Source organism: Symphalangus syndactylus, chromosome 3, assembly GCF_028878055.3.
Source record: "Symphalangus syndactylus isolate Jambi chromosome 3, NHGRI_mSymSyn1-v2.1_pri, whole genome shotgun sequence".
Taxonomy (NCBI): domain Eukaryota; kingdom Metazoa; phylum Chordata; class Mammalia; order Primates; family Hylobatidae; genus Symphalangus; species Symphalangus syndactylus.
Genome location: NC_072425.2, coordinates 102,936,116 through 103,008,204, shown reverse-complemented (window position 1 = coordinate 103,008,204; position 72,089 = coordinate 102,936,116). Strand labels below are relative to the sequence as shown.

The following is a 72,089-nucleotide window of genomic DNA, read 5'->3' as shown; positions in this document are numbered from 1 at the left end:
GAGACTGAAGAAGAATGGGAGACCAGCTAGGAAGTTCAGTAATAAAAGCCTATTCTCCAAAGGGGCAGCTGAAATGTAGATGATGCACAACATCTGAAAGATATTCCAAAGGGAGAAATAATTTATTTTAATGGCCCTGGAGTTTGGGAAGGGAGCAGAATAAAAAGTCAAAGATGACTTGAAAGTTTCTGATTTGGAAGACTAAAATGTATTGATATCCCAGACAGATGTGGAATGATAAGAATGGGAACAACAGAAGCAAGGCAGCCATTTAATCAGTCCCTGATAAGTAAAGAGTTGAATGTACTTTTAGGGTAAGGGAGACATCTTGTAGCCAGCCATGGTGGCACTTGCCTGTAGTCCCAGCTAGTCAGGAGCCCAAACAGACACTAAGGTGGGAGAATTGCTTGAACCTAGGAGTTGGAGGCTGTAGTGCCTGGGCAACAGAGTGAGGCCCCATCTTAAAAAAAAAATAAATAAAAATCTTGAAAGCAATACATAGAATATATACATACAAAATTCTCCAATTCCTTTGTGATATGGTTTAGCTGTGTCCCCACCCAAATCTTTTTTTGTTTGTTTGTTTTCTTTAACTGTCAATAATAGTTTATAGACTTAACTATATCAATAATCACATTATATGTAAATAGTTTAAACAATCCAATTATTTTTTACTTCTACATATGTTATATTTTTACTTCTACATTTGTTATAGGTTCCACGCTACATGTTTTTTTTTTTTTTTTTTATTATACTTTAGGGTTTTAGGGTACATGTGCACAATGTGCAGGTTTGTTACATATGTATCCATGTGCCATGTTGATTTCCTGCACCCATTAACTCATCATTTAGCATTAGGTGTATCTTATCTTGAATTGTAGCTCCTATAATCCCCGCATGTTATAGTAGAGACCTGGAGGGAGGTAATTGAATCATGGGGGCAGGTTTTCCCATACTGTTCTCATGTTAGTGAATAAGTCTCATGGTTAGCAAATAAGATCTGATGGTTTTACAAAGGGCAGCTCCCCTGCACATGCTCTCTTGCTTGATGCCATGTAAGATGTGCCTTTGCTCCTCCTTCACCTTCTGCCATGATTGTGAGGCCTCCCCAGCCATGTGAAACTGTGAGTCCATTAAACCTTTTTCTTTATAAATTACCCAGTCTTGGGTATTTCTTCATAGCAGTATGAAAATGGACTAATATACTTCGTAAACAGCTATTTAATTGTAGAAAAGGTGGAATTCAGACAATTTTCATTATTTTGGGAAGATAATCCTGGGCACAGAAAATTAATGTTAAAGTTAATTTATTAATACCCATAGAGCTATATACTGGCTGAGAGTTTAGAATATCTGTAAAGTTATTTAATCATTCTTGCATTTCCTTCATGTCATTGCTTCTAAAAGGTTTACTAGTTGTCTAATAATCTTAGCCATGGGAAATTTAATACAATTTCCTTTACTTTAAATTATACTTATTGTAAAATGTTTTAATTACCCCTACATGATAAAATTTAACTGATAATGGGAATCATTCCCAGGTTTGAAATGTGCATATTTGACAGCCAAGTTATTACCATGGTTGATGCTATTGCTTGTGGAAAAAAACAGCAATCTAAATCCACATGGAAGCCAATACATCATATCCTACTGTCAGCATCTTCAAACAGTGATAATCCAAGAGAATTGTCAGCTATTTGCCAACAGAAATCACTCTAAAGGTATACCTAGCTCTCTACTTTCGAGAACACATATACCTTGTTGTAATTTAACCATCATCTAAAAGTTAACTCCTTTAAATTGCTGATGGGTCTCTCTAACCCAGTATCTTTCAATCTTGACAGTAGATTGGAATCTCATGAAGAAGTTTCAAAAGTATGCTAATAGATAGCTAACTCTCGTCTCCTCCCTCTTTCTAATCTAATTGTTCTGGAGTGCAGTTTGAGGATCAAGATTTTTAGAAGCTCCCGCAGTGATTCTAATGTGCAGACAAGGTTGAGAATGTTTGCACCATTTTCCTAACAATCGTTTGAAAGTTCAGATTTCCTTTAGCTTTTTAACATTCCCTAAAGTTATAATAAAAGCCTTATTGGAATATATCACTGGTATAAGGAGAAATAATGTCAGAGGGAATCAAACAGAAAAACAAAGCAAGGGGGTATGAGGAGTCGTTTTTCTAGGAAGTAGGAGAGCACTTGAGGGAGAAAATTGTTATTTGGGGAAATTATTTAAAGGCTTTTTATGGTGGGGCATGGTGGCTCATGCCTATAATCCCAGCGTTTTGGGAGGCTGAGGCAAGCGGATCACCTGAGGTCAGGAGTTCGAGACTAGCGTGGCCAGTCTCCACTAAAAATACAAAAAAAAATTAGCTGGGCATGGTGGTGCATGACTGTGGTCCCAGCTACTCAGGAGGCTGAGGCAGGAGAATTGCTTGAACTCTGGAGGTGGAGGCTGCAGTGAGCCGAGATCATGCCACTATACCCCAGCCTGGGCAACAGAGCAAGCCTCCGTCTCAAAATAAATGAATACATAAATAAATAAATAAATAAATAAGGCTTTTTAGATGAACAAAGCAAGAACAAAAGTCTACTTTGTATGGGAAATAATGAGTCTTAAAGTGGTTGAAATTTTCCAGCATAATGAGGTAAAAGATGATTCCTTTTGGCAGAAAAGCTATTTCCTATAGGTTTTGTTGTTGCTTAGTTTGTTGCTTAGCCAATACGTATGGTATTCTTAAGTGAGCATTTTGCTGATTTCTTCTGGCAGCTGAGAAAAGGTTGTTTATTTGTTTGGTTTGTTTGTTTAGAGATGGACTTTGGGAAAAGAGAAAGAAGAAATTGGAAGACAGCCTTTGAATGGCCTCTAGATTCATGCCAATAGGTCAGATCCTAAGATCTGAAGAGAAACTTCCATGGCAGGGTTTGATTGCTGGAGCTTTGAAACAGCAAATGGAATTTCTTTCTTTTCCATGTTGGAATGCCCCCTTGATTGTACATCTAGGCCTTCAATAAAGCTTTGCTGATAATCACTACTACCTATTGTCTAGCTTGCGTTGCTGTGGTCTTAGAGAATGAAGAAAGGGGGCTGTGCTCATATTTATAGCAAATTGGGTCAGCCTGCAGTAGCAGAGACAAAACATCAAAAGCCAGGAACAGCTATTGGGTGAGACGTGACAAGCAGCAATCCTATAAGGACTTTATTGAAATTTTCTGCAGTTTTACAGGAAGAAAGCTTAAGATGTTCTGTTTAGAGATGAAAGTAACCAATAACTTCAGAAAGTATAAATATTCAAGGAATATATGCCTTTATCTAATAGCCTAGTTCATAATTGCAAACTTACTACAGCTGAGAACACTAGCACTCCTCATTATCCATGTTGTTTCTCTTCGTCCTGAGAACTCCCCTAAACAACATCTTCTGCCCACCTTACTACTATGTTGGGCCATGTGACTGGAGTCTGATTAATGGAAAGTGAGCAGAGGTATTATAAAACACTTTCAAAATTGACTCCTATAACTTCTTATATAATCTTCATATTCTTTCTCTTTGCTCATTAGGCAACTAAATGCAGAGGTTCCAGTGCAGAAATTTGAAAAGAACTTATAGGATGGTAAAGCCACTAGATGAAGGAGACTGAGTACCTCAATCATTAAAGAAACAGCTGCCCCTCACTATTTAGGCTATGAAAAATATAAAAACACTTATTATGTTAAGCCCTGAGATCTGTGGGTTGTTTATTACATTAGCGCTAGCAGCTAGTTTTACGTAAGCTGGCAATATACTACGTGACTACCCAAATCCAAAAGTCCCATTCTGTACAGTCACTCAAAAGAAAAGAAAAATTATTTTAAAATTCATATGGAACCAAAAAAGCCTGAATAGCCAAGGCAATCCTAAGCAAAAGAATAAAGCTGGAGGCATCACACTACCTAACTTTAAACTATACTACATACTACAGGGCTACAGTAACCAAAATAGCATGATACTGCTGGTACAACAACAGACACATAGACAAATGGGTCAGAATAGAGAACCCAGAAACAAGGCCACACACCTACAATCATCTGACGGAAACAAACAATGGGGAAAGGACTTCCTATTCAATAAGTGATGTTGGGATAACTGGCTAGCCATAGGCAGAAGATTGAAACTGGATCCCTTCCTTACACCATATGCAAAAATCAACTCAAGATGGATTAAAGACTTAAATGTAAAACCCAAAACTATAAAAACCCAGAATTCAACCTAGACAGTGTCATTCTGGACACAGGAATGGGAAAAGATTTCATGACGTAGATGCCCAAAGTAATTGTAACAAAGGCAAAACTGACAAATGGGATCTAATTAAACTAAAGAGCTTCAGCACAGCAAAAGAAACTGTCAGTAAACAGACAACCTAAAAATAGGAAAAAATTTTTGCAAACTATGCATCTGACAAAGGTCTAATATCCACAATCTATAAGAAACTTAAAAATTCAACAAGCAAAAATAAATAACTCCATTAAAAAGTGGGCAAAGGACATGAACAGACACTTTTCAAAAGAAGACATACATGTGGCCAACAAGCATATGACAAAAAGTTCAACATCACTGATCATTAGAGAAATGCAAATCAAAACCACAGTGAGGTGCCATCTCACACCAGTCACAATGGCTATTACTAAAAAGCCAAAAAACAACAGATGCTGGTGAGGCTACACAGAAAAGAAAATGCATAGTTAGTGGGAAGGTTAATTAGTTCAGTCACTGTGAAAAGCAGTTTGGCAAATCCTCAAAGAGCTAAAAACAGAACTACCATTTGACCCAGCAATCCCATTACTTGGTGTATACTCAGAGGAATATAAATCCTTCTATCATAAAGATACATGCACATGCATGTTCATTGCAGCACTGTTCACAATAGTAAAGACATGGAATCAACCTAAATGCCCATCAATGGTAGACTGAATAAAGAAAATGTTGTACATATACAACATTGAATACTATGCAGCCATAAAGAAGAATGAGATCATGTTCTTTGCAGCAACATGGATGGCGCTGGAAGCCATTATCCTTAGCAAACTAATGCAGGAGCAGAAAACCAAATACCGCATGTTTCACTTATAAGTGAGAGCTAAATGATGAGAACACACGCACACATAGAGAGAAATAAACACTGAGGCCTACCAAAGGGTGGTGGATGGGAGGAGCGAGAAGATCAGAAAAAATAACTATTGGGTATTAGGCTTAATACCTGGATGACAAAATAACCCTCATGACATGGGTTTACCTATATAACAAACATGCACACGTACCCCTGAACTTAAAATAAAAGTTTTAAAAACTTAATAATTTTTTAGTAATTCAAATCACACAAACAATGCTTTCTGACCATAATAGAAATAAAATAGGAGATCAACAAATAAAGAAATGCTGGAAAATTCCCCAAATACTTGAAAACTAAATCACATACTTTTAAGAAACCCACAGGTCAAAGAAGAAATCAATAGGGAATGTGGGAAGTATTTTGAACAGGTGACAATAAAAATACATTTCAAAATTTATGGGATAGTGTCAAAGAATTACTTAGGGAAACTTTTAGCACTTCACATTATGGTTATTTCCTCAGCAGATCTATAACCCATTTCTTCAACTCTGCTCCTCTCTTCCTCATTATTTTCTTTCTGCCCACATGAAGAGGGAAACTATGGTTTGATCTTCCTTGTTCTCTTACTAGTTATAATTTGTCCATTAAATTAACATGTATTGAGAAACTACTGTGGGCCTATAGTGCTGGCTCACAGTAGGAGCTTTACAAATATCTACTGAATAAATAAATGAGGTAATTTCAATTTGGAGACAGGAAAATAAAAGAAATAAAGAGAACTTGCAGCTCCATTGTTTATTGCTAAATTAAAACTTTTTTTTCCTTTTTTTTTTTTTTTTGAGATGGAGTCACACTCTGTCGCCCAGGCTGGAGTGCAGTGGCGCCATCTCGGCTCACTGCCAGCTCTGCCTCCCGGGTTCACACCATTCTCCTGCCTCAGCCTCCCGAGTAGCTGGGACTACAGGCGCCTGCCACCACACCCGGCTAATTTTTTTGTATTTTTAGTAGAGACGAGGTTTCACTGTGTTAGCCAGGATGGTCTCAATCTCCTGACTTTGTGATCCACCTGCCTCGGCCTCCCAAAGTGCTGGGATTACAGGCGTGAGCCACCGCGCCTGGCCCTAAATCAAAACATTTTATATTCAGGTTCATACTACTCATAAGATTGATCTCCATTTTCCTCTCTTAACAGTCCTTTCAAAAGAGTAAGTCATAGAATCACAAATCTAATCTGGTCACATCAAACACGTAAGTCTTCTCTAGCATCTCCAGTAAGATCCGTCCAGATCCGTCCAGCTTCCTCTGAACACCTCCAATAAGACTATTCAATATGTGAATTGAAGAGTCAATTCAATCTATTAATTTTCTAGACTCATGGTAGTACAGTGATTTGCATTTACCTTTCCAAACTGAATTGTAATTCTGATAAAAATATAAACATAATCTCTGGCACTGGGTTTGAGTTCTTCTAGCTCAAGTGGCCTGTCTCCATAACCCACAGTCATTTGTAGAAAGGCAAAGCTATCTTCACTTAGTTACTTCAACCTCAGAAGTTGGGATGTATCTCCAAAACTTCCATTTTCTCCCTTTTTAAACTTACTAGAAAACACCTTATTTAGATGCATCACCTTCAACATGTTTGCAATTTTATCTTCTACACACTCTTGACATGCAAATTCCATGAATGTACAAATCTGAAAGCATATATTAACCCCTTTGGAAGGTAAAGCAATGCCCAATGACCATGGAAAAAATCATTTTGATCACATTCCCATTTCCTCTTTATTGTTGGTCATCCTTTGAGTCCACCTTAACATGGTTCCTGTTCATTTCTTTTGACCATTTTAGTGGACTCTTCCTAGACTTCTGCAGCTCCACTATATCTTCCTCAGATTTGCATACACTATCCAAGAACTTACATAACAGGAAGGTGGTGTTTGTAGTTTGATTTCCGTTACCTTTTTGATGATTCCTTCCATTTGGACTTCATCATTTGTTGTCTGTATTCCAGAATGTATCTTGCCAGTGCCTGCAAAGAACAATCAACCATTACTGCTACATCCTGTTCTGGAGCTAAAACTTAGAGAACAAGTTTATCATATTCTAAGTATATTTTAGAATCTAATTTTCTAAGACATGTTACTTGATTTGGTCACAATAATCAAATTTTGTTGTTAAATCCTCGTCACTATTCAATATTTTGCATACTCAAGTGAAGTTAATTTCATAACTCTTCTGTGTTCCATGTCTTGTTAACTAATATTTTAAATGACATTATATCAAGCATGTAAATTCAGTCCTCTCCCCCAAAGGCAGTGTGTGACTCTTACTAATTTTTATCAGAACACAATAAACCATGCAATTAATATAGCACTTTAGACTCCCGGGTAAAACCAACACCTTGTATTTGGAATGACAAGTTAATAATCACTGCCATCTGCAGGCAACAGAAAAAACCCTCTGGTTTATAGCAACTTGTTTGATCAAAGGCAGTTTCAGGTGAATAAAATAATTGTATTTCCAGGGAACAATGCACTAACAGATAAAAACACACTTGTCTATTTCCTGCCCTCTACATTTGCATTGGTGCAAACAGCACCCAGAGCAATCAGAAAAATAATATTGAGCAAAAGCAGTTGCATTGGCAACCATGAGGTCACAATCTTTACTGAAGAATACAGAATGAGAGCATGATGAAATGGGAAAGAGAGGTATCCCCACTAGCATTTTTTTAGCATCACTAAGATTATAACTACTCTCAGTTTACAAGTCCAATTAATTAATTCCAACCCCTCTGCAACTCTTTCTGAGCAAATCAGTAATTTAACTTACTTGATAAGTCAAATTGATAACCAGTCACCTGTCTAGTGTCCTTACTCGACTCAAGCCTATGTTATCTTGACAGATTGGATAAAGCAATTTAAACCTTATTAAAACAAAGGTTTGATATATTCCATCCAATCCATTATGTGTACATATATAAATACACTGTGGAAAAAAATAATACCACGTCTCCTCTGGAAATGTGTTTTGATACAATGTTTTCAAGAAACAGTATTTTTTAAAGATGTCTTTGGATAGTCTAACAGTTTGTCTCAATGGGAGCTGCTATTTGTAGTCAGGAGTAACAATTCTTCATTGTTCTGTACATTACAGGATGTTTAGAATTCCTGGATCCCACCCACTAAGTGCCAGTAGATTGTCCCAGTCATATATGTATGGGAACCAGAAACGCTCCCATATGTTTCAGAATGGCCCCAAGGAAACAGTACTGCCCTCTCTCCCAATTAACAACCTTTGGGAAGGCTTCCTAAAAGAAGTTGAAGGATTTAGTAATTTCCCTATTGCAGGGTCAAGTATTCTTTAGAGAAATTCTAAATCAAAGAAAAGAGAGCTAATTCTAGAGGATAATTTCCAATGAGCAAGTAAAAATGTTCATCCTTGCTTCTATCTCTTTCTAAACGATGCCTAAATGATTTTCTAATCTAAAATTAGAAACTTTAAAGGAAAAATGCCTATCAAAAAATAAGATAAAATAAAAAATACTTATGAAATGTTAAATTCTGTATGACAAAAACAGAATACAAAATAAAATACAAATATGAAACTAGAAATATAATTGCAGGGGTTAATAAATATATAAAAAAATCCCTACATAGCAATGAGAAAAAACTAATGTCCAATAAAAACCTGAACTGAGGAATTAGCAAGCAAACAATAAGAAAAATGGCTAATAACATAAAAAACCATATTCGACCTCATTAGTAATCAGGTATAAATAATATACATTTGAACAACAATTAAATATAAATATATTTATATGTTTTACCTACAGTGAAAATATATTTAAATGAAAATACTCAGTATTGGTGAGGATTCACAGAAGTACAAGAATAGGGACAAAACCGATGTTGCCCTTATGAAGGAAATTTAGCCACAGCTAGCAAAGCCTTAAAATTTTACAAGTCATTTAATCCATCAACCCCAACTTTGGCAATTTAGACTAGGAATATAATTATGGTTGTGGGCAAAAAATTGGCTACAATATTGTTCACTGAATCTCTTTTTCTTATTTTGTGGGTACATAGTAGATGTATGTATTTATGGAGTATATAAGATATTTTGACACAGGCATATGATGCATAATAACAAAATCAGGGTAAATGGAAGTGTCCATCATCTCAAGCATGTATCCTTTATTTGTGTTATAAACAATCCAATTATACTGTTAGTTAATTTGAAATGTACAATAGGTTATTTTTTACTGTAGTCACCCTGTTGTGCTATTAAATACTAGATCTTATTCATTCTGACTATATGTTCATAGCCATGAATCATTATTTTGTGTACTAAAAGAGTAGATACACGTATATTTTCAAGAATAGGAAAATTTAATGAATAAACTATGATATATCTAGAAAATAAAATATTATGAATTTAAAATAATGCCTTTGAAAATTATTTAGTAACATGGAAAAATGATCTTAGTACATCATTAATGGGGAAACGCAAGGCTCCACACCCATGGAGATTGGTCCCAGGATCCCAGTGGATATCAAAATTCAACGTTGCTCAAGTGCCTGATATAAACTAGCATAGTATTTGCATGTAACCTACACACAATCTCTCAGATACATCAAATCTTCTCTAAATTACTCATAATACCTAATACATTGCAATTGCTATGTAAGTAGTTGTTATACTACACTGGTTTTTATTTGTATTACTTTCTATTGTACTGTAAAAATTTTTTCCAAGTATTTTTGATCTGTGGTTGGTTGAACTCATGACTGCAGAACGGCAGACACAGACGGCCCACTGTTTGTAAAATACGACCTTTTTATAAAACTTATATATGCATGTGTTTATATAATCAGAGAGAGGGGGCTATATTTGTCTTGTAGAGAAAATCTTGTTCTTTGCAAACTCAAAACCTGGCATGGTACCTGGAACAGAGTATGTACTAAGAGTGTACCAAGTTGGCTTTGTGATCCACATGTATAAATAAATTGGTAATAAAGGACATTCCCTAAAATGCTATTGGTTATTGAGGCTGAGATTAATTATGTTTTTCTTTCTTCTCTTTGTTTACATTTATTTTGGGGGTTTTATACAATGAGCATGGATTACTTCTGTGATTTCAAAAAAAGTGTAAGTCCTACGGAAAGCTTTAATTTGGTTGGAAGGAGATTTGTGGATCTTAAAGGGAAGGATTTCAGTCATGCTACAGCAAGTGTGCTTCTATTGGTCATGAGCAACACTTTCTTAGCCATAATTTGAGCTAATTTAAAAGCCTACTCACCTGCTGGGGTTTTTCTCCCATAGAGAAGTGATTCCAGGCCACGTGTGGTGGCTCATGCCTGTAATCCCAGCATTTTGGGAGGCCAAGGCAGGAGGATAGCTTGAGCCCAACATGGGGGAACCCTGTCTCTATAAAAAAAAAAGGTAATTAGCCAGGCACGGTGGTGCATGCCTGTGGTCCCAGCTACTCAGGAGGCTGAGGTGGGAGAATCGCTGGATTCTGGGTGGAGGTCGAGGCTGCAGTGAGCCGTGATCACACCACTGCACTCCAGACTGGATGACAGAGGGAGGTACTGTCTCAAAAACAAACAAAAAAAAGAAGAAGAAAATTGAGTCCCCCATAGACTTCAGAAGTAAGATAAGACAATAAACTTCTGAATCATCCCACCTTACACACGAAGCAGGGACAGAGTAACTGAGGAGAAGAGCCCCTGGGGACACCTCGGAGAACAAGATTCTAGTGCCAGTTGACAAGCGACTCAGATGGTGAAAGCATTATAGACAACGACATTAGGCTCTGATTTTCTCTCTCATTTTTGCGTTTGCTTTAATTCTTATTTGAAGCAATGTGTGTATCTTACTTCAACTAACGACGATGTTATAATTTGAGGGGCAGTTTAGTTGCTTTAAGACTAACATTTCTGGCTCCATCACATCCGTTGTGTAGAAGGCAGCGGCCTACTACAACAAATAAGCAAGAGTGCCACCTCGTGGCAGCTCACTTAATATACACATGGTTCCTGAGTGCTGGAAGAAATTTAAGAAAAAGTTGGAAAGAATTATCTACATTTAAATGTAGATAATTCTACAACATTGCTTACACTTTTTTTGAAATCACAGAAGTAATCCATGCTTATTGTATAAAACCCCCAAAATAAATATAAACAAAGAGAAGAAAAACAATTAATCTCAGCCTCAATAACCAATAGCATTTTAGGGAATGTCCTTTATTACCAATTTATTTATACATGTGATTGACTTGGTATACTCTTAGTACATACTCTGTTCCAGGCACCATGCCAGGTTTTGAATTTGCAAAGAAGAACAAGATTTTCTCTACAAGACAAATATAGCCCCCTCTCTCTGATTATATAAACACATGCATATATAAGTTTTATAAAAAGATCGTATTTTACAAACAGTGGGCCCTCTGTGTCTGCCGTTCTGCATTCATGAGTTCAACCAACCACAGATCAAAGTTGAAATAATAATATTGCAGAGACTGGCCTAACATGCCTCAACAGCTTCAGTGCCCTGAACTGCAAAGGTTTCCTTCTACCTAGGATTTTAGCTTTCAGCAATGTGACAGTTTTGGTCAGCGTAGAAAAAATATCAACCTAAATTGCCGTTATCTCTGTCATAAATTACTAAACACGAGGCTCTTCTGGAGATTAAGCACTGATCTCTGATAACATCGTTTATAACATAACCAAAATTATCTGGTTTTGGGGATCTATTGTCCTCTCCTTATCACTTATTCTGTTATTTAATGAGCATTTATTGAACGCCTTTATTTTCCAGGAACTGCACTAGACTTTGGGAACATAAACATGAGAAAGATACATTCTCCAGCTGGTGAAAAGCTCATACTCTGTTAAGTAAAATTTCTAGAAGGCCATTGGTTTGAACTAAGCTCCTGCACTAGGCCCCAACAGATCAAACCAAAATGAAGTAACCCATGCTAAAGTTCCACATCACCAAACTGAAACTAAGTTGTTAATCTGACCTTCTGAGAAATTAAGAGAGAAAAAGAAATAATAGCCAAATCCCCAAACAGGCCCGTTTTAGCCAATATGATAAGAAAGTCCCCTCTGCTTTAACCCTTACAAGGAAAGTAACCTGCTGTTAACCAATCTTGCTTTTTGTATTATGCTGTTTCCTTGTTCCTGCTCAAGCTTTTAAAAACTGACTCTTCCATCACGCCCAACAGAGCACCACTCTATTTTTTCGATGAGATGCTACCTGACTCATGAATCGCAAGTAAAAGCCAATTTGATCATTTAACTAAACTTGTTGCAATTTTGTCTCTTGACATTTATCATGAGATACTATGCTGAATCATCTGTTGTCAACTGGGCATCACCATCATCCCTTTTAAGGTCTTTTCCCACAATCCATTTACCTAGGACATGTTTCCCATAGAAGTCACTCAAGATTTGGAAAACAGAAGAAAAAGAGAAGTTTTGTTCTCTAGAGGCAACTGCATCCCGACAGAAGCAAATGAGAGGTTCAGAGTGGCTCCCTGGTGAGCTCTTGAGAACCCATCTGTGTTGCTGCTGCACTGTGAGATACTGCGGGACCTCTTAGAGATTCCTAAGACTTGCAGCAGCTTGCTGTTAAGTTCCTGAGAACCCACTGCCCTGTTGCCTCAGGATAAGATCTCCAGCGTCTGCTTCCTTCCCGCTGGCTTGCCTGGCCTTCACTACTCCCCAGCTTTTCCAATAGTCAAGCAAGCTCCTAATTCCTAATAACAAACCCTTTCTGCCTCCAAAACACGGAGTGCCTTCTGTTTTCCTAACCAATCCTGACTGACTCAGACACGTAGCTAGACAATTCACATAGAACATTGCTATAGTGTCATGAAAACCAGACTACATCAGATTTTATGAGAGCTGAGTAGCAGGAAAGTATTCCAGCTGTAGATGATTGAAGGAGGCTTCCCAGAGAAACTGGCATCTAAGGTAAGTCTCAAAGATTAATAGAAATTATCTAGGTGCAAAGAAAGATTCAGAAACTAAGGTATTTAGAAAATAAGTTAGGTTTTAGAAGGGCTGGATAACCAAAAATAAAACTGTATTTAAAGGGGAAAACACAAAGACCAAAAACGTTACCAAACGTACAGTTAGCATGTTGATGAAGAATAAAACAAGTTTTCTTGCATGATTACCATTCCTGTGAAGCTCATTACACATTTGTAGAAATCAGTGTGGCAAACTGCAGTAGTGCTGTTGGTGCTTCGTCCACCCCAAACCCTTACCAGAGTGGTACACCAAGTTCCCCAGCTGCTGTGAATGATAGCCGCTAATGGCTCACAACTGCAGCCTTCTCTGAAGAAATGCTCTTCACCTGAAGTTTCTGGAAGACTTTGACTTCCTCCAAGGTCATTCACAGGTGAGGGCTGAAATACAGGCTTGTAAAACCTGGCCCCCTCACCGTAAGGTGATGCCAACTTTGGTATGCCATTCAAACTCGGTGGGAGTAGGCTAAGGCTCAACTACAGCAGAAACTTCATCTTTGCTTAACTTTTCCTCTGTCCTATTTTCTGCTTTCCTCACTTCTTTTTTTGTTCGTTTGGTCTTTTGGTTTTTTTGAAATGGAGTCTCCCTCTGTGGCCCAGGCTGGAGTGCAGTGGCGCAATCTCGGCTCACTGCAACCTCCGCCTCCCAGGTTCAAGTAATTCTCATGCCTCAGCCTCCCCAGGTAGCTGGGATTACAGGCATGCACCACCACACCCGGCTAATTTTTTTGTATTTTTATTAGAGATGGGGTTTCGCCATGTTGGCCAGGCTGGTCTCAAACTCCTGACCTCAGGTGTTCTGCCCGCCTTGGCCTCCCAAAGTGCTAGGATTACAGGCATGAGCCACCACACCAAGCCTGCTTTCCTCACTTCTTGATGTGTGGCAGAACTGCAGACAGTTTGGAGTTGCCTGAGCATGCAAACAAAGCATGGTGAGTTATGAGCTGGAGAGACAGGCATTTAGCCAGGCATTTAGCCTAATCATGTAAGGACTTCTTGTAAGCTGTATGAAGGGAGTGTGAACTTTATCTATGAGTACTATGATCTTCCAACATTTGTCCACACCATCAGTAAAAAATTTAGAGCATGACATATATTTAATTATTAATGTACTGACATGTCATACATTTTGTAAATGATGTACAAAAATAGAAATTTTAAAGGAAAAAATGAAAAATAGAAGTTGTTTCCCCTGTATTTCAACAGATTACCTTGCACCCTGCCTTAGCTGACATGCACCACTGTGGGGACCACACAGGCAGAGAGGAAGGTTGGTCAGCTTTATTCCAGACCTATGATCCCATTAGGCTTCTTGTCTTTAAACCAATAATATGGATCTGTCAATTTTTTGCTGGGATGGGTCTCTAATGCCTGCTCTTGTGGAGAGACAGAGTAGAGATTTCAGGTGATTTATTTCCTCTATTGATGGGCATCTTGCCTAAGAAACACACACACACACACACACACTTCAAGCGTTCTTTACCAGGGTTTTTAGTGAAAAAACCTAAATAATACAAATGTAAGAGATGGGATTGAATATCAGGTGCCCCCTGCACCCAGTAATAAATCAGTCTCTCCCTCACTGGCTTTTTCATTCTCTATACCTTAAGAAGGCATTGATCTCACTACACCTTCTGGATGGGACAATAGAACATTTCTGAGGTCATTGAAAACTATCCTGTTTGTACCTGTCTTCTCTGCTCCATGTTACTCCTTTCTCCCCACTATCTCCAAGTCTTTCATGTCTAGTCCTCACTCCCAATGCCCCCATTTTGCTAGACTGCAACTGTTCTCTTAGAAGTAAGCAAGTCCCAAAATATCTCTTGGGTCACATACATTTTCACAGTCTTCTGTTCCATTTGTGAATCCAGGCCAGCTATCTTCACTCACTGCCACTAGGCAGAGGCGTGTAGGATGCCTTTTAACCTCAGGGGGAGCAGAGGAGGGCCAGGAGGTAACCCTACTCCTATTGTGGTCTTTTTTTCTCTGGTTATCTCTTAGAATCTGGCAAAGGAAGCCTCAGACATCTCTCACAACAAGCAGGAATCTCCCATCCATAGTGCCACAGGGTCCAGGTAAGAAATTGTCACCTCCACCACCAGCATCACTTTGACCTTACTAACAGTTGTCGGTACTGGTACAAGAGTACAAATGGAATACCACATATCGCATATCTAAATGAGCAAAAGTTATAAATAAGCAAACACAACCGCTCAATAAAATATGTCCCATCCTACCACCTTGACAAATACATCGTCCTAATGTCAAAATTGAAAAATATGAGTGATTTGTATGTGACTGGAAGTCAGTATGGTCCAAGGCTGCGCTGTTTGTGTCTTTCTCAGACCCTGGGTTGCATTGCAAATCCAGCTTTCTTCCATGCTCCTGACATTAAAGCATGCCATGCCCAGTGCTCCTTCCTGATCTGTGACCCAGCTGGCTGGTGGTGGGGAAGGTAGTCTCCCAGCTGAGATAGGGAATATAAGAGAAATTGGGGTGTGGGAATGTGAGATCTGAGTTGAGCACCAAAATTTGTGATAACAGCAGAGGACATGTGGAGGTGCCCAACAGGAAGCCAGATATCAGTCTAAAGTGCTGACATTCTTGTCACATGTAACACCAAACCATCTGATGAAGTTTTAGTTCTAGGGGCAAATAAGAACAGATGAGAGAATGAGATTGACTTTATTTCTATTGCTCTACCAGTTGTTCCACATAATAAAAACATCTTTGTGTCTCTTTCTGCAAAATAGAGACAGAGATGTCTTTTGAATAAGCACAAATGGTACATAAATCAATTAACATCTTTATTCAGAGTCTTTGACTCTCATGATTCCAAATTAAGCTCCATACTATATTTAAAACTAAAGCACTATGGTTCGTGACCACTGGGAATTAAAAATTTTGTCAGAGACAAGAGAATCAAGACACCTATATATGACAGGGCAGATACACAGGATGGGATTCAGGACATGCTATCCCAAAATATAACACCTTGGCACACTGAAAACTGGCAGAAACAGGGAAGTCTCTGAGTTTCCCCTGCCCCTCTTCTTCCCTGGAGTAGATCATAAAACCTAGGAAGAATTTCTTTTCTCACCTCTCCCTAAAGTAGGACATAAGACCCTTGTGGAAGAGGTGTCCTCTACACCCAGAGGAAAGGAGTGTCCCTATCGCTAAAGATGAAGGATCACAAAGGAATCTGAGCAAACGGTCTCTTAAGTTTCCCTGTTTGTTGCCATCAGATCATGCCCTCTTTGTCTTATCACATTTCTCAACTGTCCACTGTTCATCAAACCTAACATAAAAACTGGCTTAACCATTTCTTTGGGTCTTCATTTCTTATGAAGTTTCTCATGTCACATAAAACATATTAAATAAATTTGGCTGGGCACAGTGGCTCACACCTGTAACCCTAGCATTTTGGGAGGCCGAGGTGGGCAGATTGCCTGAGCTCAGGAGTCCAAGACCAGCCTGGGCAACATGGTGAAACCCATTTCTACCAAAATACAAAAAAAAATTAGCTAGACATAGTGGCACATGCCTGCAGTCTCAGCTACCTGGGAGGGTGAGGCAGGAAAATAGCTTGAATCTGGGAGGTGGAGGTTCCAGCGAGCCGAGATTGCGCCACTGCACTCCAGCCTGGGTGACAGAGCAAGACTCTGCCTCCTAAATAAATAAATAAATGTGTATGCCTTTTTCTTGTTAATCTGTATTTCGTTATAGGAGCCTCAGCTTTGAACCTAGGATGGGTGAGGAAAAGGTATTCTCCTTCCCTACACGTACGGTCCTTATTCTCCACGGAGTAGAGTAATGCCTGACAAGAAGGCGCTCAACACAGCCTTATTGAAGGAATGCCACAAAGCAGAAGTGAAATAAAACTGCACAAAATTCCTTCTGGTGTTTAGCAATGTTATGGTCTATTAAGAAGAAGAGTCAAGGGAGGGCTACTGATCGTGTGAGTTATACGGAGTATGTGTAGATTGATCTATCTAGATTAATTTCAGCACATAGGACATGGTTTATTTAACCTGAAAATTCTTAAACATTTTAACCAATATTTTTTGGGAGGCTGAGGCGGGCAGATCACCTGAGTTCAGGAGTTCAACATCTCTACTAATCTCTACTAAAAATACAATATTAGCCAGGCGTGGTGGCACATGCCTGTAATCCCAGCTACTCAGGAGGCTGAGGCAGGAGAATTGCTTGAACGCAGGAGGCAGAGATTGCGGTGAGCAGAGATTGCATCATTGCACTCCAGCCTGGGCAATAAGAGCAAAACTCCGTCTCAAAAAAATGAATAAATAAATAAAAATAACCATTTTAATCGATATTTTAAAATCAGGAATTTTTTTTTCACAAAAATCTGGATTTCTGGATTCTCTCACAATAAAAAACCACCAGTGTTGCCACACGGCATCAAAAGGCTGGATCTGAGGAGCAGACTGTGCCTGGGCTTTCTTTGCCATTGGCCACAGCTCCCCACCCCTGCCCAGGAGGCTTCACATGTTCACCTGCCTGGCCCCTTGCAGCACGTCAGTGTGTAACTTCTGGTTGGGTGATAAAGTATGATATTACATATCACACGGTCCATATGTCCACTGTCCATATCTTCACTGCCGTCATCACAAACTTTTCTGCCTAAGTCCTTTTGTGTCCAGAATTGGTGGGTCCTTGGTCTCGCTGACTTCAGGAATGAAGCCCCAGACCCTCTCTGTGAGTGTTACAGCTCTTACAGGCAGCATGTCTGGAGTTGTTTGTCCCTCTGGGTGGGTTTGTGGACTTGCTGGCTTCAGGACTGAAGCTGCAGACCTTTGATATGAGTGTTACAGCTCATAAAGACAAAGCACACCCACAGAGTGAGCAACAGTAATATTTACCGCAACAAGGTAAAGAACAAAGCTTCCACAGCATGGAAGGAGAGCCCAGCAGCCTGCTTTTATTCTCTTATCTGACCCCACCCACATACTGCTGATTGGCCCATTTTACAGAGAGCTGATTGGCCCATTTTACAGAGAGCTGATTGGTCTGTTTCGACAGGGTGCTGATTGGTGCATTTACAAACCTTGAGCTAGACACACAGTGCTGATTTGTGCATTTACAATCCTTTAGCTAGACACAAAAGTTCTCCAAGTCCCCACTAGATTAGCTAGACACAGAGCACTGATCGGTGTGTTTACAAACCTTGAGCTAGACACAGAGTGCTGATTGGTGCATTTACAATCCTCTAGCTAGACATAAAAGTTCTCCAAGTCCCCACCAGATTAGCTAGATACAGAGTGCTGATTGGTGCATCCAACCCTGAGCTAGACAGAGTGCCGATTGGCACATATACAATCTTCCAGCTAGACATAAAAGTTCTCCAAGTCCCCACCCAACTCAGGAGCCCAGCTGGCTTCACCTAGTGGATCACCTGCCAGGGCTTTGGGTGGAGCTGCCCACCAGTCCTGTGCCATGTGCCCGCACTCCTCAGCCCTTGGGCGGTCAATGGGACCAGGCGCTATGGAACAGGGGGCGGCACCCCTCTAGGAGAGGCTCGGGCTGTGTGTGGTGGGTGGGGAGGGCCCTCAGGCATGGTGGGCTGCGGGTCCCAAGCCCTGCCCCACAGGGAGGCGGCTGAGGCCCGGCGAGAATTCGAGCGCAGTGTGGGAGGGCCGGCAGTGCTGGGGGACCCAGCACACCTTCCACAGCTGCTGGCCCGGGTGCTAAGCCCCTCACTGCCTGGGGCCAGCAGCACCAGCCGGCTGCTCAGAGTGCAGGCCCACCAAGCCCACACCCACCTGGAACTCACACTGGCCTGGGAGCACCGCGTGCAGCCCCAGTTCCCAACGGCGCCTCTCCCTCCCCACCAACCCGCAAGCAGAGGGAGCCGGCTCCCGCCTTGGCCAGCCCAGAGAGGGGCTCCCACAGTGCAGCAGCGGGCTGAAGGGCTCCTCAAGCATGGCCAAAGTGGATGTGGAGGCCGAGAGCAAGCAAAGGCTGCTAGCACATTGTCACCTCTCACCTTCGCATTGCTACAAAGGAATACTTGACACTAGGTAACTTAGAAGAAAAGAGGTTTATTTGGCTGACAGTTCTGCAGGCTGTACAAGCATGGCACCAGCATCTGCTAGGCTTCTGGGGAGACCTCAGGGAGCTTTTGCTCACAGCAGAAGACAAAGGAAGAGCAGGCAGGTCACATGGCCAGAGAGGGAGCAAACAGTGGGGGCAGGGGTGGGAGGAGAGTCTAGATTCTTTTAAACAACCAGATCTCATGTGAACTAACTGAGCAAGAACTCACTCATCGACTAAGCCATTCATTCATAAGAGATCTGACCCCATGACCCAAATACATCCCACTAGGCCCACCTCCAACATTGGAGGTCACATTTCAACATAATTTTGGAGGGGACAAACATCTAAACCATATTACTGCCCAAAGAAGAACTCACATTTCCCCCCCTTCCCCAGTGGCCCTCCCCGACCCTTGCTTTCTCCTGTATTCACTATTTCAGCTAGGGAGACGACCTCCCCCACCACTAGCCAAAGTGAATCAGAGTCAGGGTGGAGCATGGGGAATAGTGTATTTCAATGTCAGGAAGATGGAAGAAAGGTGGCTTTGCAATGCCATCCAAGGGCTGTGACATTATGTATCACATGGCACAATATGACAAAGATGTGTACAAGGTCATTAGCTGGGGTTTTGGTTTTAATCTATGACCACAAAAAGTGCTAAACTACAAATTAACAGATGCACAAGATTCAAATGTTAAAACCGATAGAAAAATTCCCGTTTGTGGAGCAGTCAGTTGAGGATCATCTTACCCCACCTTGTGGTCATTTGGGAGCATACAACCTATATAACTCCAGTGCCAAATAAAACAGATAATGTCTTACATTATCCTTGGTCACAGGATAATGTAACAGGATTGCTATAAGGTTGCCTTCAGTGTGTTTAGCAAAGCTCCCAAGCTAGCAGTTCATTGAATTTGATCTGGTCAGTTGGTACAGAGCGCCAGAAACCCAGCCACTTTATGCAATAATGAATCATTCTTTTTTTTTTTTTTTTTTTGAGACGGAGTTTCGCCCTTGTTGCCCAGGCTGGAGTGCAGTGGCGCGATCTTGGCTCGCCACAACCTCCTCCTCCTGGGTTCAAGTGATTCTCCTGCCTCAGCCTCCCAAGTAGCTGGGATTACGGCATGCACCACCAGGCCCGGCTAATTTTGTGTTTTTAGTAGAGACGGGGTTTCTCCATGTTGGTCAGGCTGGTCGCCAACTCCCAACCTCAGTTGATCCGCCCGCCTCAGCCTCCCAAAGTGCTGGGATTACAGGCGTGAGCCACCGCACCCCGCCTGAATCATTCTTTTTAACTATGTTTTCTTCTCACTCCCTGAAATGGACCAACACACATGCTGGGTTCTTACCTGCCCCTCCACTTTCAAACCTGCTGTTCCATAACTTCCAACATTTCCACTAAAACCACTACCTGTGAGTTCAATTCTGTGAAGCATAAAGTTAATAGATAGAGGATACAGCTTTGCTGATAGGAATTAAAGGCACTTCTTGCACAGAAAGAAGGTCATTGTAATGGGGGCTCACCACGTTCTATGAATCATCTGTCTACATTTGAAAATTGCCTTGTAATATGGAACTCTTTTCTGTGGGATCCATTATAATTGACAGACGATTCTATTGGTCACAAATTGACCATCTTCTGGTTCAATGTTTGGGCTGCTTGTACATTGTTTCTTGAACCATAAAATGGGGATGGTACCAACAGTGGGTGCCTCCCAGAATTGTCATAGAGACTGAGTATGGTCGTACACCAGTGTTAGGTGCACAGGAAGTCATCAGTACACATTAGCTGGTATTATGTGTAAACTAAGTGCTCAATACACATTTTGTCTTTTAGCTACATTTGCATAAACTGAAACAAGTCAGAGTTTAGTAGACTGGGTGATTATGAAAATGATTTTATGTAGATTTTTGCTACATTCAAAAAGCAAATAACAGATTTGAGATTGTTCACATCTTCTCTTACCTTCCAGAGTATAAAGGATCTCACTTATGTAAGAATGCACATCATGCAGGTATGTTTAGGCTAGTGGATCAAAGAAGAGGGAGATAAAAGGTTCACAAAAACAATACATATAGAAGTTCATAGTGGCCTGTACAACAGTCATATGATGTCTACAAGTTAAAACTGCTCACTAATTACTTAAGCAACTTATAGTTAAACTGCTCACTAATTACTTATAGTTAATTATTAAAACTGCTCACTAATTACTTATAGCAAATTATAGAGCTTTTGTGCGTGGGTGATTTTATGAAATAAAGATGTCATCTCTTCAATTTAGCATAGGTATAAAATTGCCTCCAGAGAAAAACATGTGTTGTGGCTGCCACCCTGTGGTTTTGTTTTATATTGCAGCCCTCAGATAGTAAATAAATATTTTGTACTGCCACAACCAATTTCTAAAATATACTGGCAATTTCTAGGTATGGCTTTCTTCCTAGTATTATTAAAAATTCACCAAGTTGCAAAGAGGGCTATGAATTAATTTATCAGTATCAATTTATTGACTAGGTAGGGCCTGAAATCAGGTAAAAACTCACAAAGATCAAAATCACATCTAAGTTACAGAAGATCTAAATTACTCCACTGATGCATACATATACATGCTCATGACAAATTTTAAAAATTAAAATAGTATCTTATGCTTAAATTTATAGATATCCTAAATAACTTATGAGCTACCCATAAAATAGGCCATATACTCCCATTAACAAGACAGAAGTAGAGAAAAAATATGGAATTATAATTTTTCCATGTACCTAATTATATTCTATAGTCTATCCCTTTGAAAAGTAACACAGAGTAGGGGTTAAGCATAAGGTCTCTAAAACCCTGAAACCTGGGATCCAATATCCCACTTCTATTAGGTGTTAGCTATGTGACCTCAGGCATGCAATGTAACACCTCTGTATGTTACTTTCCTTATCCACAAAACATGGATGAGCTCAAAGGAACAAACTTCACAAACTGTTATGAAGACTGAGTATACCTTTTAGAGCAGTCCTTGGCACTCAGGAAGGGTAACCAATTAATGTTAACAATTACTCTGTATAACCACAATTATAATGATATGAGCCAAATTGGCTTTATTGCTACAGATCAACCCTTCCCCTTCAAACTGTTCCGTTTCTCACCTGTGCTCAGATACTGATTCTCCCAGTTCTTTCAATCTGCCTCCTTCTGCCAACACATTGATGTCTTGGCTGCTGATGAACCCTGAAGGGTAATTTTCTGCTGGAGTTGGAGGCCCTCAAATGACTGACCACAGGATGTCAAAATTGCTCTGAAGTAGGGCTTGCTATATTTCTTCTGTTTTATTCTTTTTGAATATGTTTTGTTGTTGCCGCAGTTATTTGATTCCTGCTGAATTATATAGTGGACAGATGGGGAGCAGATCACTTTTTTCTTAGTTCATGAAGTGCCATCTCCAGCCCTGAAATAGATTTCCACATAAGCACATCACCCAGAGATCCTAAACTCTGGGCTTGGAGTCCTTGCACAGTGGAATTCCTCAGTTGTAACTCTCCAAAGGGGGTGAATATATTTTTTGCACAGGAGAGTGAATTCAGTATTTTGTTACCAAAGAGCAGATGTGGGGAGTCGCTAGTGCTATTCTCCAGATATTTTATTTTCCTTTCTGGTACATGCTCCTTTGAAGTTAGGTGTGGCCACGTGACTTACATGTAATGTGAACAAAAGTGATGTGTCACTTCAGAGTGGAAGCTTTAAGTTTCAGTAAATAATTCACCACTTTCTCCATCCCCTGCCTTGCTGATGGTGGAATTATGTCAAGGTCGTGCCTCCATCAGCCTGGGTTCCAGAGTGCTTATAACCTTCTCAACAATGTGCAGAGCCCCCCATAGGTTAAGGAGGACACACAGTTTGAGAAAACTTAAAAAAACCTTTTGTGGTAATGCACTGAAATTTTGGGATTGTTTTTTCAGTATCACCTAGCTCATGCCATTATGGAAAACAATTAGCCTCACTGCAATCCCTGGGAGATTCCCTGCAATCCCTGTTCTTGCTCCCAATAAAAGCCCTTTCCCTTAGTCTCCCAATTCACACCAGAGACCCAGGATATAGTTTCAGGCTGACATTGCAAGATGATATTTAGAAAAGAACAACTCAAAGGCTCTGCAGTCAACCTACCTAGCTAATTTGAGGTTCCACCGCTTACTAATTAGCCAAATGACTGAGCAACGTATTTAATATGTGTAAAATGGGGATAACAGTGTTTATCTGTTTCAGTTACTATGCCCGGTGTAAGAAACTACAAAACTTAATGGTGTCAAACAAGATTTTATTATGCTCACAGATTTGTGAATGAAGAACTTGGACAGAGCGCACAGCAGAGATGGCTCATCTCTCCTTCCCATACGTGGGCTCCAGGTAGAAGACTCAAAGATTAGCAGCTGGAACCATCTGGAGCCTCACTCCCTGACACAGCTGGCAGTTGGTGGCTGTTGTTGGCTGTCGACTGAGCCCTTTGCTAGGGCAGTCAGCCCAAACTCACATACAGCCTCTCCATGTGGCCTGGGCTTCCTTATACATCAAAAGAGAGAAAGCAGAAACTACATCACTTTTTGTGACCTGGTTTCAGAAGTCACGCAGCATCACTTCCACTGTATTCTACTACTAGGCAATTGCAAAATCTCGCCCAGGCTCAAGGAGAGAAGAAATAGGCTGCTTCTTCAGAGGGGCAGCCAGGCTCTGGAAGAGTACATGGGACCAGGAACACTGCTATGGCCACTTTTAGAAAATAAAATCTGCTGCACTTCCTAAGATTGGAACGAGCTAACACAATAAAAGTACTTAGAAAAGCTGCTAAGTACATGCTTGGTATTGATTTTTCCACTGCACTGTCTAGAACCACACATAACTGCCTCCCTGCCCAGCTCCACTTTGCTTCTTCATGGCCAGACTTTCCCTTCCTAGGGACCTAGTCCAGGGATCCTTTATCAAAGATTCTAGACCAAACTAAGGCAATTCCAAGACAGGAGGCATTCAGGAGCATGCTCTGACTCTGTGGCCTCAAGATGTTCATACCACAGTCTAATACAAGCACATTTCCCACAAAGTATAATCCTTTGGAGACTGCGCTATCATAGGCTTAAGGTTAGTTCCTTTTTATATTTTTCCTTGTAAAGGACTTAAGAAACTTTCAGGCCTTATGTTAACCAAGATAATCTACCACACATATACAATTGTCCCTTTATAGCAAAACATCTTCAAGAAAATGTTAAAACTTTAAAAGTAGATATTAGGTGGATTTTACTTTTTTTTTTTTTTTAAATAGAAGTGTATCATTCTGTCAAACTATACGGTACCTTTTAGCAGATTTTAAGAGAAAGTGAAATAAACCTCTAAAGGGCGGGTCATTCACGACAGTGCTCACATCAGACTGAAATGGCAGAATGACATCAGCTAATAATCTTTTAGTTTATGCTCAAAAGAACTGGACTATTGGTTGTTAGAGATACTGTGTAGATTAGTGCCTCCTTGGCACTAAATTACCAATATCCAGGAAAACGGGCTTAGCCAGTAAGTGAGCTATTAAGTCATGTGTACAACAACCCAAGGGCCATTTCTTCAAATCTTCTATAATTTAAATTGCAAAAGAAGAAAAAAAGCTAGCTTTATTCTTTGTGCCAAGAACCTTCTGTAAGCCTTGTGTGTAGTTTGAAATCCAGAAAGGTGCTGCCATTATAATTGACCTATAGTTTGCAGCTATGAAATTGGCTTAACTAAGTATCTTTACTATCAAACTTCTGGGTGATAACTAAATATGCCAGATCTATCACTAAAGTTAAAAACCTAGAGTGAAACCCCACTCCCCGGAAAACTGGCAGTTTGGGGTTTATGTCATACATTAATCTTGTTATGTACACTGTGTAATCATTCTCAACCAAGTTTCCCAAGTATTTTCGATGTCATTTAGCTTGGCTATCTGAGGCTTTACCAGGAATAAATATGCCTAGAATCAAATCATTCTAGGTTTAGGCACCTTAAGCACCTACAAACACAAGATTATCATTAAAAGTCATCTACTAGGCCCGGGTGCAGTGGCTAACACCTGTAGTCCCAGCAATTTGGGAGGCCAAGGTAGGTAGATCATTTGAGGCCAGGAGTTTGAGACTGGCCTGGCCAACATGGTGAAACCCCATCTCTACTAAATACACAAAAATTGGCCGGCACAGTGGCATCTGCCTGTAATCCCAGCTACTTGGGAGGCTGAGGCACAAGAATTGCTTGAACCCAGGAGGTGGAGGTTACAGTGAGCTGAGATCAAGCCACTGCACTCCAGCCTGGGTGACAGAGCAAGACTGTCTAAAACAAAACAAACAAAAAAAGTCATCTAAGATGAATGACTTTCCTCACTTTCTTAGCGATATTCTTATATCATACAGGCTTACGGGTAGCCTAAAATATACCCTTCTTCCAACTTACCAGATAATTTTCTGCCTACTCACTCCTCTATTAAGCATCCTTGTATTTATCTGTACACCAGCAATTCCCTTTTCAAGTTTCTAAGAGCTAAACTCACCTTTATAATGTATTTCAAAATGTTGTCCCTAAACAACCAATGAGCATTCAAATGAAAATCTTCTACCTGTTCTTTGAATGCGTTATTGTACTTTTTTTTTTTTGTACTTTCTCTTTCAAGTAGGTTTAGACTTTTTTTATGGTACTCACTTTTTTTTTTAAATTATACTTTTAAGTTCTAGGGTACATGTGCACAACGTACAGGTTTGTTACATATGTATACATGTGCCATGTTGGTGTGCTGCACCCATTAACTGGTCATTTACATTAGGTATATCTCCTAATGCTATCCCTCCCCCCTCCCCCCACCCCACAACAGGCCCCGGTGTGCGACGTTCCCCTTCCTATGTCCAAGTATTCTCATTGTTCAATTCCCATCTATGAGTGAGAACATGCAGCATTTGGTTTTTTGTCCTTGTGATAGTTTGCTGAGAATGATGGTTTCCAGCTTCGTCCATGTCCCTACAAAGGACATGAACTCATCCTTTTTTATGGCTGCATAGTAGTCCGTGGTGTATATGTGCCACATTTTCTTAATCCAGTCTATCATTGTTGGACATTTGGGTTGGTTCCAAGTCTTCGCTATTGTGAATAATGCTGCAATAAACATACGTGTACATGTGTCTTTATAGCAGCATGATTTATAATCCTTTGGGTATATACCCAGTAATGGGATGGCTGGGTCAAATGGTATTTCTAGTTCTAGATCTTTGAGGAATCGCCACACTGACTTCCACAATGGTTGAACTAGTTTACACTCCCACCAACAGTGTAAAAGCATTCCTATTTCTCCACATCCTCTCCAGCACCTGTTGTTTCCTGACTTTCTAATGATTGCCATTCTAACTGGTGTGAGATGGTATCTCATTGTGGTTTTGATTTGCATTTCTCTGATGGCCAGTGATGATGAACATTTTTTGATGTGTCTTTCGGCTGCACAGATGTCTTCTTTTGAGAAGTGTCTGTTCATATCCTTTGCCCATTTTTTGATGGGTTTTTTTTTTCCTTGTAAATTTGTTTGAGTTCTTTGTAGATTCTGGATATTAGCCCTTTGTCAGATGAGTAGATTGCAAAATGGGGAAAGGATTCCCTATTTAATAAATGGTGCTGGGAAAACTGGCTAGCCATATGTAGAAAGCTGAAACTGGATCCCTTCCTTACACCTTATATAAAAATTAAATCAAGAAGGATTAAAGACTTAAATGTTAGACCTAAAACCATAAAAACCCTAGGCAATACCATTCAGGACATAGGCATGGGCAAGGACTTCATGTCTAAAACACCAAAAGCAATGGCAACAGAAGCCAAAATTGACAAATGGGATCTAATTAAACTAAAGAGCTTCTGCACAGCAAAAGAAACTACCATCACAGTGAACAGGCAACCTACAGAATGGGAGAGAATTTTTGCAATCTACTCATCTGACAAAGGTTTAGACTTTTATCAGAAATGCTTAGTTAGCTTGGTTGTTCCTCTAGAACAGCAATCAACAAACTATGGTCCACAGGCCATATCTGGCCCACCATCTGCTTTCATAAGTAACTTTTAATAGAACATAGCCACGCTCGTTTGTTTACATATTGTCTATGTAACTGCTTTTGCACTATAATGGCAGAGCTGAACAGTTCCAAAAGAGGTCCACTAAAATATTTACTATCTGGCTCTTTATTAAAAACAAATAAAAAATAAAAAAAAGCTGGACCCCTGCTCTAGGACAAGTCTCCAGAAGTGGCTTTGGCTCAACATAAAAGAGAAAAAAATGAACTACTATCTTGCAAAATAGAGCTGTGATGAACTCCTATAGAAGATGCAAGTCTTGAGTCTGCCTAGGCAGCTGTTAGGAACGTAGGCAGAACAAAAATAGTGTAGTCCTTTGACGACGTCCCTAAGATGAGGCAAGGACTGGAAGGAAGCCACACGGGCACAAGACGCAAATGTCATCTAAAGCAGCTCTGCCAGGAGAGGGCTGTGAGTTCTTGCAGACATCCGATCATTTTCCCTTTTCCTAGCTTACCCTCCACTTTACTGTGATACAGCAAAACATTTCTAGTTACCTCTTATGAAGAGACTGTATGAACATAAATGACTACAGCAATGTTTTAGATTTAGGACTTGTATTTTTTTCACACCCAAGTTAGCCTGAGTTGACTCTCATTGTTCCCCTATCTACCCATAGTCCCCATACAACAGGAAGAAATATTTGCTTTCACATTACAGCATAAAGACCACCTAAGCTTTGACAGCTGACTTGTAGTGGGTCAGTGTGCGGGCAGAAGGGTCAGTGGCATTGATCCACTTGGGCATCCAGTAATGGCTCAGCCAGTCAGCCCGGCCTGGGTAATGGCGTTCAAAGACTTGACGGTAGTAATATCCTTCTTTGGTTTTAGGAGTATTGAAGGGAAATTTCTGGGCTGCATTTGCCATCATTGCATCATCAACCTGTAAGAATAAGTGTGTAAGAGCAAAACGGTTTAAAATGGCAGGAAATACTTGTGTTTACTCTCATTTCACAAAACAGAAAACGTTAAGATAAGACATGACTGTAACTTGTATGAGACCCTTTGAATCACCCATCACTTAGAAAATGCTAAAGTATTCATAATATGGATAGCTGCAGTGCCTTTTAAAGAACACTCATATGCATATCTTTAATACTTGGTGGCTCTGTTTTAGTCATTTGTGCCTAACAAGATCTGGCACCCAGCAGGTGCCCAAAAATCTGATAAATGAAGATCAGTGATGATTAGTAGTAAGTCTCCTCTCTCTTTCGATTCTAGATGCTACTTTATAATCCTTCATGCTACTTAATTCTTACATAATTCTTAAAAAAGAGATAATTGTTTACAGAGACTCTGAATCTCTCTGATAGGGACAAAGCATTCAAACTAAATACAAAATGAACAGCAATGACAGCTCTGCATCCAAATTGTCTTGTTCCTGAAAATGTTTTTAAAGACATTATACCTGATGTTCAACGTATTCCTGTAAAATCTTAAACCAGGAATTCTTAACTGAAGTTATTCCATCACTGAAGGCTTCTTTTGGTCGCCAGAGAATCTCTTTGGGTATCAGATTGGACTCCTCAAACGTCTCTCTCAGGAGATGTTTTTCTATCCCATTCTGACATGACAAAAAAAGGAGCATCAGTTAAAAATTACAAATATAATCTGATGGCAATGGACAGTTTTTACCTTGAGTTGATTTACCTACCTTTGGAATTCTCATTTCTGGTGGCAGAGACAAGTAATAGGAAGAAAATCGATGATCTAGAAATGGGACTCTTAGTTCAAGACTTAAAGGAGAAAAGAAGAAAATATAAATTAAAATGGGTATTTAGTGCCTGCCAGTTTAGGTTCTGATTCAGTTTCCCATCAATTCAACCAGATCTTAAGAAATGTTAAGGTCATACAGTCACATACAAGCCTCCTAATGACTGCCCTACACTAATAAATAGATACAAAAACAAAATCTTCATTTAAAAATAATATATATATCATGTCATCTCGGGAGTAAAACTAACTGAGACTATTACTGTTACTTTCCCTTCTAGGAATAGTTAAATGCGTATTTCAAAAAGCAGAAAAAGTTACAAATCATGAGTGACCCAATCATTAAGAAAATACCTTGCCTAGACCTCTCTAACTCAGTGTTTTCTAGGTGAGACCATCTCTTCTAACAATTGTGATGACAATACGTATTTTTTTTGGCACTGATTAACAATTCACATATAATATGCAATATAAACCAGTGTCCCACTATATTTCATCAAATTCCATTATCACTGGTTTCCTGAAGCCTAGTGACTCTAGTTAGCACAAGCAGAGAGGATAATAACAAGATTCAGTTCATTCCCCAAACCCATATTTAATTATATCCTGATCTAGGTGTGATTCAGCAGAGGCAACTAAAACATTTAACGTTAGTTGTTTATCTTGTACAGTAAAAGTCTTCAGTTCTTCAACATAACTTTAGACAACCAGAAATGATACCAAAGAAACCTGGTTCTTTATAATGTAATCAAACCCCTTGCATCTTCACTACGCTATTCCCTCAGGGTCACTACAGAACCAAATAGGCATGGTGAGCACTCAATACTTGTCACATGATATTTAGAATCTTTACTTCTCTTTAAAACACTTAACAGTAGCTGCTGTAGCAGCCTTCCCTCTTCCATCTTGGTTATTCAGATCTGAGCAGAATGTTGTTACCCTTTAAAGGTGAAAACTCCACCTCAAACAACCTATGGAAGAAGACTTCTCTCCGTATACCACAACACCACTTTGAAATGTGGCCTAATCCTTTTGGGACAAAGTTAAGAAACAGCTTCATTTTCTCTATAAAATCACACTTTGTAACATATAGCCAACTATACTTAACATATAGCCAATCAACTATTGATTTTTATTTTCTCAGGGTATTGACCTTTCTGTTTTGTTTTTTTATTTTTTTGGTGTTTTTTTGTTTTTGTTTTACAATAGCCTCTAAAAATATTACCCATGGGCAGCAGTAGTTCGATCTGCACGGAGAACATCAAACAAATAGAGTTCCCTCAGAAGCCTCTCACTCTCCTCCTCGGCTTTTTCAGGAGAAGGAGCCTATTTCACAAACAAAAACACCAAGAGTTTTGCTTTTGGCACACAAAGCAGTTTTTCTTTCTCCCTCTCCAATCCTAAAGATAGATAAGACAAAAAGTTAAAACAAATTTAGGGAAGGGAGTAAACAACTGAACAGAGGTAAGCAATGCTTTACAAAACATGCCTTCCTTCCTACCAAACTGCTAATATTAGAATAAAATGAACACACTGGGCAACAGTCATAATTCCATAGGATGCTAAGAAATGGCAGAAAGGTGATTCTCAAGCTTAACTAGTTTTATTTATTTATTTTTAACTTTTTTTTTTTTTTTTTTTTAGAGACAGGGTCTTGCTCTGTCAACCAGGCAGGAGTGCAGTGGCGCAATCACAGCTCACTGCAGCCTCGATCTCCTGGGTTCAGGTGATCCTCCCACCTCAGCCTCCTGAGCAGCTAGGGGTATAAGCATGAGCCATCATACCCAGCTGTAACTAGTTTTAAAGAATAAAAATTATCTGACACATTAAAATTTCCTTCTTCCCCAAGAGATAGAAAGCAAACACTATATTCCCTTTTGTAACCTCACGAGATACTCAAAAATATTACTGTCATACTGAAAGATGACAGAAAATAGTCAAACAATTCATACTTTTCTTAATATAGCACGAATATCCCTCCACTTCAGAGTGGTTACCTTGTGAAAATATATGTAACCTTGCGTAAGTTCATCTGACCCTTCTCCAGAGAAGATCACCACGCTATCTGTGTTCTTCCGAATATACTTGGAAATTAAATACATACCTTAAATGAGAGAGAGAAATTAACTTTAATGTCAATATAACCTTCCACCAAAAATGCCTTTGATTTGATTTTTGGAAATAATTGAAAGCTTTACTACTATACTGGACTTCATATTAACATAAAGTAGTTTCCACAATAATGACCTTGTATTTACAAGCCATTTATATGTACTTAATCCAAAAGTACTACTGTAAAATAAAATAACCCAGAACCATTTTGTCATTTTATAAACAGGTTTTAAAATTCTAATGTTTTTAGACCAAGAATGTCCACCTCAAAACTTTGCTAAGCTGAACAATGACTCAAATACCTAAAAATCATGCCTTTCATAGTGGTATTATGACACAAAAATAAGAATAACCGTTTTGGTGGTTTAGTGTTAATTTTAATATGTATTTTCCCCCTGCCACTCCCCATTTGCCAGATTTCACATAAAGCTGGGGAGACTATATAAGTTATTAAACTTGCCTCCTTGGTCCTGCACCACATCTCTCTAAACCAGTGTTTCTTCTCAACCTTGTTTTTATTATCACCTCAGCTAGAGAGCCTTTTTAGACGCTTATTTTCCTAACCTCACCCCAGCCCCATGAAATTCCAATACCAGAGCTATCCTGTCTATCTGCTTATTTACTGTGATGTTTTGGAGGGCCATAAACCATTGTAATACCTAAGATATTTTTGCCTTCCAAGGCAAGTCTCTCAAGGGAGGCAGTAGCATATAAAGGCTCAATAACATTGGATCAGTCTGATTTGGGGTATACTTCCAATCTCAGTAGATACATTATCTACAAGATAAAATTAGTATTGTTTGCAGAGCAATGATAGCTAGTGACTGGTAAGTTGTGTGATGGAATATATCTAAAATGACTATTTCTTATCAAAAATGCATTACTAAATAGACCTATTTCTTCACTGTATATAGACTGTAGCCCAAGAGACTGTAAGAGAAACGGGAGGTGGAGCGCAGAAAATATGTATCTGCTCCCTGGGGAAACACCAACAGTGACACCAACAATGTGGAGGTTGAACTATGTATTTATTGTTCCCTTCACTCCAAAAGAGATTCAGAGAATTCTTAAGTGGTCTTAAATAATCAGTAACATAGGGATTTAATTTGCATTCATCCTTAAATAACATTTTTAAACTATGGCTTGAAATCATTTTTTTAAACCTTACATTTTTTTCAGTATTAAAAAAGCTTTCTATTTAATAATATCATAATACCTTACCTACTGAAGCACGAACTGTTGTAATGTCATAAGTTTCCAAGGAAAATATGACTTCATCCAGAGCCTGAATGCCTTCCTCAGAGTTAAAAAGGACTTCATAATGTTCACTTCCAATATGATTTGCCACCTTATTATATAAAGAAATACCCATTTACTTGTTAAAGAAAATAACTTCCCTTGAAAATCAAACATGATGGGAGTTCACAAAGCTTTATGAATTAACAATGGTGAAAACTAAACAAGGGAAAAAAAGAAAAATGACTTTACAGCCCACCACATACAAGCCCCATCCAGCATTGTTCCCTCACCTGCTTCAACTCCATCGCCAGGAAGTAAGTCTCCCCTCAGCTCCTCTGGTGCCAAGGCTTCAACCATTCTCCCAGTTGGCACCTCCCTCTCTACCTATTTTACCTAACCCACCTCATCTCTCTCTAGTCCAACATGATCCCACGCTAAGCTTGGTCTTTTTTGGTCCTTCTGAAATGCCTAATTTTATATCCAGGATGTTATTCTTACATAGAATGGCCCTTCCCCTCATTCTGCTTTCCTTGGCTATTTTGGATTCTCTCGGCATTGATCACCTTGCATTGAGACTGCTCTCTAGCTTTTTCTTATCCATGCTATGAAAGTTCTCCATAGTGGGAACTAGGTCTCCTGCTCACTGAATACAGACAAGCTGCCCTCTGCCCACAGTATTCTAAATACAGTACTTTTTAAAATAATAGTAACAGCTAACACTCATTAATTACTTACTACATGCTAAGTTCTACCCTACTTACTTTACATGAATTACATCATTTCACCTTAAAATTTCCCCATAGCAGACACTATTATTTTTGTTACATAAATGAGTAGAGCCAGGATTTCAAACCATAAGTCAGGCTCCAAAGTCTGCAGTCTTAGCCATGATACCATGCTTTTACATTAAAAAAAAAAAAAACAAAAAAAAAAACGAACAAACAAAAAACCTGTTTAATTTTTCAAGATGGGGTCTTGCTACATTGCCCAGCCTGGACTTGAACTCCTGAGCTCAGACCTCCCACCACAGCCTCCCAAGTATCTGGGACTATAGGTGTGTGCCACTGCACCTGACTTATGCCTTTACTTTCTTTTTTTTTGAGACAAGGTCTCGCTCTGTCACCCAGGCTCCCATGAGGCTGAGACTACAGGTATGTGCCACCAAGCCTGGCTAGTTTTTGTATTTTTTTGTAGAGATGGAGTTTCATTATGTTGCTCAGGCTGGTTTCAAACTCCTGACCTCAGGTAATCTACCTCCCTCAGCCTCATAAAGTGCTGGGATTACACGTGTAGGCCACCACGCCCAGACACCTTTACTTTCAAAAGAGCATAATCATCATAGGGTCTTTGTGAGAACTGTATGGGTCATAACGGATAAAAGTACACAGAGGACAGTGTGCAACACAGTGCATATTCAACAGCCATTTCATTCTATTTTAATACATTGAATTTAAAACAATTGTCCCAGTCAATACAGCAGCAGCAGTAGAATCATCCATTATTGACTCCATTTTCATCCTAATAACAAGTCTACTCTAACTACACTACACAAGGGACAGAGACAGCACCTTACCTTTCTAGCAGCCAGTAAATCGGGGCTGTCTTCCATGCCAATTGCAAATGTCTGGAGAGGATACTGTACTTGGGCCTCTTTCAGCTGCTTCAACAGGGTGGCAGCAACCAAGCTGGAGTCCAAGCCCCCTACATGCAAAAGAGGAAGTGGAAGTGTCCTAGTTATGTGCCTTGCATAAGACAGGGACAGAAGATGTATATTCCTGATAAACACCAAGATCATAGTTTTACCATTTAAAATCCGCAAGTTTTATAAACTGAAATCAACTTCAACAAGAGAAAAATATATAAACTGTGATAATAGTAGTATTTGAATTGGTTAAAAATCACTACACAGAATTCTAAAGAACATTCACTGACTCTTAACACAAATAACATAGCTATAGTGTAACTCAAGTTGGAGTATGACTATGACTATTAAATGCAGCTTATAAAAAAATTGTTTCCATCCTATAATGAAGGAAAGAGTAAATCATACAGTAAATATTTTATAGTAAAAACCAAAGGGATGGCTACAAATCATTTCAATTAAACACACATGAAATATAATTAGGTTTTTTTAATTGACGTCACCTGATAAAAGGCAGCCAATCCTTCTGTCTGTCATCAAACGTTTCTTTACAGCATTATTAAAAAGGATCCTGAGGTTGTTCTTCACAGTTTCTATCTCAAAACCTATAAACACAGCAAGTAAATCAAACAGCTCCAGAAAATCTTGGGCTGGATTAGTCATTGAAATCAAATACACAATCATCAACATCTATCATGATGGTATTTACTCAATGGTGGAGTGTGCCAAATCTTAATGTGTTCCCTCCAAACAAAATAGGAAGTAGGTCTTGAAACTAAACTCATTCAAATGATGGGAGGGTACAACTTAAAACTTTTTTCCCTTGGAGAAGGATGGGGAATAGGTGGGTGGGTGTCTGCTACCTGGAAAGAGTTTCTCCACATTGTCATAGAGGGCGTGCAGGGGTTCATCCCGACAGTGATGATATTTAACCATTTCCACGGATGCAACTTTGCCATTTGGCTTTAAATCCAAAACTTCATAGTGTCCAGGAAGAAAAGGCTCCACTTTTAAAAAGGGAGTCGTGGAGTGCTTCAATGTAACAAGACCTACAAATTCACAATGATACCTTTATTCAAATTAGGTAACCCTTCCCAATAACTTTCACGATTAGTTAACATCCTCTACATTCCTATTTATTTTCCCTTTTTAATACAAACACATACCCATTAAATAAGCAAAATAGGAAAAAAATTTTCCTATTTTCCTAAGCCCTACCATCTACTTACCTGAGAGATAATAATGGCATAGGGATATACTGCCAAATTACACTAACTTTTAGTAATTCAAAGAAATAGAAAAATCTCCAGTGTTCAATTTCTTCTTCTTAGATTTCTAATCAAGAAAACCTATTTTCTATGCTGAAGCAAATATATACAAAAGGAAAAGACACACTCATGAAGCAAAGGGATGAACTGGAGTCCTAATGTTATGATAGGCTGGGAGTCATTTATTTGTCATCACTGAGGTACTTTCAGAAAATAGCCATGGTTTCCAGACCTTTAACAAGTACAATGATCCACTTTTAGCTACTTTAAAGTCAGATAAGAAGACATCTAAGCCAGGCGCGGTGGCTCAAGCCTGTAATCCTAGCACTTTGGGAGGCCCAGGTGGGCGGATCACGAGGTCAGGAGTTCGAGACCATCCTGGCCAACATAGTGAAACCCTGTCTCTACTAAAAATACAAAAAAATTAGCCGGGCATGGTGGCGGGCGCCTGTAGTCCCAGCTACTCGGGAGGCTGAGGCAGGAGAATGGCATGAACCCGGGAGGCGGAGCTTGCAGTGAGCCGAGATTGCGCCACTGCACTCCAGCCTGGGGGACAGAGCCAGACTCTGCCTCCAAAAAAAAAAAGAAAAAAAGAAGACATCTATCCCTTAACTAGTTGTTATACACTATATGTGAATAAAACCATGTAACTTAAATTTCCTCAATAAATTCTCACAGACAGTACCCAACCTCACATCACCATGATCTTTTATACAAACATCAACATTTTATTGTAGATCGTTAACAGACTATCTACATGGAACACTCGTGATTTACAATTTGAGATTGTCTACCCAGCAAGTAACCTGTGTAGCACTGAATTCAAATACCAGAAAAAGGACTCAGATTCCCTCACCAGCCAGCAGAGCTCAAGTAAGCTACACAACCCGGATAGGGAATGGGGAGTAATTAAAAGGTTTTAAGCAGGCAATACTATAATCAGAAGAGTTTTTGACAGGTTATTCTAAAAGCACTGAGAAAAGAAAATTGTTGCAGTATTCCAGATGAGATAATTTGGTCTGGAAAAGGACAGTGTCAAGGATACAGAAAAGAACAATCAAGGAATTTCAGAGGGTAAGTTCCATATCAAGTGATCATCAGGTTCAAAGAAGGCCCCGGGGAGCAGGAGGCTGCTTTTCCCCGGTGTTCTCTTTACCAGGCTTGCCCAGCAGTCCTGGCAACTGACATATATATATATATATATATTTTATATATATTATATATATTACATATATTATATATATATTACATATATATGTTATATACAATATATACGTTATATATTATATATAATATATATGTATATGCTTGTTATTATATATATTATATAATATATATATATATGCTTGTTCTTTGCCATCTGATCACACTAGAAATGCCTGAAAATAAGCCAGTTCCGGTATTAGTACACTGTGACTAGCGTCCTAAGGACCCCTTTGATCTCATTATCCCTGCTTCAGGCAATATTAAATCTGAAAATTAAGTGAGAAAGAACTTAAAGAATGGCAAAAAGAGGCAGGGAGAGAGATATTACGATGTTACTGCTGTATAGGTAAGGGATAAAAAATGTCTTCCTCAAGTTTACCATCAAAAAGTGTTATACATGATTTGCAAGTATTTTCTTCCAACTTGTGGATTGTCTTTTCACTTTCTTGATGGTGTCCTTTGATGTGCAAAAATGTTTAATTTTGATGAAGTCCAATTCATCGATTTTTATCATTGTTGCTGGTCTCATATTTAAGAAAGCTTTGCCAAATCCAGGGTCATGACAATTTACTTCTATGTTTGCTTCTCAGGATTTTATAGTTTTAGCCCTTACAAGTGGATTAGTTCAAAACTGATTCATTTGATTCTTTTTTTTTTTTTGAGACGGAGTCTCGCTCTGTCACTCAGGCTGGAGTGCAGTGCGCGATCTCGGCTCACTGCAAGCTCCGCCTCCTGGGTTCACACCATTCTCCTGCCTCAGCCTCCTGAGTAGCTGAGACTACAGGTGCCCGTCACCACGCCCAGCTAATTTTTAGTAGAGACAGGGTTTCGCTGTGTTAGCCAGGATGGTCTCCATCTCCTGACCTCGTGATCCACCCGCCTTGGCCTCCCAAAGTGCTGAGATTACAGGCATAAGCCACCGCGCCTGGCCTGATCCATTTTTCTGTATCCATAATTTTTGTATATGATGTTGGGTAAAGGTTCAACTCCAGGTTTTGCATATGTTTACATATCTGGTTGCCCCTGTGCCAGTTTTCAAATCTCTTTCCCCACTGAATAATCTTGGCACCCTTGTCAAAAATAAGTTGATTATATATGTATGGGTTCATTTCTGACTCTCAATTCTATCCCACTCATCTACACATGTATCCTCCTGCCAGTATGATATTGTCCTTATTACCATTGTCTTGTAGTAAGTTTTAAAATCAGCTAAGTATGAGGTCTCCTACTTTGTTCCTCATTTTCAAAAGATTGTTTTGGCTATTCTTAGTCCCTTGCAATTCCGTATGAATTTGAGAGTCAGCTTGTAGATTTCACAAAGAACTCATCTGGGATTCTGACAGAGATCAACTTAAATGTGTAAATCAGTTTAGAGAGGACTGCCATCTTAACAATGTTAAGCCTTCGATTCGTGATCATGGGATACTTTTCCATTTATTTAGATCTTCTTTCATTTCTTTCAACAACGTTTTATAGTTTTCAGAGTACAAGTTTTACACTTGTTAAATTTATTTCTAAGTATTTTATTCTTTTTGATGCTATTATAAATGAAGTTGCTTTCTTAATTTCATTTTGATTGCTCATTTTAAGTATGTAGTATTCAGTTAAAGTGTGTCAAATACCATTGATTTTTGTATATTCATCTTGTATCCTGCAACCCTGATGAACAGAAGGGATTTGTATCTAGAATATATAAGGAACTATTACAATTCAGTAATAAAAAGACAAAATAACTCAATTAGAGATGGGTAATTCAAGAATGGATAAACAAACTGCATTGCATGCAAACAAATGGAATATTATTCAGCAAGCACACCAACATGGCACATGTATACATATGTAACAAACCTGCATGTTGTGCACACGTACCCTAGAACTTAAAGTATAGTAATAATAATAAATGAGCTATCAAGCCATGAAAAAACACAGAAGAACCATAAATGTATATTGCTAGGTGAAAGAAGCCAGTCTGAAAAGGCTACATACTATATGATTACAACTATTATATGACATTCTGGGAAAGGCAAAGTGAGAGAGAAAGCAAAAAGATCAGTAATGACTGCGGGGTTAGGAGGAAGAGGACGGGGAGGAATGAGTAAGTGGAGCACAGGAGATTTTTAGGGCAATGAAACTGTTCTACATAATACTGTAATGGTGGGTACATGGCCTTAAACATTTGTCAAATCCAAAAATCTATAAAACACAAAGAGTGAACCCTTATGTAAACTATGAACTTCAGTTAATATATAAGTATCAGTTCATCAAATCTAATAAATGTAGCACAGTAATGCAAGATGTTAAGAGTCGGGAAAACTGGGCGGGGGCACTGTAGGGGGAGCATATGTGAACTCTCTGCACTTTCCTCTCAATTTTTTCTAAAACTGCTCAAAAAAAAATAAACTTTATTATGTTTTTAAAATAAAATGATCCCTAGAAGGAAAAAAAAATGGCAAACGATCTGAACAAATATTTCTCCAAAGAAGATATACAAATGGCCAATCAGCATAAGATAAGATGCTGGACATCACTGTCAACAGGAAAATACAAATCAAAATCACAATGAATACCACTCCACATACACTAGAATGGCTAGAATTAAAGTCACACAGTAAGTGTTTGTGAAGATGTGAAGAAACAGAAATTTTAACACACTGCTGGAGGGAATAAAAAATAATGCAGCCATTTCAAAAATTAGTCTGGCAGTTCTTCAACTGAACATAGTTATCATGTGTCCCAGCAATTCTACTCCTAGATATATACCCAAGAGAAATGTCTACACAAAAACTTGTACACCAATGTTTATAGCCGCATTATCATAATAGCCAAAAGGGGTAATGTCCTAAATGTCCATCAACTGACAAGCAGATAAATAAAATGCAGTGTATCCATGTAATGGAATATCATTTGGCCATAAGTAAGTACTGATACATGCTACAGCATAGACAAATCTTGAAAGCACTATGCCAAGTGAAAGAATCCAGTCACAAAAGCCCATATGATATATAGTCCCATTCATATGAAACATACAGAATAGGGAATCCAGAGGCAGAAAGACTGGTGATTGCCGGGGCTACAACTGCAGGGGTGCAGATGATGGATATGGAGAGATGGAATTCAAAGCTAAAGGGCACAGGAGGCAGAGTGCTGTGGTGCATGCCTATACTCCTAGCTACTAGGGAGGCTGAGGTGGGAGAATCACTCGAGCCCAGGAGTTCAAGCCTGCACTAAGCTATGATCAAACCACTGCACTCCAGCCTGGGCTGGGTGACTGAGCAAGACCCCATTTCTTAAAACAAACAAACAAACAAACAAAAAAACCTAGTTGATCCTGCCAGAAAAAACTAGGGTAAAGGGCATAAGATTTGATTTGTTTTTTTTTTGAGGTGGAAAAACAATTCTAAAACTGATTGGAGTGTTACCAACATCTGTGAATAAACTAAAAACCATCGAATTGTATACTTCAAGTGGGTGAATTACATGGTATGTGAATTATCAATAAAGCTGTTTTAGAAATCCTAACATTTGCTGTGCTATAATGGCGGCAAAGTACCACAGTGCAATAATTGCAGAGTCAACCCTACAATTATAGTATGACACGGGAAAACTTAAAACCGCACTTAAGATCAAGCTAGATGTAGAGCATATTAGCACAGCAAAAAATAAATGACTGCACTAAAGAATCATCCTTCAAGGATTACAGAATGTAAGTGCTGAAAAGGAGAGTACAACTCCTCTGGTTTTTTTAAAAAAGGTAAACACTCATAACTTAATTAGTCACTTGTAAAATTCTGGATTGCTCTCTAGGAGCTTTTCAAATATAATTTAAGAGAAAACATACAACCAAGACAATAATGAAAATCTATAGAAAAATTTATTATTACCTTTAGCTTCTGAACATACAGCCAAAAATCCATCTTCTGTAATTGCTTTAAACAAAGGTCTGACTCCATATGTATCTCTGCCCAGGAACACTTTCTTATTGGCAGTATCCAGTAAAACAAATGCAAACACACCATCCAACATACAAATTGTTTGCTCAATTCCTCCTTTGTCATAAAGATGAAGGATTATCTCACCATCCACTTTGGTCTGGTATTCAAATTCAAAATGCTGTTGCATCTTAGGAAGCAACAGCAAAACCAAAATGTTAGACTCGTTGTACATTCACTAATAATTTTTTATTGCAAAGATGCTTCAGTATTTCTGAGCTCTGTAATCCTTTCATGCACTTTGGTGATTTAGGAGAATCATAGCATTATTAAACTAGGGTTTGCTTCAACTCATATTCTGCAAATTCTGTTCAACATAGAGCTGAACCCATGAAAATTTTAGTTGCAGTCTGATAAACAGAATATAATGGGAATGTGCCAGAACAGTAACCTGTGGAGGGATAGAAATGTATATTATATACATACTATGTATGTAATATATATACATAGTATATATGTGAGTATCCCTTATCTGAAATGTTTGGAACCAGAAGTGTTTTGTGTTTTGGACTTTGGAATATTTGCATATATGTGAGATATCTTGGGCATGAGACCCAAGTCTAAACATGAAATTCATTTATGTTTCATATATCTTATACACAAAACCTAAAGGTAATTTTATATAATATTTCAAATAATTTTGTGCATGAAACAAAGTTTGCATACATGGAACCATCAGAAAGCAAAGGGGTCACTATCTCAGCTACCATGTGGAAAATCTGTGGCTGTTTGACATCACTGACCATCATTCCTGACTCTGAATTTATATGCTACTGATGAGCAATCATTTTCATATACTTATAAAAAACATGACATACCATTAATACAGTAAGAAAGTAATAAGTAGCATAGCAGAATCACCAGAATACCTGCATCAGCTGTTAAACAGCTATACAAACAATGGCAGGCTTTCAGATTCCACCTACAATGCTGTGTTTTGATTAAAAGGTTACTATACACAGCATTTTTATTTCCTTTTTCAGATGAGAAGAAATATTAGAAGCAGCTGAGCGACTAGGAAGCAGGTCCTCTGAGATTGAAGAGGCATTCCGCCAGATGACTTTTTTAAATGTTTCTCCAGAGTCATCTGCTTCATTAACAAAGGCTTTTGTCTTGAAAGTCTCTCTTTGATTTTATAAACTGACATGACCTCTTGTTCTATTATGAATGCAGGTAGCTCTAGTCCTTCAATATCTCTATCACACATTTTCACCATGTCATCTATACCTTTACACTACAGTCCAATTTCTCCTACAGCTTGGCTTTCTGTGTTATAAGTGTTTCTACTTTTCCTTATCACTGCTGCTCACAGAAATATCTACAGGTCTTTTTCACATTTTCAGAATCTGAACACCACAGAGCAGAAAATAAGCAAAAATACACAATGGATAATGCACATAGGTGCCATCTGTGGGGATCCTGCCAATGGCGTGTCCAGCTTGAACATGTGCCATTCTATTACCCTTTGTGGGCGTGCTTGCACGGGGAAATCTGGGCATGTGTAGAGAAGTTACACTGCAGCTGAAGCGGGCTGAGAGGGTCTTTTTTCCCTAGGGAACGCCAAATAAACTATGTGTTTTACACCTGCATTTTGACTGTGACATCAAAATGCACATGTAATCTCATGTCAGTGCTCAAAAAGTTTCAGATTTTGGAGCATTTCAAATTTCAGATTTTCAGATTAGGGATGCTCAACCTCTAAATTTAAGTTAAGATAATAGGTTGCCTGGTTGCCATGACACTAAAAAATGTGTCTTCTGCAACTATAAATTTTGGTTTGAGAAGATAGTATTGGCTAGGAAGTTCCTCCAGTTCAGCTTCGAAGTCCTAGCTATAAAAATGTAAAGCAAGGGGACAAACATCATTTGGCATCATTGCCTGAAAAATAAATGGCTCCATCACAATAACAGATACATGATCCAAAACAAAGCTGCTCGTCCCCAGGGGTGGATGACAATGCCCAGTGCTTCCACCACTGCAGTAGCATTAAAGCTACTCCTTACTGATAGATAAAATGACAGTGGCGCTTTATTAGTCTGCATTCCCCAAAGGAACAGCAAAGGGACTGTCTGCCACTGCATGCAGAGTAAGGTTTGATTAGGCTACTCCCCAATTCTGACACTCTCCACCATCAATGGCAAACTATGAGCCATCAATGGCAAACTATGAGGATGAAAAGTCCTTGATGTATTCTTCTTTCTACCTTGTACTCGGGTTTTTGGCTGACATTAGAGGAAGAAGAGGTTTAAATCAGGTGGAAATCCTAGATAAGCTTAAAACATGCTTTCAAATTTCAAAAAGTAAATCTATTATGTATGTGCATGACCCGTAAATATGCTTCACACTCCATCCAGCTCACTCCATAATTTGTGAATCTTTTGTCTATAAGCCCTCACTGAACTGTCCAAAAATGGGCTTTGCCTCCAGTGACTATAAAGTCACTACCTGGTCACCCCTCTCTGCTCTATCAGGGATGATCTGTAACTAGCAGGTGGGGCCTGGAAACAGTCTTCTGCTGACTGTTCTGGGCTGAACTGCCTGAAGGGTTAGTGACCATAAAGCATTCGGTGATATTAGTAAGCAACAGCTTCCCAAATCTACCTTGCCCGCCTCTTTGGCCTAAACTTTGCAGGTAATTTATTTAAAAAGGAGAAGCGTCCTTTGGGTAACGGATGTATTACTTCCTATTCTCCTAAAACCAAACTCCAATCTTAGATAGAAGCCCTCAAATCTTGCCTCCTGACGTCATGCTGTCATTTGACTTGGCTGCAGGCCCCTGATACTCCCCTGCAGGGAGAGGGCCTGCTCTTTGCCCCAGCCTTTACCCCATTCCTCCTTTCTTTCATTCAGTCTCCTTCTACTCCCAGTACACCTCTGGCTGTATTTTATTGTAGTGGTCAACTTTATTTTTACCAAAAAGGAGGTGTGGGGGGGATTTTTGAATACTTTATATAAGCCTAAAATATACATTCTGCTCATTAGACAGACTGCCAGCTGCCCCAACTACATAAGCTTAGATGCTTGGTAGAAGCAATGGAACAAACTTCTCTACTTTTACAAATATAACATTTGGCTAATTTAGAATAGAAATTAATTATTTTCAAAATATTTAACTTCTTGTTACTTTTTAATAAAAGAAACAACACTGTTCAAGTGAAACAGGGCACTTCCTATTTCATTTAAGGGGAAAGCCAAGCTGATAATGCCATAATACTACCTAGCATTCTCATGCATATGACATTATTTGACTTATTTGACTTAGAAAGAAAAAAATTTTAATACTCTCTTCTTCTACCTCCCACTAGCAGGAAATTCCATTCTTGCCTTTCCTTTTCACCATTTCATCTCCAGTCACCTAGAAAAATGATGTCTGGTGCATAGTAGACCCTTAATAAAGGAATAAAGAAATGTGTAAAAGGAATTTCCTGAATAACTATTTTAAAACTTTTTAAATGAGAAGACTATTATTAAGAGTCTTCCTATGAGCAGGCAACAAACAATGACAAAAGCTATTGTTCAGAGATAAAAATGTCCAAAATGTGATTAGGATATAAATCTCTATCAATGCATGACAAGTATCTATCAAGAAGTCTCAAAAAATACCAAGAAACATACCAACCAAATGCATGAACCTTGAATGAAATCTGGCTCAAAACAAACAAAAACCAGCTATAAAGATATTCTTGGTAGCACTTTCAGAGGTCAAGGTGGGCAGATTGCCTGAGCTCAGGAGTTCCAGACCACCCTGGGCAACATGGTGAAACCCTGTCTTTACTAAAATACAAAAAATTAGCCGGGCATGGTGGCAGGTGCCTGTGGTCCCAGCTACTTGGGAGGCTGAGGCAGGAGAATTGCTTGAACCTGGGAGGCAGAGGTTGCAGTGAGCCGAGATCGCACCACTGCACTCCAGCCTGCGTGACAGAGTGAGACTCTGTCTCAAAAAAATAAATAAATAAAAACAAATAAAAAAATTCTTGGGACACTTAGGGAAATTTCATTTAAGTATTAACTGGATATTAGGTGGTGTTATGGATTCTTAGGTTTAGTAATAGCATTGATGTTATGTAGAAGAATGTCCTTATTCTTAGTAGATAAATGCTTATATATTTAAGAGTGTCATAATATCTGCACTGTACTCTCAAATGATTCAGCAAAAAAATTGTGTGTGTGTGTGTGTGTGTGCACGCACGTGTGTGTAGAAAGAAAAATCAAGCAACTATGGCAAAACATTAATGACTATTCAATCTAGGTGCTCACTGTTCTGTTCTTTACTGTATGTTAGGAATTTTTTCAAAATGAAAAGCTGGGGAGAAGGAGAAAAAATTCTAAGAGTCAATGAAACTGAACTGTAATCCCCATTTTTATCGCTTTTTTTGTGACCAAGTCATTTCACTCACCTTTTTATTCATCAGTTCCCTATTTACATACTTAGAGCAAATGAGATAACAAACATAGAGTGCTTTGCAAAGTAAAAAGCATGATACAGAATATGTAACATCATCGTAACCAACACACTCTGAAGTTTAACATCTGGTTTCTTTCTCCTCACCTTCTTATGGTTGTAGATTTCACCATTGTAACAGAGCCACAAATACGGATATTTCTTCACTCGAATTGGCTGCATTCCAAACAGCGGGTCAACTACCGCCAACCGGTGAAATCCAAAGCAGCAGTTGGTGTATCCATTGACATTCTCAAAACGGAATGCATCTGGACCTCTGTGTGCAATCTTCATAGCACTCAGACACTGAACAGAAAGGCAGTCATCACTGCCAAACAGCGCCCAAATGCCACACATGGTGCAATGAAGCTATAAGCTCTCTATGGAGACAAAAGCAGACAAATAAAAAATATTCAATATCCAATCCAACTCTGCATTAAATCTTGATTCCGGAAACGTGCATAAACTACTTCAAAGACTAAAATTTAAACCATCTTTTTTTTTTTTCTTTTTTTTTTTGAGACGTTGTCTCTCTCTGTCGCCCAGGCTGGAGTGCAGTGGCGCAATGTCAGCTCACTGCAAGCTCCGCCTCCCAGGTTCACGCCATTCTCCTGCCTCAGCCTCTCCGAGTAGCTGGGACTACAGGCACCCGCCACCACGCCCGGCTAATTTTTTGTATTTGTAGTAGAGACGGGGTTTCACCGTGGTCTCGATCTCCTGACCTCGTGATCCGCCCGCCTCGGCCTCCCAAAGTGCTGGGATTACAAGCATGAGCCACCACGCCCGGCCTAAACCATCTTTTCTATAGCGATTTCCCATTAGGTTGGCAGGCACACAGGAGTAGAGAATGATTTACTTACAGGTATTCAGAAAAGATAGTGACCTCTACATTCAACCGGCTACAGCAGCTTAGCACCTGGCCAAAGCCTGCATCTCTCCCACCTTAGGATTTAGTGGTTGGCTAGAGCTGGCAGCGTCCAGGCCACAACTGTCTCTGCATTCTAAGTTTGCTTCCAAGATATAGATACAAATGCAGGCTGGCTCCAACCTAGCCAGAGATCCCAGCCCCACTCTCAACATCCCAAAATCCCTCAAAGATCCAAGAGACTTTCCAGATTACTAGAGTCTCCTCTCAGGTTCCCTTGACAGTTAAATGCCCTCTCTTTATCTGAACTAGCTGCAGGTACCATATAATGGGTACAACAGAAAATCATACTGCTGTAAGTGTAATACTAAGATACACAGCTCTTTTAAGCATTTCACTATATTACATTTAGGTTACCTTTAAGTGATTTATTCAGATGTGATTGAAGAAAATCTAAAGGGAAAAAAATTTAATTTGATATCAGATATCCTGGCTTTATAACAAATAAAACATTTTAAATTAATAGAAGATACAAAATGTTCACTATCGAAATGTCCTAACTGACAAAAATGTTCTCAAATATTTCTGTCTCAAAGTGGCATTGTTCATTCAGTAAGGAAGCAAAGTAGGTGGGACTTATACAGCAACAACATCCCTAATAAAAAACTTGGCTCATCCCTATAAGCCAAGAAGCAAATAAATCATCCTTACATACATTAATTACTTTCCAATTTCAAATTCTCAACTGTGAAATAAAGGGCTGTTTTATTTGGCTGCTGCCAGCTCAAAATGACACATTGCACCATGTGTAGCATTTGGGCCCTGTTTGGCAGTGATGACTGCCTTTCTCTTCAGTGTCTGAGTGCTATGAAGATTGCACACAGAGGTCCAGATGCATTCCGTTTTGAGAATGTCAATGGATACACCAAAAACAAGATGTTTTAATTAAAACATCTCTAACTTGAAAAATAACTATTATGGTGTTTTTTTAAAAAAACTGCAAATTGCAGCAAATGCCCAGATAATTTGGGATAAACACCCTAAGGAAAAAATATATATTCAAGTTGCATAAGTCACTTTGAGCAATTCTTTGATGATAATTTCATTTATATCTAAAAGAACCAAAGGTTTAGCTGGCTTTTCCGGAAAACCAGAACCAAATAATACATGGTTATAATGAAAATCATCTCAAGCAATTTAGAAATGAAGTACCACAGGTCCTATGCTGTCCCTTCCATGCACTTGACCAAATAGCCCAAATAGCCTTTAACAAATTATTTGAGATTTACTGGAAAAAGTCCATAAGATTTAAATGAGATGGCTACTAATCAGCCATCTGCCTTTGACTCTATATCAATTTAAAACGGGTTAGGAAAGTGCTTTGAAAATCAAGTGTGGTCATCAGGGAATCATTTACCTAAGTCTTCTTAGCGCTGCTTAGTGAATCCCTGTATTAATCCTGCTATAATAAATACATTCTAACCGCTAAACTGGAGGGGAAAAGTGAGAACAAAGAGGCATGTAAAGTACACTTATTTTTTCTAGTAGGAAAAAGCCAATTAAAACTATAACCTATTATTTTTATTGGAATCAGTCTTATAAGGAGGGCAAAGTTCCTACTGCCGCTACCTGTTCTCAATATTTTTCTTATTTCTTCCCTAAACTTCTAGAGCAGTGCTGTCCAATAAATATGTGAGCCACACATGTAATTTTAAATATACTAGTAGCCCCATTAAAAGAAAAAGGTGAAATTAATTTTAAATAAACTTAACTCAGTACGTACCAAATAGTAACATTTTAACATATATGTAATCAATATAAAAAATTATCAAGCAGATATTTTACACTGTTCTTCCTACTCCAACAACAACAAAATCCAGTGTATTTAACACAATACATTTCAGTTAGGACTAGCCAGCATTTCAAGTGCTCAATAGTTACAGGTGGCTAGCGCCTACCGAACTGGACATGGCAGTTTCAGTGCATTTAATTTCTATTCCACTTAGCGCTACTTACAACTTCACCCTCTCACTTTACTTTTATGTTAAGATCTCAGTAAGTAACCAACTACAGACAGGTTCAAGCCCTACTTTACCTCTAATTACTCTTGCAGCAATGCTATGAATCATGATTTAAAATTTAAAAAAAAAAACTGCTGTTAAATTATTAGTCAAGCGCCCAGGGCAATGGACAGTAAAGAAATAATGTAGGCCACGGGCCGAGATGAAAACTGTCCTTTTTATTTAAAGCTATAACAATCATCTGAAGCCAGCCCTGCAAAATGACATCCATTGAAAAAGGCATGCCAGTTCTTTTGCCTTTTTCTGTACTTGGCCGCCTGTGTCCCTAAACAGACCTCTTCTCGGCAGGGTTTGCTGAGCAAGTCACTTGCTGAGTCTTGCAGTCTACAGAGAGGGGTGGGGACTGGTGGGGATGGCGGGGTGAGAGGGAAGGAGGAAGGTGAGGGGTCCAGGTGAGGAGGGGGGCAGTTGAAGCGGAAAGCACAGACACCGAGGCGGTGATAAAGCCGGAGTCTCTTCTTCCTAGATCAGGACCACGCGACACCTGACTGCGCCCTGGCCACGAGCACGATCCAACCCGTCCGCCGCAGGGACCCGGACTGCGAAAATGTCCACAGGCTTCGACGCCACATAGTAAAAAAAAAAAAGGACACATATAACATTTACAGGGGCTCAGACCGCCGCTGCCTTCTCTCCGGAGCGGTCCAGCCTGCCGGCCGCGGTTCCCTCTAGATGCCTTAGGGAACCAGGACAGAGAGGTCCTTCCGCTAGTTGCCAGGTGCGCAACAATCGCTGGGCGTCCGCCCCGCCCTCTTTACCGCAGGAGCCTCAGCATCAGCAGGAGCCCCCGAACCGCGTCTGCAGGTGCCAGGCTGAAGACCGCATCCTCCACCCCTTCCTCCCAGAGCAGCCCCAGGGCACGGGAGGAGGATGCTGGCGCGGGGCGCAGGGCACGAGGTGCAGGGCTTGGCTCACCTGGGCGTAAGCAGGTCAGGGTGATGTGGCAGGCAGAGGCCAGGGCTGCGGACAGCTTCCCGGGCAGCGCGGCTGCTGGCGCTTATACCGACCTGGCTCCTGTAATGCGTGCGGGAAGTTTCATCATGCCTGCGAGGACCAACCAGCGCGCACAGGGGCGGGACCGCAGGGTGTCAGGGGCGGAGCAAGACTAAGTGGGGCGACGGGAGGGCGCAAGGCGGAGCTCTTTTGTTTCCAGCGCCTTGCGTCTCAGTGCGCCTGTTTAAGGATAGCCTCAGAGCTCCGCCCAGGCTGCCTGCTGTTCTGACAATTAGAGAGGCTTCTGAACTTGGTTTGTTCTTAGGGAAATCATCACCGTTTTTTTGTTGCACTACCGTCTGATTTATTATGCAGTGCAGAGAAAAGCTTGTCCTGAGAAACTGATGCTTGAGGCCTAAAATGTCTTTATAAGATCTATTAATAAATCGGGGCCAGGAGCGGTGGCTCACGCCTGTAATCCTAACACTTTGGGAAGCCAAGGCAAGAGGATCACTTGAAACCAGGAGTTCAAGACCAGCCTGGGAAACACAGCGAGATCACATCTCTACAAAAAATGGTGGCACACCGTGGTAGTCCCAGCAACTCAGGAGGCTGAGGCAGAAGGATAGTTTGAGCTCAGGAGTTTGAGGATGAGGTGAGCTCCACTCCAGCCTGGGCGACAAAGGGAGACCCCCATCTCTAAAACAATAAAATAAAATCTAAATCTAATCGATACATGAAGCCAAAATACATCAGTGGTCCTTAAACATTTTAAGTACAAAGATTCCTTTTAGAATCTCAAAAAGGATTTTGTCAACTTGCCTCCACAAGATGATTATGTGCTTTTAAGTATCTCTTTGATGAAGAAAAGACATCACGATTTAAAAAAAAGTATCATAACACTCTTAAATCGTATTTTAGTAATTACATCAGCACCAAAATAAATTGAGAAATAGTAAAATTATATGTGCACGACCTACTATGATCAGACTACAGTCAATGCTTGGAGAGCATGCAGGTTTGATATCCCCATACAACGCATTCCCGACTAAATCAAAAACGCCAACAATTTAAAATCCCTAAGAACAGAAGATGGAGTAGTCGCTTAGTAGTTACAGGCAACAGCAAAGATGAGAGATGGCTTGTTCTAAGGTTCATTCTTGCTGGAAAGTTTTCAGTATCAAACAGACTTTGCTGTATCCTAATTGACGTACTTTAAACCTGAGAGCAATGTGGGAAAGTAAGTCTTCTATCTACATTTTACAAATGAAAAAATAAGACTCAGAGAAGTCGAGGGATTTATCCAAACACAGTTTCACAACAGTAAAGAATTGAGTCATAATCTTTGTAAACCCAGAGCCCATTTCCTGTAGCACCTTGCCTGTGTAGTGGAAGACAGGTTCCCCTGCTTGGTGTGTTACCTGGTGTGATTGGTTGTGCTGTGTATCTCTTGCTTGTCCGTCCAGAGCTCTACCCTTCTCCACCTCACTTTCTGTCCTGGCTCCCTTGCCCTCCTCTTTCAGGGAGAGTGTGCAAAGGCAGACATTTCAAGGAGATGCAAAAGGTGGGATGGAGTAGTCTCAGGACATTTAGCCCCCCGGGCTCTCTTACCTCAAAGCTCATCTCCTGAAGGCCACAGCTTCTGTCAACTGACCCTTTGCACACCTTTTCTTCAGATTCCAGGAACTGCTCCCTATCTAGCTACTCTATCACAATGCTACTTGCTTTCTCACTCTAGGATCTGTTAAAACAAAAAGTGAGTCTGGGTGCGTGGTTCACGCCTGTAATTCTAGCATTTTGGGAGACCAAGGCAAGAGGGTGGCTTGAGGCCAGGAGTTCAAGACCAGCCTGCTCAACATAGTGAGATCCCCCCACTCCCATCTCTGGTCTCACACACATACACATGCGCACAAATTAAATTTTATCTAAAAATTTAAAAATTGTTTTAAAAGTGAAATATTTACATGGATTATGTATATATTCATTTTGTAAAACTATAGATCTCATGGAACTGGGAACTCTTTACTCTTCCAGCAAAACATTTATTTAGCCACAAATAAAAGAAGACCAGTGATTTAGCCTGTACACACAAAAAAGAAGTAAGAAAATACTGCTAAGGCTGGGGCAGGGGTGGGGGAAAGAGATCTAAAAAATTAAAATTTTACTGGGAAGGACCACTAATTTGAATCAGAATAATTACTGTTTTACAGCATTTAAGAATAGAGCACAACGAACCCAGGGAAGAACTAGATATGATTCAGAGTCGAGCTAACAGAGCAGATGGTATCTCAGCTGAGACTGATAGAATAACATTAATAAGGGCATTCACTGCCATTTATTATCTCCTAACTGCAATGCATTTTGTATAAGTTATTTGTACTCTTCACATCAACCATGGAAAATAATAATTATTCTTATCTTTTGACATTAAGGAAGTGGTAAGTGGTGTAAGAAGATAAATTAACATGCCAACACCAAACAGCTCAAGATCGGTAACTCAGGAGCGCCCATGTAGCCCCAAGAGGTTGCTCAGCAGGCTGACCAGGTAGAGAGAGAGCCCTTCCAAGAAGTGGCAGTGAGACGTGAAACGTCTCAGTGTGTCTCTAAGAACAACAGAAACCAGTACGTAGACCAAGTGGAAAAAGCCAAGGAAGAGGCAGGAATTTCCTCTTAAGAGAGCAAGAAGAATAAACAGAGCAGGACTGAAGGAAGCCATGGGAAATGGGCAGAATACCATGCATTAAGTGAGAAAAAACAACTTTTACTTTAGAATAGGAAAGGGGGAAGGAATGGTGGTAGTCTAGGTAAGCCTAGAAGAAGAGTAAAGGGGAGCAGAGAAAAAATAAACAAGATGTATTAGGGTTCTCCAGAGGGACAGAACCAATCGGATACATATATATATAAAACAGAGTTTATTAGAGAGAATTGGCTCACATGATTACAAGGCAAAGTCCCACAATAGGCTGTCTGCAAGCTGGGAAAAGAGAGAAGCTGGTAGTGGCTCAGTCCAAGTCCAAAAGCCTCAAAACCAGGGAAGCCCGCAGTGCAAACTTCAGTCTCAGGCTGAGGGCCTGAGAGCCTCGGGGAAGCTGCCGGTGCAAGTCCCAGAGTCCAAAGGCAGAAGAACCTGGAGTCTGATGTCCAAGTGAAGGGGTGGGTTGCCCCTCCACACCTGTGGGTGTTTCTCGTTAGGTGGAACGAGAGACTTGGAAAAGAAAGAGACACAGAGACAAAGTATAGAGAAAGAAAAAGGGAGCCCAGGGGACTGGCGTGCAGCATACGGAGGATTCCACCGGCCTCTGAGTTCCCTTAGTATTTATTGATCATTATTGGGTGTTTCTTGGAGAGGGGGATGTGGCAGGGTCAAAGGATAATAGTGGAGAGAAGGTCAGCAGGTAAACACGTGAACAAAGGTCTCTGCATCATAAACAAGGTAAAGAATTAAGTGTTGTGCTTTAGATATGTACACACATAAACATCTCAATGCCTTAAAGAGAAGTATTGCTGCCCGCATGTCCCACCTCCAGCCCTAAGGCAGTTTTCCCCTATCTCAGTAGATGGAATATACAATCGGGTTTTACACGGAGACATTCCATTGCCCAGGGACAAGGAGGAGTCAGATGCCTTCCTCTTGTCTCAACTGCAAAGAGGCGTTCCTTCCTCTTTTACTAATCCTCCTCAGCACAGACCCTTTACGGGTGTCGGGCTGGGGGACAGTCAGATCTTTCCCTTCCCACGAGGCCATATTTCAGACTATCACACGGGGTGAAACCTTGGACAATACCTGGCTTTCCTAGGCAGAGGTCCCTGCAGCCTTCCGCAGTGTTTTGTTTCCCTGGGTACTTGAGATTAGGGAGTGGTGATGACTCTTAACAAGCATGCTGCCTTCAAGCATTTGTTTAACAGAGCACATCCTGCATAGCCCTAAATCCATTTAACCCTGAGTTGACACAGCACATGTCTCAGGGAGCACAGGGTTGGGGGTAGGGTTACATATTAAAATGGAGTCTCTTATGTCTGCTTTCTATACAGACACATTAACAATCTGATCTCTCTCTCTTTTTCCCACATCCAAGGTCAGGAGGAACGGAAGCAAGCTTCCTGCACGGGAAGAAGAAAAAAAGAGGCTTCTGGCAGAAGCCTCAGCTAGCAAGGTTATCCCACCTTCCTCCGCCTGCTTTGTTCTAGGTGCTCTGGCAGCTGATTGACTGGTGCCCACTCACCTTGAGGATGGGTCTTCCTTCCCAGTCCACCAACTCAAATGTCAATCTCCTCTGGCAACACCCTCACAAACACACTCAGGAACAATACTCTAGACAGCTGTCAATCCAATCAAGTTGACACCTAATTTTAACCAACATACAAGATTTATATTCAAGTATGTCGAGATGATAAATAAGTGTTGTGGAGAAAAACAGAGCAGAGAGGAGAAAAGGAATGCAGAGAAGGGTTTACAAGTTTTAGAAGAATTCATACTTGTAGGCCCGTTTTCCATAAAAAACAGGAGGCTCTTCTTCTGCAGGTACTGAAGGGCTTGGGATGTTGTGAGGGTGAACTTGAAAATAACGGACAAATATCAGAGTTAACAGGGCAAAAAGAAAAGATGGGTGGGCATCATGGTGGTCCAGCAAAGGAGGAAAACCCAAGCATGAATGTGGACTGGCACCATCAGAGAGAGCAGAGCCTCCAATAACATGGGGCAGTCTGGGAGCCAGAGTCAAGACGTGGGGGGAATGGATCCAGGTTCTGTGTTTGGCACAGTGTGTGTGGAAGAAGGATAAGAGGGCTCGGGAGGACAGGTACAGTGAGTGTGCCTCCACAGGGATGCACTTTTGGTATGTTCTATTATTGCTCAAAAATATGCAGTGCCCCTCCCTGGGGGAGGATTATGCTATATCTAGCCCATTGGTATCAGCATAGCCAGGTGACTTACTATTGCCAGTGAAATGTGAGTAGAAGTGACAGGTGTCACTTGCGAGCAGAAATTTTAAGAATCATGATGTAGCTCAACACCAGCTTTTTTTCCTCTGCCAGTATTCCAGATAGGAGCAACTCCCCCAACCAAGGGCCCAGAATGAAAATTATGTAGAGAAGGGTCACAGCCTATCCATGATCAATATGTAGCTGGAGTGAGCAAACAAACTTTTCCGGTGGTAAGTGTCTGAGACTTGGGAGTCATTTGTAACTGCAGCATAACCCAATCTAAAATGGCTAATTAGAGCTTGAATATTTTAAGTTGGAAGGCATATAAGTAAAGCCATAAGTGACCTAATTTGTTGAGAGCAATAACAGGAGCTGATGATTAGAGGCTTGGTTGCAGGCTATGGGAGAGAAGTATGGGAGTGAAAGAGACAGATGAACTGGACATTTTCATGGGTGAGGAATGTATAATTTTACAGTGTTAAATAAAACGATGAATGTAAGATTATTTAGCCCAGATCCCTGAACACAATGTGTGTTAAATAAACAAAAGCTTTCTTCAAACAGAATTCCCCTAAGCATTTCCAGATTGTTCCCTGTCCAGACATAGATATGCCCTGTGCAGTCATAGATACTGTTTAAAGATTCTGAACTAGGAATCAGGAGCCCTGGAGTAACAGGCCCCCAGAAAATCAGAGCGGAATTGTGAGTCCAGAAGCCTGACAAACATCGACCTTCATTGTCTTCCAACTGTATCTCTGACTTCACTCTCCCTAGTTGATTACATCCCAGTCATATTAATATCTTTGCTGTTCTTGAACACATAAGGAGAGGTGAATAGGGTTTTTAGCTGCTGAAAGTTAGAATTGTGGCTAGAGACCAGACTAACCCCTTTTCCTTCGTGTGGAGGTTATGATTAGGATTATCAGAGGAGAAAGTTAGGGTTTAATTTTTTCGTTAAACTAATAATATGTTTTGAGTATCTATTGTGTAATGGGGCATAGAGCTTAATACATTCATGGTGCAGAGGAAGAGGGGGAGTTAACAAGGCACATAAATTACATATATAAATGAAGATAAGTGCTATGGAGAAAAATAGAGTAGAGGAGAAAATACTATAATGGGGCCCGGGCATTGCATTATGTAATATCATCCTATATAGTCTGCTATAGTCCAAATAGTCTGCTATCGTTTGGTTTTCTCATTGGATAAAATGTTGTGAACATCTCTCTGGGATGAAACAAAAACATTCTGCATTGCTGTAGTGAAAGGTCCTCAGAAGGGAATCATTTTGTCATTCCTGAGGCTTGTTAGATATGACCAACCCATCCACCGCATTGCAGTCATAACTACTGTAAACAACACCCACCAAAGGGGGAAAGGGCTTGCTGGAATCCAGCCATCAGTACATCCTTGCAGCAGCTGAAGACTCATTTAACTTTTACCCTAATTTGGCCATCATGACAGCATCCAGCCCAATATTCCAAAGCTAGGTTCTTAACACCATAATGGGGACCACTGTTTCCTAGGAGGTACTAAAGGGCTTCAGAGGCTGCAGACACAAATGATGCTTACTGCTATATCTGCAGTGCAGAAAGCTGAGAGCAAAAGTGATTAGACACCAAGGCTGCCTCTATGGTCTGGATGCTTTCTTTAAGAAACTGGCACCAAGTGTAGGCTATATGCAGACTGTCCAGATCAATTGTGACAGACCTTGAAATAACAATCATAGCTACTATTTATTGAGAGCATTTTGGGTCACCTCTTCAAAGTGATTTATTTTTGTCCACTGTAAAGTAACTGGCTTAGAAGCTGAACTCACAGGATATGGCAGGGTCAGCCCCACCCTCAGGAAATCCTTCAGACCAAGCATGTCTCAGCCATCAGGCCCCAGCATAGACAGAAAAACACATCTCCCCATGGCATCTGGCTGTGATCTAGAACATCTGGTGACAGGACAAAGGTGAGGAAGACTGAGGGGAAATTATCAGAACAAGCAAACAACAGTCTGAAATTCGGATTTCTCTGTGAGGCTAACTCTGTCCATTTCTATCTCTGAACATAGTATGTAGATGAGTTGGCGTAGTAGTCAAATGGTGGCCCCCCAAAATATACACACATGTCCCAGAACCTGTGAACGTGACTTTATTTGGAAAAAAGCATTTTTGCAGATGTAATTAAGCAGAGGACTTCAGGATGAGACCACCATGGATTATCCAGGTGGGCCTTAAATCCAAGGACAAGTGTTCTTTTTTTTTTTTTTTTTTTTATTATAAGTTTTAGGGTACATGTTCACAATGTGCAGGTTAGTTACATATGTATACATGTGCCATATTGGTGTGCTTCACCCATTAACTCGTCATTTAACATTAGGTATATCTCTGAATGCTATCCCTCGCCCCTCCCCCACCCCACAACAGGCCCCGGAGTGTAATGTCCCCCTACCTGTGTCCATGTGTTCTCACTGTTCAATTCCCACCTGTGAGTGAGAACATGCGGTGTTTGGTTTTTTGGTCCTTGCGATAGTTTGCTGAGAATGATGTTTTCCAGCTTCATCCATGTCCCTACAAAGGACATGAACTCATCATTTTTTATGGCTGCATAGTATTCCATGGAGTATATGTGCCACATTTTCTTAATCCAGTCCATCGTTGTTGGACATTTAGGTTGGTTCCAAGTCTTTGCTATTGTGAATAGTGCTGCAATAAACATACGTGTGCATGTGTCTTTACAGCAGCATGATTTATAATCCTTTGGGTATATACCCAGTAATGGGATGGCTGGGTCAAATGGTATTTCTAGTTCTAGATCCCTGAGGAATCGCCACAATGACTTCCACAATGGTTGAACTGGTTTACACTCCCACTAACAGTATAAAAGTGTTCCTATTTCTCCACATCCTCTCCAGCATCTGTTGTTTCCTGACTTTTTAATAATCACCATTCTAACTGGTGTGAGATGGTATCTCATTGTGGTTTTGATTTACATTTCTCTGATGGCCAGTGATGATGAGCATTTTTGCATGTGTTTTTTGGCTGCATTAATGTCTTCTTTTGAGAAGTATCTGTTCATATCCTTTGCCCACTTTTTGATGGGGTTGTTTGTTTTTTTCTTGTAATTTGTTTGAGTTCATTGTAGATTCTGGATATTAGCCCTTTATCAGATGAGTAGATTGCAAAAATTTTCTCCCATTCTGTAGGTTGCCTGTTCACTCTGATGGTAGTTTCTTTTGCTGTGCAAAAGCTCTTTAGTTTAATTAGATCTCATTTGTCAATTTTGGCTTTTGTTGCCATTGCTTTTGGTGTTTTAGACATGAAGTCCTTGCCCATCCCTATGTCCTGAATGATATTGCCTAGGTTTTCTTCTAGGGTTTTTATGGTTTCAGGTCTAACATTTAAGTCTTCAATCCATCTTGAATTAATTTTTTTATAAGGTGTAAGGAAGGGATCCAGTTTCAGCTTTCTACATATGGCTAGCCAGTTTTCCCAGCACCATTTATTAAATAGGGAATACTTTCCCCGTTTCTGGTTTTTGTCAGGTTTGTCAAAGATCAGATAGTTGTAGATATGTGGCATTATTTCTGAGGGCTCTGTTCTGTTCCATTGGTCTATATCTCTGTTTTGGTACCAGTACCATGATGTTTTGGTTACTGTAGCCTTGTAGTATAGTTTGAAGTCAGGTAGCATGATGCCTCCAGCTTTGTTCTTTTGGCTTAGGATTGACTTGGCAATGTGGGCTGTTTTGGTTCCATATGAACTTTAAAGTAGTTTTTTCCAATTCTGTGAAGAAAGTCATTGGTAGTTTGATGAGGATGACATTGAATCTACAAATTACCTCGGGCAGGATGGTCATTTTCACAATATTGATTCTTCCTACCCGTGAGCATGGAATATTCTTCCATTTGTTTGTATCCTCTTTTATTTCATTGAGCAGTGGTTTGTAGTTCTCTCTGAAGAGGTCCTTCACGTCCCTTGTAAGTTGGATTCCTAGGTGTTTTATTCTCTTTGAAGCAATTGTGAATGGGAGTTCACTCATGATTTGGCTCTCTGTTTGTCTGTTATTGGTGTATAAGAATGCTTGTGATTTTTGCACATTGATGTTGTATCCTGAGACTGCTGAAGTTGCCTATCAGCTGAAGGAGATTTTGGGCTGAGACAATGGGGTTTTCTAGATATACAATCATGTCAGCTGCAAACAGGGACAATTTGACTTCCTCTTTTCCTAATTGAATACCCTTTATTTCCTTCTCCTGCCTGATTGCCCTGGCCAGAACTGCCAACACTATGTTGAATAGGAATGGTGAGAGAGGGCATCCCTGTCTTGTGCCAGTTTTCAAAGGGAATGCTTCCAGTTTTTGCCCATTCAGTATGATATTGGCTGTGGGTTTGTCATAGACAGCTGTTATTATTTTGAGATACGTCCCATCAATACCTAATTTATTGAGAGTTTTTAGCAGGAAGGGCTGTTGAATTTTGTCAAAGGACTTTTCTACATCTATTGAGATAATCATATGGTTTTTGTCATTGGTTCTGTTTATATGCTGGATTACGTTTATTGATTTGTGTATGTTGAACCAGCCTTGCATCCCAGGGATGAAGCCCACTTGATCATGGTGGATAAGCTTTTTGATGTGCTGCTGGATTTGGTTTGCCAGTATTTTATTGAGGATTTTTGCATCGATGTTCATCAGGGATATTGGTCTAAAATTCTCTTTTTTTGTTGTGTCTCTGCCAGGCTTTGGTATCAGGATGATGCTGGCCTCATAAAATGAGTTAGGGAGGATTCCCTCTTTTTCTATTGATTGGAATAGTTTCAGGAGGAATGATACCAGCTCCTCCTTGTACCTCTGGTAGAATTCGACTGTGAATCCATCTGGTCCTGGACTTTTTAGGTTGGTAAGCTATTATTGCCTCAATTTCAGAGCCTGTTACTGGTCTATTCAGGGATTCAACTTCTTCCTGGTTTAGTCTTAGGAGGGTCTATGTGTCCAGGAATTTATCCATTTCTTCTAGATTTTCTAGTTTATTTGCACAGAGGTGTTTATAGTATTCTCTGATGGTAGTTTGTATTTCCGTGGGATCGGTGGTGATATCCCCTTTATCATTTTTTATTGCGTCTATTTGATTCTTCTTTTTCTTCTTTATTAGTCTTGCTAGCGATCTATCAATTTTGCTGATGTTTTTGAAAAACCAGCTCCTGGATTCACTGATTTTTTTAAGGGTTTTTTGTGTCTCTATTTCCTTCAGTTCTGCTCTGATCTTAGTTATTTCTTGCCTTCTGCTAGCTTTTGAATGTGTTTGCTCTTGCTTCTCTAGTTCTTTTAATTGTGATGTTAGGGTGTCAATTTTAGATCTTTCCTACTTTTTCTTGTGGGCATTTACTGCTATAAATTTCCCTCTACACACTGCTTTGAATGTGTCCCAGAGATGCTGGCATGTTGTGTCTTTGTTCTCATTGGTTTCAAAGAACATCTTTATTTCTGCCTTCATTTCGTTATGTACCCAGTAGTCATTCAGGAGCAGGTTGTTCAGTCCATGTAGTTGAGCGGTTTTGAGTTTCTTAATCCTGAGTTCTAGTTTGATTTCACTGTGGTCTGAGAGACAGTTTGTTGTAATTTCTGTTCTTTTACATTTGCTGAGGAGTGCTTTACTTCCAACTATCTAGTCAATTTTGGAATAAGTGCGGTGTGTTGCTGAGAATGTAAATTCTGTTGATTTGGGGTGGAGAGTTCTGTAGATGTCTATTAGGTCCACTTGGTGCAGAGCTGAGTTCAATTCCTGGATATCCATGTTAACTTTCTGTCTCGTTGATCTGTCTAATGTTGACAGTGGGATGTTAAAGTCTCCCATTATTATTGTGTGGGAGTCTAAGTCTCTTTGTATGTCTCTTGGGACTTGCTTTATGAATCTGGGTGCTCCTGTATTAGGTGCATATATATTTAGGATAGTTAGCTCTTCTTGTTGAATTGTTCCCTTTACCATTATGTAATGGCCTTCTTTGTGTCTTCTGATCTTTGTTGGTTTAAAGTCTGTTTTATCAGAGACTAGGATTGCAACCCCTGCCTTTTTTTGTTTTCCGTTTGCTTGGTAGGTCTTCCTCCATCCCTTTATTTTGAGCCTATGTGTGTCTCTCCACATGAGATGGGTCTCCTGAATACAGCACACTGATGGGTCTTGACTCTTTATCCAATTTGCCAGTCTGTGTATTTTAATTGGAGCATTTAGCCCATTTACATTTAGGTTAATGGTTAATATTGTTATGTGTGAATTTGATCCTGTCATTATGATGTTAGCTGGTTATTTTGCTCGCTAATTGATGCAGTTTCTTCCTAGCCTTGATGGTCTTTACAATTTGGCATGTTTTTACAGTGGCTGGTACTGGTTGTTCCTTTCCATGTTTAGTGCTTCCTTCAGGATCTCTTTTAGGGCAGGCCTGCTGGTGACAAAATCTCTCAGCATTTGCTTGTCTGTAAAGTATTTTATTTCTCCTTCACTTATGAAGCTTAGTTTGGCTGGGTATGAAATTCTGGGTTGAAAATTCTTCTCTTTAAGAATGTTGAATATTGGCCCCCACTCTCTTCTGGCTTGTAGAGTTTCTACCAAGAGATCAGCCATTAGTCTGATGGGCTTCCCTTTGTGGGTAACCCAACCTTTCTTTCTGGCTGCCCTTAACATTTTTTCCTTCATTTCAACTTTGGTGAATCTGACAAATATGTATCTTGGAATTGCTCTTCTCGAGGAGTATCTTTGTGGCATTCTCTGTATTTCCTGAATTTGAATGTTGGCCTGCCTTGCTAGGTTGGGGAAGTTCTTCTGGATAATATCCTGCAGAATGTTTTCCAACTTGGTTCCATTCTCCCCGTCACTTTCAGGTACACCATTCGGTTGTAGATTTGGTCTTTTCACAAGTCCCATATTTCTTGGAGGCTTTGTTCGTTTCTTTTTATTCTTTTTTCTCTAAACTTCTTTTCTTGCTTCATTTCATTCATTTGATCTTACATCACTGATACCCTTTCTTCCAGTTGATTGAATCGGCCCCTGAGACTTTTGCATTTGTCACGTAGTTCTCATGCCTTGGTTTTCAGCTCCATCAGGTCCTTTAAGGACTTCTCTGCATTGGTTATTCTAGTTAGCCATTTGTCTAATTTTTTTTCAAAGTTTTTAATTTCTTTGCCATGGGTTCAAGCTTCCTCCTTTGGCTCAGAGTAGTTTGATCATCTGAAGCCTTCTTCTCTCAACTTGTCAAAGTCATTCTCCATCCAGCTTTGTTCCGTTGCTGTTGAGGAGCTGCGTTCCTTTGGAGGAGGAGAGGCACTCTGATTTTTAGAGTTTCCAGTTTTTCTGCTCTGTTTTTTCCCCATCTTTGTGGTTTTATCTACCTTTGGTCTTTGATGATGTTGACATACAGATGGGGTTTTGGTGTGGATGTCCTTTCTGTTTGCTAGTTTTCCTTGTAACAGTCAGGACCCCCAGCTGCAGGTCTGTTGGAGTTTGCTGGAGGTCCACACCAGACCCTGTTTGCCTGGGTATCAGCAGCGGAGGCTGCAGAACAGCTGATACTGGTGAGCAGCAAATGTTGCTGCCTGATCATTCCTCTGGAAGTTTTGTCTCAGAGGAGTACCCGGCCATGTGAGGTGTCAGTCTGCCCCTATTGGGGGGTGCCTCCCAGTTAGGCTACTTGGGGGTCAGACACCCACTTGAGGAGGCAGTCTGTCCATTCTCAGATCTCCAGCTGCATGCTGAGAGAACCACTACTCTCTTCAAAGCTGTCAGACAGGGACATTTAAGTCTGGAGAGGATTCTGCTGCCTTTTATTTGGCTACTCCCTGCCCGCAAAGGTGGAGTCTACAGAGGCAGGCAGGCCTCCTTGAGCTGTGGTGGGCTCCACCCAGTTTGAGCTTCCTGGCCGCTTGTTTTACCTACTCAAGCCTGGGCAATGGTGGGTGCCCCTCCTCCAGCCTCGCTGCCACCTTGCAGTTTGATCTCAGACTGCTGTGCTAGCAATGAGCAAGGCTTGGTGGGTCTAGGACCCTCTGAGCCAGGTGGGGGACATAATCTCCTGGTGTGCCGTTTGCTAAGACCTTTGGAAGAGCGCAGTATTAGGATGGGAGTGACCTGATTTTCCAGGTGCCGTCTATCAGCCCTTTCTTTGACTAGGAAAGGGAATTCCCTGGCCCCTTGTGCTTCCCAGGCGAGGCAATGCCTCACCCTGCTTTGGCTCATGCTGGGTGTGCTGTACCCACTGTCCTGCACCCACTTTCTGGCACTCCCCAGTGAGAAGAGCCCAGTAACTCAGTTGGAAATGCAGAAATCACCTGTCTTCTGCATTGCTCATGCTGGGAGCTCTAGACTGGAGCTATTCCTATTCGGCCATCTTGGCTCCACCCCTGACAAGTGTTCTTAAAGAGACACACAGAAGGGAAACAGAGAAGGCCACGTGAAGGCAAAGATTAGAGTCATGCAGTCACAAGCCAAGGAACATCTGGAGCCACCAGAAGATGGAAAAGGCAAGGAAGAGATCTTCCCTAGATGCTTCTTAGGAAGTGTGGCTCTGCTGACACCCTAATGAGAGACTTCTGGTTTCCAGAACTTCAAGAAAATAAATTTCTGTTGCTTTAAGCCACTTGGTGTGTGGTAATGCATTACAGCAGTCCTAGGAAACTAATACACTTGATGACTCTCTTTAGCTTGACCCCACCTTTGATGCCTACCACCAAAACAAGAAGAAGCCCAGGCAGCAGCACCACTGCCAATCCTAAATGCCTCTGCAGTTGTCATGGCCTCCATTTCAGGTGCGCTCCCTGTCATATTTAAACTAAGGGATCTCTTGCACCTCCATCCTCCCAACAACCACCCAGGTTGGAGCAAGCTACATAATCATTAAAGAGATTCTCAATCTTCATGGACTATTCAGCCAGTTAGCCTCCAATCTTCCATTCTGATGGATGCCCCCACTTTGCAAGACACCATTCAAAACTATCTATGCAATTACCAGATGCCCTTCTGATACACCCCTCCAGACACCTTGGCTCTTTTACCTGCTCAGATTGCATAGAAATGGGCTACAGTGAATCAGTAAATTGCTATTTTCCTCTTACAGAATAGCCATTTCCCTGAAAGTTATCATCTCCTCCTCTGCCTATTCTCAGGTCTCTGCTGCTCTTGACACAGTGCAGAGCCAAGCACAATGCCTGGCACGTAGAAGGCACCCAATAAATGCTTGCCAACTGAATAACTAGAGGCCAGGCAGCTTAGGAACACCCAGGAGGATAACCTAGAACCCACAAAAACATCAGGGAGTGCTCTAAACACTTTCCCACTGGCACTGCTACCACTGGCCTCCTAATACATTTCACCACTCTCCTTAGCTTGACTCTACTTTTGATGCCTGCACCTAGTGATGGTGGAAGCCTATTCTGGCCTCCCCACAGTGGGCACGTGGAGCTTGCTTCGGGCAAAGTCTTTCTGCCAAAGGGAGAGGAATTTACCAGGTGAACAAGCAAAACTTCAAGCACAACCTCTACCTTCTGGCTAGCATTCTGCCTCCTGCCTCTTTTCTGTTTTGGCCTCCCTGGTTCCATGCATTGTGTTCAGACACCCAGAACTCTTGTCTCTTAGTGTTTGGATCAACTTCTCTACTTAATGTTAGGCTCACAAGCTCTCATGCTGTGTTTTGGGAGTGTGATAGTAAGAAATATATACTTGGTCTTTGTCTTTGGTTTCCAACACAGAGCTTTAAAAAATAATAATAATTTTTAAGAGACAGGGTCTCGCCAGTGGCATGATCATAGTTCACTGCAGCCTTGAACTCCTGGGCCCAAGTAATCCTCCTGCCTCAGTATCCTGAGTAGCTGGAATGACAGGTGCTTGCCACCATGCTGACTCCTGACAGAATTCTAAAACCCTTGGAATTTCCTGAGTGACAGGGGTGATAGGAGCATCTTTTGTTATCATAGCAAGCACCTTTCAACCATATCTGAGTTTATGCTAACAATCTGACTCTTGAAGGATAAGGGCTGGTTGTCCTAGGAACCAGTGAAGTGATTAGAGGGTTGGAATTTTCTCCCCCACCCCTCGACCTCCTGGGAGGGGAGAGGGGCTGGAGATTGAGGTAATCAGCAATGGCCAATGATTTAATAAATCATGCCTATGTAATGAAAGCTTCATAAAATGCCTAAATGGTGGGGCTCAGAATGCTTCTAAATTGGTGAACACAGCCAGGGTCTGGGAGGGTGGTGCACCCAGAGAGGGCATGGAAGCTCCGTGTACCCCCCCCCATACCTTACACTATGCATCTTTTCTGTTTGGCTGTTTCTGAGTCATATCCTTTAAGATAAATTGGTAATAGTAGGTAAAGTGCTTTCCTGAGTTCTGTGGGCTGTTCTAGCAAATTATCAAACACGAAGAGGGAGTCTTGGGAATCCCCAATTTGTAACCAATCAGTCAGAAGTATGGGAGGCCTGAGACTTGGGATTGGTTTCTGAAGCGAGGGCAGTCTTGTGGGACTGAGTCCTTAACCTGTGGGATTCACGCTTACTCCAGGTAGGTGGTTAGAACTGAATTGAATTCTTGGACACCCCGTTGGAGTCCAGAGAGTTCAGGGAGACAAGATCTGTCCTATGGTATCATACAGATCAAATACGAGAACCTCAGCTACATTACCTTTAAGCTGTATGACCTTGAGCAAGTCCCCTCAGATTCTCAGTTTCTTCACTTGCCAAGTGGAAAAAAGATAAGAACTATGAAGGCTTGTTTGGAGACTTAGGAATAATGTGAGGATTAGCAAACTGGCAGGGTAGTTGGAACACAATAAAATTTCAAAATATATCAGCTCTTGTTATCATTGGACTATATTCATGTGTGGCCTCCAAATTCATAGCATTTAATGAAAAAAGGAGTTCTTGCAGAACCCTGGGCAGCCTCGCTCACTCTTTCAGACCTGAAGTGGTGAACAGAATACTCCCAACTATTCCCAGATGTTTCTACAATTCTCTCTTACTGAACTGGGGATGGAAATAACAAAAGCCATTAGAAAATACTAGTTTGAAAAAATTAACTTTCTTAGCACTTAATTTTATCTCCAGCAAATGTAACTTTCTAGTTTTACACAGTATCAGCAGATGTAACTCAAAATGCCTTACAAGAATACATCAGTCACACAACGTTGTGATGTACTAAATATCACTGAATTGTACACTTTAAAATGGTGAATTTTACCTCAATTAAAAAAATTTGTTTAAATGTGGTTGATACAGGAGTTAAGAAGAAATTACTTAGGGAGATAACGAGGGTACAGACATAAGGTAAGGTTTTTCCTTTTAATGAAAAGCAGCCCCAAATTATTTTCCTTCCTAACAAAGAGCAGCCTGTAAAATCAAGCTGCAGATGATGCTGGCAGTTGTGCCAGTCAGAGCAGACAAAATGGTGCTGCCAACGGGAAAGTTCATTTGCATAATAAGATTATGTTGGGGCAAGCCAGCCTTCCTCCTTCCCCGACTATGTAAACGTTATACCTGATCAAAACCAATCTGTGAGCCCTATGTAAATTAGACACTGCCTCCTCAAGCCTGACTATAAAATCCGGCACATCTGCCACAGGCCAGCCTTTTCCTCTCAGAAGTCCCCTCTCTCTCATTAAAGAGAGAGCTGTTTTCCTTTCTCTTTCTCTTTCTTTTGCCTATTAAACCTCCACTCCTAAACTCCTCATGTGTGTCCGTGTCCTAAATTTTCTTGGCGTGAGATGACGAACCCCGGGTATTTACCCCATACAACGTAACTGCTGCACAGTGACTGATGTTGTCTCCAGGATCAGAATGTTGACCTGGAGTTCATTTTAAAAACAGGTTCTTGAGATTCTGATTCTCTGGGTCAAGGTAAAGCATGGTCATCCATGCCTTGTAAAATCTCCCTTAGAGATTCAGATGAGCCAGAGTTGAGAACCATTGATTGATGATTTAAAATATCTCAAAATTGGGCAAAGGATATGAATACAGTAGAAATTGCACTTAAAAAAAGAAAAAGACTGTTGTTATCTGGCTAAGATGGTTGGATTCTGGGGGCATTATTTTCTCTATCATTTCTATTATTTGAATTACAATAAAGTTTGGGTTTTCTTGTTGTTGTTTTGGGGGATTTTTGAGACAGGGTCTCATTCCTGTTTCCCAGGCTGGAGTAGCTGGGAATACAGTCACAAACCACCAAGCCTGGATTTTTTTTTTTTCTTTTAATTTTTAGTAGAGATGGGGTTTCACCATGTTGCCCAGGCTGGGCTCATTAATCCAGGGCACATTACTCATGGGCTCAAGAAATCCACCTGCCTTGGCCTCCCGTAGTGCTGGGATTATAGGCATGGGCCACCGTGCCCAGTCTACAATAATGTTTGAGCAATGCATTTAACTATGTACTTTTCTGTGGGTTTTTATTCATTTTGTTTTTAGGAAGAAGTATCTGTTTAGTGTTAGGGGCAAACTTGGGAGCTATAAGGGGGGAAAACAAAACATAGTCCCTATAGCACCCTCTGGATTCTCCTTATCCAGGAGAAGATGAGACAAGCTGGGGTAACATAGCAAGACCTCATCTCTGCATTGAACCTCTTCCATTCAAAAGGGTCCCAACACCAAAAGCAATTTCAACAAAAGCAAGATTTGATACATGGGACCTAATTAAACTAAAGAGCTCTGCACAGCAAAAGAAACTATCAGCAGAGTAAACAGACAACCTACAGAATGGGAGAAAATATTGGCAAACTAGGCATCCCACAAAGGTCTAATATCCAGAATGTATAATGAGCTCAAACAAATCAGTGAGCAAAAAACAGCCCCATTAAGAAATAGGCAAATAACATGAACAGATAACTTTTCAAAAGAAGACCTTCAGGTGGCCAATAAGCATGTGAACAAATGCTCAACATCACCAATCATTAGAGAAATGCAAATCAAAACTCCAATGAGATACCATCTCACACCAGTCACAATGGCTGTTATTGTTGTTGTTATTATTATTTAGACAAAGTCTCACTCTGTCACCCAGGATGGAGTGCAGTGGTGCAATCTTGGCTCACTGCAACCTCCATCTCCCAGGTTCAAGCAATTCTCATCCCTTAGCCTCCTAAATCGCTGGGACTACAGGTGTGTGCCACCACACCTGGCTAATTTTTGTATTTTTAGTAGAGACGGGGTTTTGCCATGTTGACCCAGGCTGGTCTCGAACTACTGATCTCAAGTGACCTGCCCACCTCAGCCTCCCAAAGTCCTGGGATAACAGGCTTGTGTCCCGATGCCCAGCCACAATGGCTATTACTAAAAAGCCAAAAAACAACAGATGCTGGTGCGGCTACACAGAAAACAGAATGCTTATACACTGTTGGTGGGAAGGTAAATTAGTTCAGCCACTGTGGAAAGCAGTATGGTGATTTCTCAAAGAACTTATATCAGAATTACCATCTGACCCAGCAATCTCATTATTGGGTATATACCCAAAGGAATATAAATCATTCCACCATAAAGACATATGCACACCTATGTTCATTGCAGCACTATTCACAATAGCAAAGATATGGAATCCACCTAAATGTCCATCAATGATAGACTATATAAAGATAATGTGGTACATATATACCGTGGAATACTATGCAGCCATAAAAATAATGAGATATGTCCTTTGTGCAACATGGATCAACATGGATGCAGCTGGAGGCCATTATCCTAAGCAAACTAACACAGACAGGAACAGAAAACCAAATACCCCAAGTTCTCACTTATAAGTGGAAGTTAAATGTTGAGTAAATATAGATACAAAGAGGGGAACAATAGACATCGGGGCCTACTTGAGGATGGAGGGTGAGAGGAAGTTGAGAATTGAAAAACTACCTATCAGGTACTATGCTCATTAGCCAGGTGATGAAATAATTTGTACACCAACCACCCCTCCATTGCAACATGCAATTTACCTATTTAACAAACCTGCACATGTGCCCCTGAACCTAAAAGTTTAAAAAATAAAATAAAGTAGTTGTGAAACTCTTTAAAAGAAAAAAAGTGTCCCCACGCACAGCTCAGCAAGCCTTTGTGTCCTGATGGGAGGTGGGCAGTGGGGATATGAACTTTCTGGGATGACTGAGGCTCTTCAGTGAAGCAGTGTGAGATCTGGAGGAGAGAGGCTATAGAGGAACAGCCAGGGTGCAGCAGATAACACTCCAACGCTCGGTTGTCTCCAGCTTTCCCTCTGACCTCCTCCCCTCACACCACCTACCACCCACCCCACCTCACCCCCAACCCATCTTCTTCCCCACCTCCAAGTCCACTTGTAACTGGCATATGAATGTAGACTGGGCAGTACGTCATTTCTGAAAGGGCTTGCTGCTTACAGGAATATTTCGTCTAAGGCAAGATCTTACTAGATTTGCAAGCAAAGAACAAACAACCCCACTAAAAAGTGGGCAAAGAACATGAACAGTCACTTCAAAAACAGACATTGGTGCAGCCAACAAGCATGTAAAAAAATGTTCAACATTACTAACCATTAGTGATATGAAAATCAAAACCACAATAAGCTATCATCTCACACCGGTCAAAAGAGGTGGGAAGAAAGGGAATCAGTTGGCAGAAATATAGGGAAGTATTAAAGCTACATCTGTGAGCCAGACAGAAAAAAAAAAGACTGAATTTTAATAAAAGAAAAAATGTTCTTACTAGGTTCTTCATTTGACAGAGTAGGAGAAGGAACCTCATCTCTGACTATTTGGAGTTTGCCCAGTTTGCTATTATATAAGAGAAGATGCTTCTGGATTTTTTCGTATTTCTTTTGGGGATGTAATCACTACTTGTTATTATCCTCCTCTACATTTCATTCCTCCCTCCTCCTTTTGATTGTAAACTCTGACTTTTCAGATCAACTCAAACACTCCCTGGCTGAGTTGTTACCACATAAATACCTGTTGAATTACTAAGTGATTAGTTGAAGTGGAAAATGTAAGAAACGTAGAATGTTTTCCTTTTACTATAAAAGATTTGATGAAGCTTTTCTGGTGGTTCCCAGGAAAATACATTCTTTTTTTCTGAAGCTTCCACCTCTCTCACAGCTGATGTCCCAGCTTATAAGATTAGAAACTGAGTTGAGGTATGAGTCTACTACTAGGCTGTGAGGTCCTATTGGCCCCTTCAAGCCATGTTAACAATGCCAGGTTAGGAGGCTACAATATTGAGGTCTAGTCCCAGATGCATATAGTAGTATATTACTATATTGTATATTCAGGCTTCACCTGAATGCCTGTTTTGGAAGTTAATAAAAGACCACAGGGAATTTTTAATTACTTTAATTGAGCTTTTTAGAATGTGGAATTTATTCTATTCCAGTTTTAAAAAGACTCGTGTCAGTATCCAAATCTTTCCCCACACCAATTACCTATTTCCACTCTGTAACTCATACATTACCAAAGTTTATTATGCAGAATTAACATGACCTAGCCGCAAGGTCCACAGCCAGAAAACAAATTTGTTGAAGAGTATTAGTTAAAATGAGAGCTTTTACATAACAATAATCAAATTGGTATGTAGTAATGAATGAGTATCTTTTTTAATGTCAAAAAAATTGAGCAGACTCATATGACAATCGTGCATTTAGCTACCCATTGAGAAAAAATGAGTGATTTTTTTTCCTTTTTTTTTGAGACAGGGTCTTGCTCTGTCACTCAGGGTGGAGTGCAGTGGCATGATCTCGGCTCACTGCAGCCTTGACATCCTAGGCTCAGGCGATCCTCCCACCTCAGCTTCCCCAGTAGCTGGGACTACAGGCCCGTGCCACCATGCCCAGCTAATTCTTTGTATTTTTTGTAGAGATGGGGTTTTGTCATGTTGCCCAGGCTGGTCTTGAACTCCTGGGCTCAAGCAATCTTCCTGCCTCAGTCTTTCAAAGTGCTGGGAGTCCAGGTGTGAGCCACCAAACCAGGTGGATAATTTATTTTTAATATAATGAATTTATTTAACATTTAGTAAAGATTTTGAAACTTGTTTTCTTCAGCATAAGAAGTATCTACATATATCTTAAAATGTAATTATTCACATATGTTCATGATGTGTCTGACAGGCAAGGAAGGCAAGGCCATTTATATCTCTATAAATCCTCTAAGAACACAAGAAATCCTCTAAGAACACAAATGACTCTGTAGGTGACAAGGGCCATTGGAGACTTTCGGGTGGAGTGGAATGATGAGATTGATTTTTTGAAAAGCTAACCTTGACAGCTGTAGGGAGAACCAGCTGCAGCTGGGAACCCAGCAGCCCAGAGGTCAATTAGGAAGCAGAGGGGAATGCCAGCTGCGCTGGGATGTACAGACGCCTCTGTGGTAACTTGGAGACCAACGGAAAGACAATGAGGGAGAGAAAATCCAAAGTGTTCTTAAGGGATGGTCTAAAGGAGAAACCATGATAAGAAATAAGAAATATCAGAGAAGGAGGTGTTGAAATAGGGACAAATCAGAGGGTAGAAAATGGGTTGAAATGAGGGAAAAGTAATATGAATTTAGTTTAATATCTACTAAGGCAGAAGGGCCTGAGCTACATCCAGTAGGTAGTTGGATGTCACAGTCTAAAACTAAGGAGATCTGAGTTACAGGTTTAGAAGATAATGAAATGTGGTAGTTATAACAACAGCTTCAAAGTCAAATAGACAATGAGTTCAATCAAAGTTCTGCCATGGGATTAGAAAAAATTGGGGGCCTTACTGAGCATACACTTCTTCATTTTAGAATGAAGATGCTAATTCTCAGAAGAGTATTTGGTGTTAATTGGGTGAGACAAGGCAGGTACAAAAGTTAGCAAAGTGCCTGGCACAAGTACTATAGTAAATGCTCAGTAAATGTTAGATGCCGTTACTATTACATAGGTTATTGCGTCATGAATAGAGTAGGAATTGAAGCCAGGATGGAAGCTGATAACTCTGAAGTATGTGAGACAGGAGATCAAAGACAGAGCCTTGGGGATGCCAACCCAGGAGGGGCAGGCAGAGCTGGAGCAGGCAAAACAGACTAAGAACACACAGACAGAGGGGGAAGGAGAATCAGGATTGGGTGATAACCTGGAAGCCAATGAAAGAAAGAGTTGCAACAAGTAGGAGGATGATCAGAATCATACTTAGCAGATAAGCAGCAGAAAATTAACCATTAGATCTGTCAATAAGGATGTCTTTGTTGACCTGAACAAAGAACAATTTGAAGAAAGATAGGGTAGAGGCAGTGCACAGAGACAGCATTTAGCTTTCCAATCAGTCTGAAAGCTTAATTATTAAAATAGCCATATAATTCCAAAAGAGTGAGTATAATCTAGCTAAAAGCCAGTCAGGGACTAATTACTAGTATTAACACAGCAGAAGTGGATCTCCTCAGGAAACTTCCCCTCAGTGTGTGATCATGCTAGTATTTCTCCCATCTTAAAAAAGTAAAAACAAAAACAAACAACACAATAACAAAAAAAAATCTTAACTTTACAACTCTGCAGCTCTACTTCTTTTTCCATTCTACTTCTGCTCCATTTCTCTTATTACCTTCACAGCAAAACCCTTCCAGTGCTTGGTCTAAATTCCCCATTTCCAATTTTTTTATATTCTTTCTTACACCTACTCCAAAATGGCTTCTCTCTGACATTCCACCAAAACTCTTGTTGGAGTCACCAAGGACTTCCACGTTGCAAAATCCAATGGTCAATTCTCAGTCCTCATCTTAGTTGCCCGATTAGCAACATTTGATACAGCCGATCACCCTTTTTCTTTAAATATTTGATTCATTTAGTTTCCAGAATGCACCTTCTGTTCACCTTCCTCTTTTTTCATCAGTGACTCTCTGAGTCTCCTTTCCTTGTTCCCTTTTATCGTCTTGACCTCTTAATATTGAAGAGCCCTAAGCTCAGTCCTTAGACTTCTCCAGTATATATTTTAAATCTACACTCCTCACTCAACAATCTAATCCAGTCTTGTGACAAAAATAAATTATATGCTGGTAACTCCTAAATTTGTCTTTTAAGCCTAGAACTTTGCAGAAACTCCAAACTCCTACATCCATGTTCATTTAAAGATTTTCATTTGAAACCCTTTTTTTCAAAAAACTGTGCATTTAAAAAACAAATATCAGCAGCCAAGATGGCCGAATAGGAACAGCTCCAGTCTACAGCTCCCAGCATAAGCGACACAGAAGACGGGTGATTTCTGCATTTCCAACTGAGGTACTGGGTTCATCTCACTGGGAAGTGCCAGACAGTGGGTGCAGGACAGTGGGTGCAGGACAGTGGGTGCAGTGCCCTGTGCATGAGCCGAAGCAGGGCGAGGCATTGCCTCACCTGGAAAGTGCAAGGGGTCAGGGAATTCCCTTTCCTAGTCAAAGAAAGGGCTGACAGATGGCACCTGGAAGATCGGG

The 72,089-nt window shown here is 40.3% G+C and overlaps 1 protein-coding gene across 7 annotated transcripts; it reads right to left on the bottom strand.

Annotated features, from left to right (window-relative positions):
* Positions 1 to 27,819: 27,819 nt before the first annotated feature.
* On the bottom strand, positions 27,820 to 48,941 carry ASNS (asparagine synthetase (glutamine-hydrolyzing)). Of its 7 annotated transcripts, none has more exons than XM_063637094.1 (15): positions 48,750 to 48,888; positions 48,110 to 48,392; positions 47,171 to 47,243; positions 46,171 to 46,206; positions 44,997 to 45,268; positions 40,340 to 40,577; positions 34,848 to 35,033; positions 34,488 to 34,589; positions 33,916 to 34,043; positions 32,325 to 32,451; positions 30,989 to 31,095; positions 30,217 to 30,317; positions 28,933 to 29,014; positions 28,687 to 28,842; positions 27,820 to 28,161 (listed from the first exon to the last, which is right to left on the bottom strand). In XM_063637094.1, exons 5-15 carry the CDS (start codon positions 45,243 to 45,245, stop codon positions 27,952 to 27,954), a joined length of 1,686 nt encoding a protein of 561 aa, XP_063493164.1. In that variant the 5' UTR covers positions 45,246 to 45,268; positions 46,171 to 46,206; positions 47,171 to 47,243; positions 48,110 to 48,392; positions 48,750 to 48,888; the 3' UTR covers positions 27,820 to 27,951. The 7 variants fall into 7 exon arrangements, with proteins under 7 accessions (XP_063493164.1, XP_055128604.1, XP_055128600.1 ...); XM_055272629.2 differs by having other exon boundaries at positions 48,265 to 48,392; XM_055272625.2 differs by lacking the exon at positions 47,171 to 47,243 and having other exon boundaries at positions 48,750 to 48,941.
* Between the last annotated feature and the right edge of the window lie 23,148 nt (positions 48,942 to 72,089).

Bases quoted from the DNA above. Each gene is read 5' to 3' on its own strand.
- ASNS (XM_055272625.2), bottom strand. From the start codon at position 45,245: ATGTGTGGCATTTGGGCGCTGTTTGGCAGTGATGACTGCCTTTCTGTT. The intron at 40,578-44,996 runs GTGAGGAGAAAG...TTGCTTCCTAAG, and splicing joins AAATCTACAACCATAAGAAG to ATGCAACAGCATTTTGAATT. The intron at 30,318-30,988 runs GTAACCACTCTG...TTTGTGAAATAG, and splicing joins GTTACATATATTTTCACAAG to GCTCCTTCTCCTGAAAAAGC.